This window comes from Nothoprocta perdicaria, unplaced genomic scaffold (genome assembly GCF_003342845.1).
Source record: "Nothoprocta perdicaria isolate Ctin4 unplaced genomic scaffold, notPer1 scaffold_133, whole genome shotgun sequence".
Taxonomy (NCBI): Eukaryota; Metazoa; Chordata; class Aves; order Tinamiformes; family Tinamidae; genus Nothoprocta; species Nothoprocta perdicaria.
The window spans coordinates 2,223,016-2,278,148 of record NW_020454461.1 but is presented as its reverse complement, the minus strand read 5'-3'; the positions used below and the strand labels follow the sequence as shown (position 1 = coordinate 2,278,148).

General features: G+C 46.4%; 1 protein-coding gene across 1 annotated transcript; it reads left to right on the top strand.

Annotated features, from left to right (window-relative positions):
• The first annotated feature begins 20,396 nt into the window (after positions 1-20,396).
• Positions 20,397-49,815, top strand: PARP1 (poly(ADP-ribose) polymerase 1). Its single transcript, XM_026033764.1, has 23 exons — positions 20,397-20,592; positions 21,675-21,837; positions 22,711-22,829; positions 23,931-24,145; positions 29,441-29,537; positions 30,385-30,501; positions 31,298-31,474; positions 31,879-32,020; positions 33,705-33,845; positions 34,585-34,827; positions 35,650-35,718; positions 36,502-36,634; positions 37,603-37,798; positions 39,228-39,356; positions 41,641-41,724; positions 42,571-42,693; positions 44,064-44,192; positions 44,549-44,647; positions 45,219-45,371; positions 45,639-45,766; positions 46,143-46,204; positions 47,230-47,344; positions 49,098-49,815. The coding sequence occupies exons 1-23, from the start codon at positions 20,473-20,475 to the stop codon at positions 49,177-49,179; spliced, it is 3,036 nt and encodes a 1,011-aa protein (XP_025889549.1). The 5' UTR covers positions 20,397-20,472; the 3' UTR covers positions 49,180-49,815.
• The last annotated feature ends 5,318 nt before the right edge of the window (positions 49,816-55,133 follow it).

Genomic DNA, 55,133 nt, shown 5'->3' with positions numbered 1-55,133 from the left:
TGCTCTAGGTGTGCCTGCTTGAGCAGGAAGGTTGGACTAGATGATCTGTAGAGGTCCCTTCCAACCTTAAATATTCTGAAATATTCTGAAATATTCTAATACACATCAGTGGGAGCCTGAGAATGCTCTGCTCTGCAGCTCGTGTGTAACCCAAGTCACTGCAGAGCTCTGCCTCGCGTCAGCAAGGTGAGAGCCGCTAGGCGGCTTAAAAATGAGGTTGCTCCCCAAGGAGGTGCATACAGCTGGTGCTGAATCCAGCCTTGTCCATGCGAGTGAGCGCAAACATGGATGCTCAGGATACACACCTGCCAAGGACCAGGCTGAGCTCCTCCGACCTTGTTGCATCGGTGGCGGAGCAGATGGTGAGCCGTCATCAGTGTTGTTTTCTATTCCAGTCGCTTGGAGAGGCACTGTCAGCTGGCAATTTTTCAGCTTGGGACCAACTGATCCTTAAAAGTCATATTATTATTTTTCCTTTAACCTCCTGGGAACCAGTAAGATCAGGCTAGGTACATACTCAGAGACTAATGAGACAGGAAAGACTAATAAGACATAGAGACTACTTAGAAACCCTTGTCCCAAACTGTTTAAGTAAATAGGATCATGAGTTTGACGTAAACCAATGAGTGACATGTAAAACATGCCCCAAAATTCCTCTGTGCCCATCCCAATGTTCCTTCTTGCCAGAAGGGACATCATCTGGGTACATTTGAATGTGTGGAAATTTACTCTCCCTGCTCACAGCCCCTTGTAGCCATAACTGTCATGTCCTGGACTCTCCATATGAAATCCCAGGGTCCTGCTTAGAGTGCTTCATTTTACATCATGTTTCTACATACAGTTGATTAGCAAGTTCATGGCAGAGCGATGGAGATCTCTGGTTCAGGCATGGTGACTTGTAAGCTGCTTTAGCATGATTTCAGGCGTTCGTCTGATGATATCCTTCATGTCAGATGAGTACAAAAGGCAGTAAACATTCCTGGTGAACAATATGTGATGGCAAAGCAGAGTATAGAAGCCAGAACCACAAGCATCATGTCTGCTAGACAACGAGATAACAGAAGCTGCAATACACCAATTTTATATAAGGAAATTCTGTTTTCTCAGTCTCACAAGTTTTTGAAAATGCAGCTTTTTCAGGCTTTCCACTGATAACACTTTGAGGCTCTTTTGAGTAAGTATGATAAATAAGCAGTCACTACTGCAAGCATATGTTTGATTACATATTACAATATTTTAAATATCTCACATTTTATATCCATGCAAACAAACTGTTACACCTGAAATAGGTCAAATAGCTACATAAATACAAGTTACTGAAGGAGATCCCTCACAGATTCAGAAATTTAAAAAGCTGCCATAGCAGTGGAGGAAAAAAGAATCCTGGGTTAACTTTCATAGCTAGAGAATTAAGTAATGAAGCTGTCAGAGTTTCTCCAAGTCATTTTTTATCTTAATCTTCCTGAAATATTAAATTACAAGAGCTGCAGTAGCAAGCTCCCCAGACAAAACTGTGCCATACATACAAATTAAAAATAAATTATAAATGGCTCTGTAGAGGAAAAATGTAATTCTTCCCATCAAATCATTGAATGAACTGAGGAGAACATGTCTCCTATGGCTTATACAGACACTTAACAGGAGAAGACTACTATTTGTCTTGCTAAAGCAATATCAAGTAATATTTGTGGCCATATTATGCATTATTTTTTGCCAGGCAACAATGGCAAATAGGGCTCATTAAGCTAGTAGCACAGAAAAGTAAAGATGATCCTTAAAAAACTAGATTCTAGATATAAATGGGTGCTGGATGGAGGATTTTGAAGTCTGTGGAGGATTATGAAATTGCCTGTGCTGAAATTTTGCAATTCAAGCCCATCTCTGTAATAGTAACAGAGGACTCAGCCTACTCTCCAAAGCTTATGTTTATGCTTCTTGTTTTTTCTTTCCTGACCTTCAAGCACAGGAAATGCCAAGAGCGTGAGTGGAGCCAAGGCTGCCTACTCAAGTACTACATGATGCCCACTTAGGTGTTCAAACGTGCATGCCCTGAAGTGCATCCTCCTGCTCTTGCGGCACTCGCAGGGAGGAGAAGGCACCCGGAATACTGGCTGAGTAGCACTCAGATGTGCCCAAAAACTAAAAATCCTTTGGGACCAAGTTCAGAGATAACTTGGAGTGTTGGCAGATCCACTCAAGTCCCACCGAGGTTGTGGGAGCCTGTTGGGTGGCCAGCACTTGGTCTTGTCCTAACAGCCATTATTCACAAACCTCTGGCAGGAGTAAAGCCCTTAACAGTTTGTCATAGTTCCAAGCAGGCAAGAGGACAAAAATACTGAATCCAAATGAAATTGCTGGCAGAATATTGTGAGATGCAGTAGACCCTATTACCTGTGCAAAATACCTATATAAATATATACCTATATAAATACTTGTGCTCTCATGGGAGATGAATTCCGAGCTCCTTGTTTACCACAGATGGTAAAGGTCTCCTCTGAACATATTTTGAATGATAATAGCTATAATAGCTATAACAACTTTCAACAAAGTATCCCCGACATTGAGCCAAGCTCCTGCGATAGAAGTGAGTCAGGGGTAAGAGAGATGATTCATGAGGTGAAATATTGCTTTGCGTAGCACGTGGGTGTTCTTCTAAGGTTTCCATCCAAGGAATGACCTTGCTTAGTTTATGAGATCTGACAGGACCATGGGCCTCGCTGCTCGACTGTGGTACAAAGCACTACACTTATTCACAAGTGCCAGACCTGCCACTTCGAATAAAATACACTGGCAATATTGAAACTTCTTACCGAGCCCTCAGCCTTTTCGATGTGTGCCATTTAAATAGTCAAAGGAAGAATAAATCCAGGTTACATATTGAAAATGCTGCTAAAAGCAGCCCCAGGAAAAAAAAAAACGGTAGTAAACAGCAATTTTAGCAGTATGTGAAAGTCTTTTAAAATGATCAGATTTATAGATCGTCTCAAAGCACCTCACAGACATTAGTTAAGCCTCAGAACAAGATTGCCCATGATGTAGAGGTATAAGCACCTATTTTCTGTGTTTTACAGAGCCGTGTCACACTTCAAGCAACAGGTTGCACAGAGCACAGCGGAGGAGAGGCTGTGACCTGGCATCCTAATAACCTCTGCACACCATGGAGAGGTTGGGATTACATAGCTATTGCTATTCCACAGGTGGAAAAAACAGATAGGAAGGTGCCTAGCAGAGGTGCTGGGGCTGCTCTTTATGAATTGCCATGGATCCTCATGGATCCAGCTTGGCAGGTGGCTGGGCTACGCTGGCTGCTCCTGCCAAAGAGCCGGTTGTGGAGCCGCTGTGTGATTTCTTTCAGACACGGGATCTGGCTGTCATCATGGTCCTAGAGGTTGTCTATGCACAGGCAGCCTCCTAATCTCATAAAAAAAAATAGGTTGTCATCAGCTATGAGGGCGTAATTTCATGATTAGGACTGTGCAAATAAGACACTTGATGGTTGTAACAGAGTGTCTCTAAAAGCCTGGCCAAGCAGCTGGCTTTTCCAGCTGGGATGATGCTTGAAGGCAGCTGGCCCCAGTTCCTGCCACAGGATCTTGGGGAGGGCAGAGATGTGTTGGGAGCAGCACTGTGGGTGCAGCTGGTCGGCATAACTCCAGGGTTACAGACCCAGGAAAGCTGTTCCTGCTTTCAGGAGGAGCTGGTGGCTGCTCACAAATCTGCTCCTCCGCTCTGGGAAGTGACTTGTGGCAGCGTGAAGCAAGTGCCGGAGCAGGGATGGGAGGGAGCAGCCCCGCTTGCTGAGCCACAGCTAGCCCCGAGGTCAGCAAAGCTGGCACCCAGAATCACAGCCCAAGTCCCCAGGGGACTCCTTTAACTTATTTTGCATTTAGATTTCTCTTTTTTTCTCTGTTTCTTCCTCTAATTGAAGCTTCCTCTAATTGAAGCTATTTTATTTGACTCAAACCTGCAAGCATTTTACTGCTAGGTAACTGCCCTCATGCACCTTACTTGCAAAGACTCCTTTCCTGAAGCTGCTATTTGGTTAAAGGGAAGCTGCTATTTGGTTAAAGGGAGCTGTGCAAGATGTGTGTGTGTGTATGTATGTGTATATATATATATGTGTGTATATATATATATATATAAAAGAAAAAAAATTAAAGAGTTGGAAAATCTCTGATGGATGCCCTGAAAGGCCCATATTCTCATTGCACAGCATGTGCCTGCAGAAACACTAGCGGAAAATCTTCGGCTGCCCCTGTGTTAGGAGGGTAGGAACAACTTAATTGCAGTAATAACAAGGTGGCTCTGAAGGAGCAAATCATCTCTGCGGCAGGCCATGCCCTAGGTGTGCAGTGTTGTAGCAGTGGCATCTCCAAGCAGTTATTTGTCACAGGAGCGGCTCGGTTAGCATGGGCTACAGAGCTCTGTGACCAATACATGCTGCAGGTAGTTTTCTGGTTTGATTTCCTGCATGTCTGACTTTTTCCTTTGGAGTGTGGGGGGAAATAGTGTTGTGGAAACAGAGATTACTGGTGTGAGGTTATGACAAGAAAAATGGTCTTTTCTAAACTAGTTAGTTAGCCGTCGGGGAAGGGAGGAGCTGATTAATTATTGATTAATTGTGCTCACCTGTGACCCAAGTCATTCCTATGGCAGACTACCATCTAGAAGCCCTTCTAGCCCAGGGCTGTCCTCTCCCACCTGGTAGGTGCCCTGTGGGATAGGAAGGTGTGAGATGTTGAGTGACTTCTTTGATCGGCCTTATGCAGTCACCTGGTAATGGTGCCTTTTGCTAAGGGTGTGAGCCTGGCTGGAAACTGCTGCTGAGGAACCAGGAGCAACAGGACTCTGGACAATCTGCAAATAGATGTTTCTGCTCTCTCTTCTTGCGACTTTCTTGTGTATGGGTATCTTGCTTGCAATTGTTTTCTGTGTAACTAATGTGAAAGGAAGATGTGAACTGTGCTGAAATGCTCTTATAAGTTATCTTTGTGGAAAGGATTTAGCTCCTGGCGTAAGAAAAACCTGTACAAGTTGGGAAAGAACAGGGTAGGCAGTTCAGTGCAGCTCTCATATTTCAGTTTCTTTCCATCTGCATTAGCCTTTCTTTTTCTTCCTGATAACTGTGAGGAAAATAATTCCTATCAGGACTATGCCATTTGTAAGCTATGAGTGCTTGGTTTAAAATGGCTGGTTTATCTGGCAATTTTCACCTTTTTCACAAATCGAACGAGAAGCATTTTGAGTAAAAACATGGAAAACTTGAGGCTGTGTCTCTCAGTATGAGTGTTGACCTCCAGTTGGTTTGTCAGTGCTCTGAACTTCAGATGTATTTTGCTGGGATAGGAAGGTCTGAGGCTATTTCTGTTCTGTCTTGGGTGATCATAGAATTTCAGTATTGGCTTTGGGTTCCAGATTCACTTGTGTGATTTATTTTAGTGTATTGTGCCAATGCGAATGCTTACTATGAATTTTCTGTAGTATTGACCAAGGAATAGAAAACAAATGAAACAGAACTAATTTATTCTTTTATTTAAGCAAATGCTCAGGTAATGCATTTTAGCAAATGACTTAACCATAAACCTGGTTTATTCCTGGAGTCTCATCTTAGCCTGCAAAGTGCACACAGCACTCGGGGCACCTGATGAATAACCAAGTGGGACACGATGGGTATGTTGAAGTAGAGTTGCAATCATCCTGCTTCCATCAGCTGCAGCAGCAACGAGCTATTGACGTAGAGGGAGGAAGAGTCTCAAAGCTATTTCCTCTCGTACCAGCACAGAGAGGACCAAACTCAGCTCTAATGTTGGAACAGGCCAGCCGGCTCAGCAGCCTGAATCAGCCCTGAAGCCCTGTGTTTTCATTCATGTCTGACCCCAGCCTCGCGCCTCTCTCCAGTTGAAGCCGGTGTGAATTCATCAACTCGCATTCTCTTAAAGAAGAGCAGGTTTGAGCACTGAGCTGTTACAGAAGAAATACAGAGACAGATTGTTTGTTTGCTTTGGAGAGAGGCAGTTGGAGAGGCTGGGGTCTGGTTTGGTTTTTGTCTTGGTGATGGGCAAATGCTCTTGTGTCTTCCAGGACTTCTTTGCCATAGCTTCCACCTGGGGCATTGCCTTGGCCTTCTCCTTGTGTTTTGCTGACTGGGTGTTCATGCCAGCGCTGGCATTTGGGGGCAGTCAACGTTCCAGTTTCTGTTTGATGCCGTCTCGCTGCATCACCCTGAGCCAAAGGAGGGAAAGAAGGAAAAAAAGGACTTGCCCTTGTGGAGAGCTTGCAAGGGCACAGGATGTGCAGAGGCAAAGCTAACAGGCAGCAAACAGTTCTCTGAGCCTTGGTCTTAGAAATAGCCTGGACCTGTACTACAAATGTCTTCTTCCTTAGCTGTGAGACTCTGTGCATCCTATTCCTTTCTTTTTATGAGTTACAAACTGTTTAATTTCCACATGCACTATCACATTTTTCCTTTGTTTAAAAGGAGAATTTTTTTAAGAAGCAAACCTTTTATTTTATTATTATTATTATTATTATTATTATTCACTTTGTAAAGCCCCTACTTCTAGAACTCTGCACTAAGTCTTCCATTCAAAGCAGGTGGATAAGCTCGATTGATGTTACCTGGGATACCTGTCCTATTACCATTTAACTTGGCCAGCTTTCAGTGTTGCCTCTGACTGCTTTAATCCTCTCTCTCTGTGAGAGCTGAAAAGGAAATGTTTCCTTCAAATGCTGGGGACACTGAGGAGGTGAGGGGAGCAGAGAAGGAGCTTGCTGGGATTTAATCCTGGGATTTGAAGCCTAGGAGGGTAAAGGAAATAAAAGGGAAGCACAGAGCAGGTGGCAAAGCCAAGGCCGCTGGTGGAAGCTAGTGCAGACAGTGGGCAGTGCAATTAGGAGTGTTGCAGGGCTTTCCCCGGCTCCAGGCGATGGTTTGGAATGGGAGAAGCAGCACCCGGGGCCTATCCTTGGCCTCCTCCCAAAAACAGATGGATTATGGAAGGAATCATGGTGAGCCATGGACATTTGAGAGTCTCCACGCTTTAGGCCTTGTGGGTCAGCTTTCAGCCACCTCTGATCAGGATCTGATTTAGTTTGAGATTTTATTTATTTACTTTTTTTTCCTCCCTCTTGCTTGCTTGCTTCTGGTGTTATTTTAGTTCTGCTCAACCATTAATTCCGCAAGTTATGTATTTTCTTGGGCAATATGCTGCCAGCATAAAAGCATACAAAACTTGTGACTTGGACAGAAGTCTCTAGTTGCATTTTATGTGTATCTTGCTTGCTTGCAGCCTTCTCTGGTTTGTACCCTCCCCTTCCTGCCTCTTTTTGATGTCCACTCTCCCCTTCGCACTCCCCCCAAGAGGGGGCTAAAGCACCCTTGCTCTTGGCTGGCAGACTTGTCCTTGCAAGATGGACATCCCGCCCGCTGCACGTTTCTTAGAAAGCTTTTCAAAGTCGCTCAGTGAAAGGGCAGGCGAAAACTAGGCCGCGAGCCCTTCTTGGCGGGTTTTCAAGGGCTGTAAATAGGAGCTCGGTCACGTGTGGGATGTGGGAAGGGACAGCAGGGAGGGAGCAGCACCGAGCAGAGGGTCGTGCCCTGACACTGTCTCCTTCCTGCCGCCTCCTTCCCCAGCTTCCTCACCTGTGCTGGCCCCTGGATGCTCTTCTGAATCCTTATGCTTGTTCCTCTGCCCAGAGAGCAATAGGGTGCTGGGACCTCCAGCACAGCGCCTGCGGCTGCAGGGGCGACTGGGGCCAGGACTGCTGAGAGGGAGCTTGCGTTTTGCTCTCGCACCAGTGCTGCTGTTCATAGGGAGACGTAGGAAGGAGATTTGCTCTGGATGCTGCTACAGACCTTCCTCCCTGTTCTCCATCACTGGGTCTCCATCCCCGCTTTCCCTTGGCAGCAGAGCAGCTGGCGGGACCTGACCCTCTGCACCCTTTGCTCTGTGCTGTTGGCCCAGACCATGAGGAAGCTTTCCAAATTTTGCAACACCAAAGTGCTGGGAACAAGTGGGCTGAGCCTGTTGCTTGGTCTGTTCCTCCCCTTGCCGTGTTTTCCATGCCAGGGATAAAGTATCAGCGCCTCAGTCCCTCACTGGCTGCTTGCAGAGGGCGAGAGGCGCCAGCCGCGTCCCGGAGGAATGGAAGTAAATTCCCTTTCATCCCTGCCCGGCTCTTGCAGCCTTTCTGTCGCAGGGGAAAGAGCTTCCATTGCTGTGTGTTCTGCTAATAACTGCGCCGTGCTCTCACCCGGAGCACAGCACGGAGCAAGCAGGGCTGCTAGGGCTTTCTGCAGAAACAAGCATCTCCCCTGCAAAAAAATGAATTAAAAACAAAATATCAACAGCTCAACAATTTACAATTCAAAACAGTGAAAATACAGGGGTATCCAAGATTAGCTCCCATGGGAGAAACTTTCTGCCTTGCCCGGCTCACAGTGACATAAAGCAGGAGAAAATCAGCGTCTGGCTGATGGTTAGAGAGCACATCCCCAGCTTCCTCAGGCCCTCCCTGGGCATCTTGCAGGTGTTTCTGGCAGACTTGCAAGGAGCCAGTAGTTCAGGTGAGCGCAGAGCTGCTCTTTGCTGTATCTCCCAGCACAGGAGCTTGGGGATGCTTGATGGAGCCAGTAGTGGATGGGTTTTGAATACGTAAAAGGAGGTCTCTGCACAGGGGAGCCTGAGCTGCTGCGCCTGCCTGGCCCAGGGTGCTCTGGCTGCAGTGGTAAAGCAGACAGACGCACTGCTGGTCCCTAGGCAGGACTAAAGGAGTAAGCAGAGATGCAGTCTCTAGTGTCCCAGATGCAACAGTTGTGGTACAGAGGAAGGAAGCGGCAACTGGACCATGGAAAATGGCCAGGCTCATGTTCTCGGAGAAAAGATGGATGAGCTGGATGGATCGAGCTGTTGACCCACATCAACACAAATAAAAGGTGTTTTATTTCTCTGGTTCAGCAGCTAGACCAGGTGATATTATATTTCACAGCTCTTGGATGCAGTCAGTCTGTTAAAACAAGAGATGATAGATTTAAGGCCCAGAATGGAATACTCTGGTAAACAGCACAGTCCAAAGACCTTCCTCGTCTTTTCCACATTTATACCTTCCCTTCTTTCCCACTGTTGTTGGCCAGGACAAGAAATATTTGAAGGTTTGAAATAGGAACAGAGATGTTTGTACCTTCTAGGAACACCCTGCACTGTGGGGTCTTGCACGAGCACTAGGATGCCCTCTTCCAACCATGCAGCAGAGCTCCTCTGAGCACTGCACTGATTTATTTGGCCATTTGTGGATTAAGGAGTTCAGCCTTGCCGCTGAACCACCCTTTCCTCCTGTACCCCAAGCTCTAGTGTATCTTCACAAGGTCTGGCACAAACTTGACTTCTGGCACCAAGGATATTTTGAGGACCAGCCTGGGATCAGAGCATCGTTCCTCTAGTTCTCTTCCCTCAAACTTTCTTGCTTCTCAAGCAGAACTTGTTTTCCCTCATTTACCCCTGCAAAACATATATCTCTGCATTTCATCTGCCGCTCCCCCAACCCTTCTACAGGCTTCTGAGCTCGGCTTTGCACTCGTGTTGCTGTCGCTTCCTAGTTGCAACTCCAGTGCTTGCTGATTCAGGAGATGAGCAGGGGCACCTGGCAGCAGGTCTTGGATGTGGTTTCTGGACACTCTTTGACTGTCCCGTGCGTGTGGCACCCGTGCAGCTTGCAGAGCCCCTGGGTGTCTGGGGTCTGCTCTTCCCGAGCAACTTTCCTACCATGGGGTAAGAAGCTGATTAAAATGTACCAAGCACTCTCATCTTTAGTACTTGGGAAAAAATCCCTGCAGTCGGTGGGTGGCTGTGGGGGAGGGAGTGATTGATGCAAAATGTCCCCTCTCCCCAGGAGATCTTTCTCCCCCACACCCGTAATCCTACTGTTTTGTACTTACGTAATTTTGTCATCTCATAGCGCATATGCAACCAAACTGTCACCAGAAGGAAGCTGGGCCAGCGGCTGGACAAGGGCTCAGGGTCAGGGCGCTGAGCCCTGCCCTGGGCGCGCTGGGGGCCATTGCCTTCGGGTTTAGGGCTTCGCAGCACATACCACTGCCCTGGCCCTGCCTATACCCTCCATTTCACACCTGAAATGTAGGGTATGTGCAGAAGAGCTTTGAGATCCCTTGTGAAACGTGATGGGCCTCGGTGGCTCTGCTACCTGTGGGGTGGACTTGTCCAGGGTGGGTAATTTTAGGAAAAAGAAATTAGGCAATATTGGCAGAGAGCTTTATTCAGCCCTTAAACTGCATAGATTTTCCTGTACTCCTGCTTAATTGGCTTAATCTGATGCTTTTTTTGCAGCCCAAACAGGTTTAGGAAATGTTTTGCACGCATGTAGCGGCAATGGGAGTGCTAAATTCCTGGAAGCAATGCCATATTCTTGAAATATAACTAGCTAAAGCAGCTCTGGTATCCTGCCGGAGCACTCACGGGGCCGTGGGGCAGGGAAGGAGTGCTCACGGAGTTACAGCCCAGCAAGTCAGAACTGGAAGGGAGAATTAATTCTTGCCTGCTGTTTGCTTTCTATGTAACACCTCTGAATTAATCCCTTGAGCTTGAATATTCAGCTCTTTATGTTCCTATACATTAAATCTGGAGAAATGGTTCCTGCAGCGGGAGCGGGGGTGGTTTGTGTTCCTACAGCCTTCAGGTTGGGAAGCTCTGTTTTATTCACCTCGCAGGAACAAATATCATTAAGTTTAACTGGTGATCAATATGTCACTTCAACTCCTGGGAGGTTTTACCAGAAAAGAACATATTGGATTTGTTGGGGGCGAATGGAGATATTTCAAGAATCCTTAAACTCAGCTGATGAGGCTCAGAGGCTGGGCTCATCCTGGCGACGCGGGAGGTCTCCCTGAGACCTTGTTCTTTACTAGGCCTCACAGGGTGCTTCCCACCTTTGGGAACTGGCACAAGCTGGAGGAACCATTTTCCAACACTGGCTTCCAAAGGATAAGTCAAGAGTTGGATATGCAGTGGCCACCTCACTGGCCACTATCCTGCAATCAAAACAGAAAGGCAGTAAAGCAGAATTAGAGGTAATTAAGTAGGGCAGAATACAGTCTTTGAGTCTGGTACGTTTTGATTAGCGGGGTCTCTTTGGCTGCTGTATCCGTCTGCTCCGCTGGGCCTCCAGAGGCAGGTTCCTTGATCCACGGCGCAGACAGAAAGCTCATGTTTCCATCCCAGCTGATTCAAAGAGAAATCCAGAAGTATTGAGATACAGCTGTAGGTTAGCAAAAGGACCATCACTTGCAAACACTGATTGTAATATTGCTTCTTTAGCACTATAGATGTGCCTATATGCTGATGCAGTTGGCATATAGTGTGGACACATTCATACTTCTTGCATCTCCAATCCTATTCCAGCTGAGCAGGCTGAAAAATTCAGCTGAATTCCAGCTGAATGTCTTCAATAGCTCATGAGCATAGTCAATAGCTAAGCACTCTTCCTTCGTTTTTGTGATCCATGCATGCAAAATAGAGCTATGCCAACACGCACCATTTAAGTACAGAGCAACTTCAAGCCCAGACTTCACTACTGAGATGCCACCATAATCAGGATGATTTCACACTACCTGGCTTATGTACCAAAGCAGCCAGAAAGCTCCCACCTAATGTGTAATAACTCTTTGTTCCTTTAGACCTAATATTCAGCGATATGCCCATAATTTTGCCCAGAAAAAGGCTGAGCTGCAAAGAAGAAATTTCAGCCCCAAGACACTTGGCTGTCACTGCAGCCGTGTTTTCCTAGGCCCTGCAACGCGCTCACTGCTCTGAGCAGTGGGGCCCGCAGGGCAGGTCTCGTGTTGGAGGAAGCCCTGGCTGCAGGTCCAGCGCGTGCGGGTGGCAGCTCCGCAGGCTGGCACAGCGTGTCTAACATGACTCGAGAGAACTGCCAGCTCTTCTGCTGCTGGAAAGGGGGTTATTTTTAGCAATTAGCTGTATTCAAATGTTCCTTTCATGATTTGCACAGACAGCAAGTGGATTAGTAGATCGCCAGAAAGGATCAGCTATTTCTCTGGATAAGGGCAGCATTTACGATTTCTTCATTATCTCCAAACAGAAGCTAATCCTCATCTGGGGTCAAGAAGGGCTCTAGTCTTGGGGCATCCTGTTAGGACTTGTCGCTCCCATCACAGAGATTGCTTGCTGATTCTTTTCTCTTTCCCGGAGTGTAATGCCCTTTGCATTACCAAGGCCCCTTTGAGCTCGCCATCTCAGGACTTTCCCCAAAACGACCCACAGGCAGAGAAGGTGCTGGAGCAACTGGGTCTGATCTCTTGCTACCTGGCAAGCCCTTTCTGTCAAGCTTAGCCCCCTGTGAAACCCACAGGAGCTTTGCAGCTTGTGGGGCCCTGTGCTCTGCAGGGCACTGTCCAGCATCCCTAGTAGTGACCCCGTTACACCCCTGGAACGGGCAGAGAGGAGCCCCCAGCAAGGCTCGGGGCTGCAGTACCCGCTCCAGCCTCAGATTAACATGTCAGACTTTGACACAGGTTTGGTGCTGCCTCATGAGGGAAGCGGCCAGATCCTGCTTTCCCCTTGCAGCGTTCGATGCTGTCTCCTGCTTGTGTAGGCAAAAGGAGGTAATCATTGGGCTTTTGGCAGGTCACGTTATTATCTCCGAGCTTGTGCAGAGGACAAACCTGCCTGTGTGTCTGCAGCAGGGGCTGCTGTGCAGGCTGTGCCACGGGCTCCTTTATGAGCATCCGCCACTGCAAGGCTGGTGTCAGGGAACAGGGCAGGGGCTCCCGACACATCGCTCCTCGGAGCTCAGTGTGTCATACGGTACGAGCAGCATCACTAAAATTCACACTGATCTCTTAAGCGAGGCTGGCGTGTGGCTGCCGTGGCATGGCAGAAGGTGGCTCTGGGCTCGCTAGCACATGGGCTGCAGTGCAGCATGAACAGCGTCTCCGGTGGCCCTGCTTCTGCAAATATTTGAATTGCTGCCGCGTGAAGAATATGCAGGAGCTTTAAGCCTCCACTTCAGTGGAGGGGTTTAAGCGCGGGCTTAAAACTGAACCAAGTGTTCAACAGATTTGTTTTAACGAGTCCTCTGTTTGCTTCACAGGCTCTGGCATTCAGTACCATAAAGCAATTTAAAAATGTCTCTTGCTTGATCTGTAAGACTGGGGAAAAATGCAAGCTGCTGATTGCACACCTCGGACACACTTCCCTCACTTCTGGGCAAAGGGAGCCATGGGCTTGCTGGCTCCAGCAGTTGGGCAAATGATACATGAGGGTGCCAAGGTAGCCCTCAGCTTACTCAGGGCTCAGGAAATGCTCCCTTTGGGTGCAAAATTGCCTTTGCAATTGGGAGCAGAGCCAGGATGAAGCCTTGTTACATATGGGAGGGAGGGAGGCATGGTCTGTGCCTTTTCCTTCTCTCCACAAGTGTTAGTGTGAGTCAAGGCTTCCTCTGCAAGCTACCATGAAGACTTTAATGCCTGACATTAAATATTCCCTTTGAAAGCTGTACTCAACTGCAAAAAGAAAAAAAAATCAATTACAATTAGAGCCTTTTGCAGGGGAAAAACAGAAGTCTATTAGAAAAAGTCACAAAAAAAAAAAAAAAAAAAAAAAAGGAATTCAGCCTCTGACCACCAAAAGAATAAAAACAAAATAGCTTCTTCTTGTGACAAATGGTAAGACATGTGTCCAGGCCCCAACTTTCTCTGGCTTCACAGGCGCGTTTCCCCACTGTGGGGCTACATTCAGGTGTGGAGTTTGGATTTGCCTACTATAAAACTAGTCCCTAGCAGTAACAGGGGATCTCAGGGGAGGTCCGGGTTGGCATCTGATTGGTGAAATGGGTGAAAACCAGAGTAAAAGGTTGCAGTTCTGTCAATAAGCTCACATGTTAATGTCAGCTCTGAATTTGGCTCACAATATTGGTCAGCTGATGGTAGTGACAGTGATGAGAGCAACATGGGATCAAGGGGATAACATGAGGGAAATCAGAAACTTTGAAGAAGTCTGAGAGGTCTCCTGGGAGCTGCAGTCTCAAGTATCTGAACAGTTATATTAAGTCTGTTGCCTTGTTTGGAGCTCAGGCTTTCGGGGTGCCAGTATCCTGGAGAGATCACTGTGTAATACAAGGATCTAAATAAAAGAATGTGTTTGGTCTCAGGATTAAGAATCCAGCAAGATGCATTAAGTGTATATTTAACTCTTGGCATGCACATAAAACCCAGGCACATGACTCAAGTTTATAAACACGGCAGAATCAAGGCTAGAAAGGGCAGGGAGCTTTGCCAACTTCTCTTTAAATCAACAGTATTTGAAAACTAGAGAATATGTTATTTGGGAAGGTCTCCTTTTCCTTTAAGGCAGCTAAACTGGTGCTAGGCTCCCTCGGAGCAGCTTGGGGCTGGTTTTCCTGCTCCCGGGTCCGCAGGGAAGAGCGGCTGTGCAGGATCCCCTCACCTCCGAGTCGCAGCGGCCAAAGTGGACTCGCAGGATCATGTCACTGTCAAGATCCAAGTGACAGCTGGTGCACACCAAAGTGCTGCTGCACATAAATTTGTGGAGAGGTTTTGCTCCGAGAAGTGTACACAGACACATACTGGCCTATTTTGTTTCCCAGGATTGTGAATAGAAAGATGAAGCGTGGTAACTAATTAAGACTAGTTGCAGAACCATTAAACTAAACAGTGTTTTCCTTTGGGAGAACCACGAGCGTTTCATTCCCTAGATAACAGATTTCCATATGCTTTCCCTTGGCTCAGAAATACAAGTTCCCTGCTGGTTTTGGTCACTGCCTTCTTGTTGCGGGAGAGGGAGGCAATGGAAGTTACCGTATCCCACCGCCTCCTACGGGCTCTTGCTCCAGCGGGGATCTGAGCGCTCCTTCCCATCAGCAGGAATGCTAAGGGCTCCCGCTTAATGAGCAGCCGTCGTGATAAGCATGCACAGGGCAACAAATCAGCGGTGATGAGCGCAGCACGGCAGGCAGGAGGCCCGCGGGAGCCCAGAGCCTCTCGCAGAGGTCGCTGGTGTCTCAGAGCCTCCCCACGCAGCTAGCGGGTCCCCGTGAAGGGACCCCGCACAGCGGGCCAGCCAGCCTGCCTTTTAGAAGCGGTTTCTGCAGCGTAACCCTGGACCACGCGCGGCGGTTCCTGCCAGGTGTTACCACTGCAAGACCCACAAGTCTGAGCTGTGCGGGGTGCCTCACATACAGGTTTCCGAAAAATGCAGTGTTTTTACTGCAGCAGGGCTGAAGCAACGAGTGGCTGATATTTTTTCAGGTTTGTGAATTTCTCTGATGCCCCTAGAAAAGCTCCTTTTCTTTCTTTTTTCTTCTTCTTTTTTTTTTTTTTAATTTAGGACCAAGAATCCAATTAACCTTCAAGCGCCCCTCTAGCAGTTACCAGTCACAGTGAGAGACCAGGACTTCGTATCAGGAATATACAATTTAGGAGACAACTGTCAAGATAAAATCCATACTTGGAGATATCTATTGTCATGAACTCGTGTCACTGCAATAGTCAGAGCTGAGAAATACTTGAGGCAGCAGCTTCATCAGATAAGTGGCCACTACTCCCTGCTGTGGAATTCAATGCGGGCCGCTCGCAGCTTTCTGAAGCCAGCTGCTTCCAGCAGAGCCTTTCACCAAGCTGTGACCCAGGCAGGAGTATTTAGCTCCTCTGAGCCAAGGCTGAGCTCTGAGCTCAGTGCAGGGCCCTGCGAGCAGGAAGCAGCCCGGGGAAGGCTGACGGCTCTGCGGGAAGCGAGTGGCCGAGCGCTTCTTGGGCTGGGTCTGAGGAGACGCGAGAGGCAAAGGGGGTCGTCCTGCTGCCTCTGGCCGGAGCTGCGGAGCATCCCCACCCAGCACAAGCAGGGCCCTCTCCTCACAAACCAGCGCAGACAGAAAAGCCCATCTTTGCTGAGCCGGCAAAGCAAGGGCCCACTGCCAGGGTTATTAAAAATAGACAGGCTTTAGATCTGGGCTAAGCTACGGGGGGCTGCTAAGTCAGTGTGCGTTCTTCGTGTAGCTTCACTGCTCTTTCACAGCACGCAGCGTGCAGCGAGGAGCTCTCCTGCAAAGACGGGCTTGAAGCAGAGACGGGCGATGCCTGCGCAAGGAGCCCCTAGCTCCGGGCAGCCTGAGCTCAACCCAAAGCGCACCTGAGGCGGCGGGGACGTCGCTGCCCTTCGCAGCCCTCGCGCACAGCGCTGCTTGCCGTGCCAGCAGCTGCTCTGGCCCATTCAGCACGCCAGATCTTTTCCATGCGTTCTCCTGTCATTTCCTAGGACCGAACCTCTAAGTTGTACCTAGCTGCTGCAAAAGCATTTGTGATTTGGCAGCAGTGCTGGGCCAGAGGATACCCAGATGAGGGGCACAGATGAGGCAGGTTCCTGTGCCCTATGGTAGGGTTACTCGTCATGGGGCAAAGCAGGAGTCACTGGTTTAATTAACATTTCCTGAGAGCAAATTTCCTCTTTGCTCGTTTTTAATTCCTATTTTAACTTCACCAGAGGGGCCCTCATGTCTCAGTTGCCACTCGAGGGCAGTAAAGCAGGGGTATCAGCAGGGAGGGTGCAGGAGGGAATCTCCGGTGCCGGTGCTGGCTCGGACGCTGGCTGCGCTGCGGGCCCGGAGGAGCCGCGGTGCCGCTCGCCCCGGCAGCACGGCCTGGTCCGCGGTGAGAGCCCAGCTAAGCTCCCCGTCAGTTTGAAATGCTGCTTGTCCTGTGCCGCCCCCTCCTTCCTTGCCTCTTCCTGCATCTATTTTTTTTTCCTCTCAGGTACCTGGAAAGCTAAAAAAAAAAAAAAAAAAAAAAAAGTTTATTTAAAACAGCTTTTTCTGAAGCACGGAGGAACTGCTGCAGTCTCCATCAGAGCTGCTTCCTGGAGAGCACTGTGCTGGTCTGCAAAGCAAAACCACGAGGGAGGGCAGAGGAGGAAGGCAGTTGTGGGCACCAAAGTCCACCTCTGCCCCATGGGAACCCTCTGCAAGCCGCTCAGAGGTTGCCAGCCTTAGTGGCCACCCAGCAGAGAGGAGCTGGAGGAGAAGGCCAGCGGGAGGCCAGCCAGGTGAGAGCGAGAATAGCGCTGGCTCCCTTGTGGGCAATAAGTAACAGTGCTCCTTATAGATGTCCCACGTTTTCTCACCCGCAGTGGGATGCTCGGCAGGGCGGGATTCCCAAGGAAAGGCACCTCTGCACCTGTCACACAGCCCGAGGCAGCTGCGGCCGCGAGGGGTAACGGCGCTGCCGGCACAACCCAAGTGGAAGCGCCAGCTCCCGGGACGCTGAGGAGGTGCCGAGAGCCTCCTGACGCCCTCGGCCGCGCATCTGGCCACGCGCCCCACAGGGCTGGTTTGACTAACGGGTGGTCCCGGGGAAAGCAGCCCGGCCGGCGCCGCTTCCCTCGGCCGGCGCCGGCTCTGGTTTCTAGCAAGCGCAGGCATCGGCAGCCCCGCCAGGAGCCGGGGAGCTGCCGCGCTCCTCCTGCCGCTCGTGGGGCACGGGGAAGCAGAGGCACAGGGTGATGCGTGTCCAGCCAGAGGCAGGGGTTTACCATGGGCATGCAGTGGGGATTATCACCGCAAAGCAGGAGTGCAGCATGTCCGCAGAGGAAATGCACCACAGGAAAGAGCTGGGAGCGTAGCCGTGTGTTTCCTTGTGCAGGTGCTTTTGTTTCAAAGCAGAAGAGTTACAGCTGGCTGTAAGTATGCAACCCCCAGCACACGGCGCTGTGAAGGGAGGGAGAACAGCGCGGCGTGCAGAGCCCCACACCTGCCCTTTCCAGGCAGCCTGTCTGAGCCCACTGGAACAGAGGACCCCTTACACCGTCTGAAAAGAGAAAATAAAATCCGATAATACCCCATTCCTTATAGCATTCAGTGGTTTTCATTCACAGCCAAATATGGATTAGGCCATGCACCTGCAGGCATTTGTTGCTGTCACTTCCTTGGCATGTTTGCTCCCCAGTACAAGAGGGATGTGGAGCTGCTGGAGAGAGTCCAATGCAGGATTATGAGGATGATCAGGGGCCTGGAGCATCTGCCCTGTGAGAAAAGGCTGAGGGAGCTGGGCCTGTTCAGCCTGGAGAAGAGGCGGCTGAGGGGGGACCTGATCAGCGTGTATAAATACCTCAAGGGAGGCAGTGAGGAGGAGGGGGGCGGCCTCTTTTCAGTGGTGGCCAGCGCTAGTAGAGGAAACAGCCACAAGCTGAGGCACCAAAAGTTCCACAGGGACTGAAGGAAACATTTCTTAGCAGTGAGGGTGACAGAGCCCTGGCACAGGCTGCCCGGAGAGGTTGTGGAGTCTCCTTCTCTGGAGACCTTCACAACCTGCTTGGACGCAGCCCTGTGCCACGTGCTGTAGGTGACCCTGCGTGAGCAGGGGGGTTGGACTAGATGGTCTCTAGAGGTCCCTTCCAACTTTAAGGATTCTGTGATTCTATGATTTTCCTGCCTGCAAGTGCCTGGGCTTGTTTCTATAGCCCCCTTCATGATCCCAAAGCCTGCTGCTCCCGGGATCACGAGCTGTGGCTTTCAGACACTGCTGCCTTTCCCAAGAAGTTTCCCAGCAGCAGGAACCACTGCCATGAACTTATTCCTCTTTAGCTGGAAGCCTGTAAGTGCGTGCTGTGCACGCCGAAGAGCGTTCTTGAGAGAAACAGCACAAGTTCCCGGAGGAAACCCGGCAGCGGCGCCTTTGCTGCAACGGGAGCAACGGGACGGAGCAGCCGGACGGGAGCAACGGGACGCAGCAGCTGGACGGAGCGGAAGGCCCGCGCGAGGCCGCGGCCGGGCCGCGTGCGGGCAGCTCCATCTAGCGCCTCGCAGGGCTCCCTCCCTCCCTGCTCGCAGGCTCTGCGGCGGTGGTGGGCGCAGGTGGGCGCCTGTCGCTGGGCTCCCGGCGGGTGCCGAGCGCCCGGCTCCTCGCCGAGGCCGGAGCACACAGGAGGTCGCGCGAAGCCTGCGGGGCCGGATCCACGGGAGCGGCTCTGACCCACAGCCCCAAGCCTGGACACCAGGCACACAGGGACCCAGCGCCCAGCTTTCCTGGCGCCCCCCTCCCGGGCTCGTGCACAACTTGTGACAGGGGTGCACTGCACACACACAGTGCGCACCCCCTGCAGTGCACACTCACCCGCACACACGTGGGCATGCACACACGTGCGTGCACACGCGCACAGATTCATATCACACACACACAGACATGCACAGGGAGGTATGCAGACATGTGCACACATGCACACACATATGCACCCTGAAGCATGTACACACACCAACATACATGCACACACATGCACATATGTGCACACACAGAGGCATGAGTGTCCCACCTACACACACAGGCACATATGCATGCATATACAGCTGCACACTCACATGCACACCCCTGAAACACACGGGCACTTGGGCATGCACACACATGCATATACACCTGCACAACCACCCGTGCACACACATACACAGGCACACACACCCACACATCAGACACATATACACACACACCAATACATGCAGGCACGTATGCACAGGCACACATACAGAAAGGCATGAACATGCACATGTACTGACACGTGCACACACAGGCATGCATGCACACATACACAGGCACACATATGTGCACACATGCATACTCCCCCTCACACATGCATGCACATATGTCCACCACATGCACTCACACATACACAGCTGCAGTCACGTGGACATGCACACGCATGCATGCGTGCGCACCCCTCACGCACATGCACATGACCACAGATGTGCACGGATACACACACGGAAGTGCTCACACACACATGCATGTTCTCACACACATGCATGCCCCCTCACGCATGCATGCACATATGCCCACCGCATGCATCCACACATACACACCTGCACACAGTGACATGCACACCCCCTCACACACACGCACACGTGGACATGCACACACGCATGTGTGCACATGTATATGCACACGCATGTATGCACAGCCTCCACGCACATGCACGCATGACCACGCACATGCACAGATACACACACAAGGAAGTGCGCACGCACACACACGTGCTCTCACACACATGCATGCCCCCTCACCCATGTCCGCACACACACACACACACACGGACACACACGTGCACGTGCGCGCGCGCGCACACACACGCACGTGCACACCCGTGCACACCCGTGCACGCGCACGCACGCGCGCGCACGGCCCTCCCCGCCCCCACGTGACCCGCGCGGCTCCCGCCCCCCATTGATACCCTGTAGCGAGGCGGAACGTTCCAGGCACCGCCAGGCACGCGCAACCGACGCCCGAGCAGCGGATCCGCCAGGCGGCGGCGGCAGCGGGCCCCGAGGGCTGCTCGGCACTCGGCTAGCGGTCCCGGCGGGCGGGAGCGCGCGGGGGGAGCGCGCGGCGGCCGTTGGCGGCGGCCGTTGGCGGCGGCGGTTGGAGCGGGTGCCGTGGCGGCGGCGATGGCGGAGCCGTCGGAGAAGCTGTACCGGGCCGAGTACGCCAAGAGCGGGCGCGCCTCCTGCAAGAAGTGCGGCGAGAGCATCGCCAAGGACTCGCTGCGCCTCGCGCTCATGGTGCAGGTACGGGGCCGCCCCCGCGGCGGCGGCGTCTCCCGCCCGGGCCCGGGCCCCTCGCGGCGAGGAGGAACCGGCGGCGGCGGTGTGGGGGGAGCCTCGGGGCCCGGCGGGCCCGCGCGGCCTGCACGTGCTGCTGCCGCCGCCGCCGCCTTTTGTCTCCCGCTGCCGCTGGGGGCGGCCGCGGGGGCTGCTCCCCGCCCCAGCCACCCGTGTTAACCGGTGCTGCTCCCCGGCTCCCCCTCGATCCCGCCCGGAGCCGGCATCCTCTCCAGCTCCGCTCGGGAAGCCGTGGCCTGGGGGCAGGGGGCCGAGCGCGGCCTGGTTCGCGAGGCGAGGCGAGGCGCGGCGCGCGCGGAGCCCCCACGCTGCGACCTCCAGGGGTGGCCGGCGGTCACGCGGGGCTCGCGGTGCCGCCCCGCGGCGGCCCCTGCGCCTCGTCCTGCTCGGCGCTCCCCCGCTACGCGGGAGGCTTGCCCAGCTCGTTAACCCCGTGTGTCCGGTAATAATAACAACAATAACACGGGGCCGTGCGCGCTTGGTGCAGCCGTTATTCGTGCGCGCCGCTTGCAGCCAAACCGCTGCGCGCGGTGTTGCCTCCCTGGTAGCCGGAGCGAGGCCAGGTCAGTGCCGCACGTGTCTGAGTCGCCACGAGGCAGTCCCGTGTTGCCCCGTGGGGCAGGAGCTGGGCCGTGGGGCAGCCCCGGACCAAACTGCTGCGCTGCGGGGCTTCCCTTCTGGTTCCTGTCTGCAGCTTCCTGGCAGGAGGCTCTTGCAGATGAGCCCCGGGGCTGTGTGAGGGGGTTTCACCTACTGTCTCTGTTTTGATTGCTCATCCCTGCAGAGCGCCTGGTTCTTGGGGAAAAAATACCTCTCCTTGCCTGTTCGGTCACGCTGGTTTTCATTCTAGACTTTGTCCTCATTTGCAGATACATTTTAGTTGAAAGGAAAAAAAACCACAAGGTTATTTGCATTTATCCAGATCTCGTTCTTTCTCTCTCTCTCTCTTTTTTTTTTTTTTTTTTTTTTTCTCCTTCCCTTGTGATTCGGATTTACTTCATCCTGGCCTAATTCTGCTTTCTTCCTAGTCGCCTATGTTTGATGGCAAAGTCCCACACTGGCATCACTACAGCTGCTTCTGGAAGCGGGCTCGAATCGTGTCCCACGCAGACATTGACGGCTTCCCTGAGCTCCGATGGGAAGATCAGGAGAAAATCAAGAAAGCCATTGAAACTGGAGGGCCTGGAGGAGGTAAGCAGCAGTGTCCTGGTGCATCGGAGGGGCAACAGGAAACTTTCTCTCATCAAGCTATTGACAGGTTCCACTTATATGATTTCTGTGTCCCTTCAGGTAGCGACACGGGCAGAATTGCCCTGGTTGCTGCTCCCTGCGGTCGAGGAGGCTGGCAGCTTGGTCCAGCCTTTGAAACCAACAAGGAAGGAACAAGGAACTTGGCATGTGCCTTGACAGATATATATATTTTTTTGTGACTGGTGTGTTTTGGTTTCAGTTCCCTAATACTAGCAAATGCTCCTGCATTATGTTATTTTAATGATATCTTCACTGTAGCACCTGGGTCTGGTGGCTCTTTGCAATTGTTAAACAGTGAGCTAATGAGTTGAGGAAGCCAGTGGAAAGAGTCTGGGTCCAGAACTAAAGCTGTAACCAAGTCTCAAACTAAAACTGAGCCACCCAGTCTCTGTTAAACTGATGATACTGTTCTAGATCAATGCCTGTCATAATGTGAGAAGAAAAGGAAACTGGCGCTTAGGAAGAGTTGTGTTTTGAAGCACAGCTATTTACTGTGTTTGTGAATACAGTAAATTCTTCAATAATATCTGATTTTATACCTCTCTAGAAAAGAGATTAAAAAGGTCAGCTCCATGCACGTTTGAAGACTCTTCAATGAGTAGTCATCTACAGTTGTTAGTTGGTTGCTTAAAAATCTTCATACTTTGAATGCACTCTTGAACATGGACTCATTTATTTTTTTTCCATTCTGTATTCAGATTATTGACAGATGGTTCGGTGAGATCTATTAATCTTCTAACAATCTGAGACTGAGAATAATAATAAAAGGAATGCCTTTTAAAGCCAAACTCTGTATTTGCCTTTGTGCTCCAGGAAAAGGAGGAGACCAGGAAGGAGGTGGCAAGGCTGAGAAGAGCTTAAATGACTTTGCTGCAGAATATGCCAAGTCTAACAGAAGTACTTGCAAAGGCTGTGAACAGAAAATAGAAAAGGTGAGGAACTTTTCTTTAGTTGTCTAACTGTTGTCTTCTCTGCCAGCAGTCCCAGTTCAAGCAGTGACTTTTATGTTTGCTTCCTGCCCGTCTTGTGTACGGGCGGCACTTGCAGACTGCAGCTCTGTGCACAAAGAGCAGCCACATCCTTGCAGTGAAGGCTGTCCTCGGTCTGAGCGTGGGTCTAAGGACTGCTGGCGCTGCTGTGCGCTTGGAGCAGACTGTAGCGGCCCTCACCAGTGTTTCTGTGGCGAGAAGGGCCCCACAAGCCCTGTCTTTTGCTGCCTGGTGGAATGTGTCAAGGGTGCCAGCTTCCACCTCCTGCTCAGCAAGACCAGCATATCAGTTAACTCCCAATGCAAATGCGGGGATGCAGCTCATTAACGACACATCCTGCCCTGGAGCTGAACATGTCTCAGTGCTCTGCTTTTAATCAGTGCTGGCCAAACGAAACTTGGAACCTCTCTATACCGTTTGATGGGAATGGCCCTCACCTGTGTGGCTCTAAACCTAGTCCTGGGATCTTTCTTTCTGCAGAAACATTGGTGACTGTTATGTAGACATATCCATACTGGAATGTGCAGTACTAGGGTCTAAAAACACCTGAAGCAAATAGTTGTTGGAATCTGAAAAGTAACTTTAGTGAGTTGTGATGAGAAGCTTTCAACTCTTTGGATCTTATTAGCCCTGCTGCTCAGTGTTAGGGGATGTTCAGCTTTTGGAGTTGGCTGCATAGGGTTTTGTTGTGTGAGCTTGGTTCTGACTTTACTGGCAGTCAGGGAGGTGAGTGAGTAAAGGCTGCAGGGAGTTTAACTGTTGAAGTGGTTTCTTGAGTAGAAAACTACTTAAAATGATAGTCTTTCAACTTTGCTTTAATTGAGATCATTTATTTCAAATTGAAATATATGTGGAGAAATTAAATTCAGAAATACTAAGAAAAACAGAGGAGCTTCAGAGGCAGAGTTAGAATGAAAGTTAAAGTTTTTAGTACAAGGAACACTGCTGTTCTGCAGCTGTTTAGGGATTACATTTGTGATGAGCTTAACACATGGATCTTTTTAGGGCATCCTAATGATTGTTTTTGTGTTTAACCTGACTCAGGGCCAGATCCGAATCTCCAAGAAGATGGTGCATCCAGAAAAGCCCCAGTTGGGAATGATAGATAACTGGTACCACCCAGACTGTTTCGTGAGCCGCCGAGCGGAGCTGGGCTTCCTCCCAGCGTACGGGGCTGCTCAGCTCCTGGGCTTTGGGATTTTGAAAGCTGAGGACAAAGAAACTCTGAAGAAGCAGCTTCCAGCTACTAAGAGTGAAGGGTAGGTACGGAATGTAGGAGTGTGTAATGTCTAAAGGAGCTTTTCCGTGTCTTCAAATGTGTTTCTGATGAATTTTATTTTTTACCACTATTGTCTCTTTTACATAGCAGTTGTAGGAGATGCCGTTTGCTCTTACAGTACTAAGCAGGTGACCACAGACAATGCAAGGGAGTTGTCCATCCAAGGGACTGCATACAGAAAGCATAGAGACCAGCAGCTGTGACTCAGAAAACTGATGCAAGGCTTTTGGCCATAAAATAATGTGTGTTTTATACAAACGAGTGCTGGGCTTTGTGTCTTCAGTGTTATCAGTGATGATTTCCGTTCTCTAGCCCCTTATTAAAGAATTGACTTGGCGTGTCTTACCTGTGAGCTGCTCATCCGTTTCAGGCACTGAGTCTGGTAATGGTGTGTGCTGGCTGAGTAGTGCTGACCCTCAGATGTTCTTCTTTGTCTCTTACACTAAGACTGAAAAGTCATTGGCTTGTATAAAATTTCTGGTTAGAGACCCTTGACAGAACTTGTAGCGACAGAAAAGTGCTTCCAGGTTTCTGCTTAGCTTTGGTCAATCTTTCTCTGTTAACTAAGGGTTTTGTTGCTTGTTTGTGAAATGGCTTAGATGAAACTTAACGATTCATAATTCAAGCATGGGGACTGTTGCATAGTCCCCATGGAGGAGGAAACCTGAGGTGTTGCTGAGGTCTACAAACAAAAGTTTGTCTTTGTAAGACCTCAGCTTTCTCCATATGCATTGTAGACTGAATTCAGCTCTAATTGTACCAGGATTCAGTGTGAAACTGTCCAGTGAGGCCATTGTTGGGTTCTGAGCAAACATAAGTGTGTGAAATTTTCTCAGCATTGGTCCTCTTGGTGTGTGTGATGGGCACAGCGTGCAGTTTAGAACCTCATGTCCCATCTGAATGTCATCCTCAGTTATTCGTGTGTCGCTGAGATGTTGCCATTAAGCTTCTGCTTTATGCTCAGCTTGGAAACAATTGCTCCAGAAACATTCAGACATGGTAAAGGAGCCACAGAGAAAGTCTTGCAGTGTTGCAGGAGCAAGTGCTCCTCGGGGAACCCTGTCAGGTGCCTCATTTCTCAGCTAACTCAGCTGAAGGGCTGCAGGCTGTGCTCCTATGGAGTGTGAAGAACTGTCAGTCGCTGCCAGGCAACCTGCCATCTTTTCACACGGGCACTTTGCTTCTCTGCGGGTTGCAAGCTGTAAATAGAAGTTCGGTGGCTTAATTTACTTGCAGCTCTTCAAATAGTCCTCTGCTTTTTGTGCAGAGATGAGTGCCGTGCTTTGTCCCAGGGCAGCGTGAGAGTTATAGAAGGATATTTTTAGTTTTCCCCCAGGTCTTTGGCAGAGCTCTAGAAATGTGACTGTGCAAGGGCTTGTTGTCCGCCCTGCCTCTCCTTTCCTGGGTTGCTGCTGGGATGCTATTCAAACTATGAAGGCTTTGTGGAGATAGGCCACAGCGTAGCTTGCCAAGTCACTGTGTAAATAAAAACCTAGAACTGCAGTGGAAAAAAGCTTAGACTGGTGAGGTAGGGTAGTGTAAACCAGGACCTCATGCCAAAAAGCAGCAAGACCTCTCGTCCTCACTGTGTGAGTGAGCCCCTCAACCATGAAGGTGCTGCCTGGCGCTTATGTCCCACTGCCTTTTTCTTGCTGTTTAGGCTGGGGGGTTGAGCCAAATCTGTTCAGGGTCAGTTGAAAGAGCAGTTGTCTGTCAAATAGACCGCATAAGTGAAGAAGTATAGTATCCTTCTGACAAGGTGATTGTTTGTCAAGAAAGCATAGGAATTCTAAAGAAAAGGGAGGAGGGGAAAGAGGAGGAAAAAAAGAAACTTTAGGATGTAGATACCTCTGATGATTCATCGTGTACTTTCAATCAGATAAAAGAAATTAATGGCAGAATTTACAGCATCTTACAGAAATGATATTACAGCATCTGCTGTAGTTGAGGTTCCAAAAGTGATCTTTATAAAGATGCCTGTGCCTGTTCCAAATTATATCTTGACTCAAATGTTGTCCCTGCAGCAGGGATACTACACGTCCAAACTTGTGTGCTGTTTCTGCGTGCCTAGTCCGTGCTCTGTAGAGGAGCTCAGAAAGTTTTTGGACTTCCCTGTCAGCCCTTTCTGTAAGGGCCATGGTGCTCTGTATGTGTTGAATATAAGAGGCGCTGAGCATCTAGAGAAGGCTGGGACACTCCTTCCCCTGAAGGACAAAAACAGGAAGGTTTCCTGCAAGGGTCTGGTTTCTGTAGCCAGCTCTGGATGAGGCACCTCGACCCTTGCCCGGCTGGGAGCTGCTGTGCCCAAGTGCCAGCCCTTTGCAGTGCCAGGGAAGGAGGCTCTGGCCTCCCTGCTGGGCGCTGCTATGCAGGAAGGAGTGCCTCTGTACTCGCGTGGGAGCTGCCAGAGCAGCTTGCTGCCACTCTGGGGCTGTGCTGCTGTGGCAGAGTTAGCCCTCCTGCTGCAAACTGTAACGCTCCTGTATTTTTTGACCTTGCTTGCCTGGGTGGATTTGCTGTCTAGTATTAGTACCCCCAAGGACAGAAGTAAATGCTGTTCTAGAGACAACATTATGCAGCACTGGATTAAGTGCAAGTACTTATGTCAGGAGCAATCCCTCAGTCTTTTGAAGAGAGAACAGGAGATCCTGTTTCTCCTTGTGCCTCTTGCTGACTTTATTCAGGATTGCTATGTCTCGTTTGCACTTTATTTCCTTTTTAGAGAGGGGAACAGGAAAAAAGCAGAGTAGATGGTAAGAAAAGGCCAAGTTGGAGTGGGCCAGTCTACTTCCCTCTTCAGGTTGTTCAAAGTTGGGATGAAATGTGTATTCCCACATCTCCCATGTTGGTGAGCAGAAGTAACTTGTGTTGGCTAGCAAGTACCAGTCTTTTTAAGGCAGGTGTTGAACTAGACGAGTTGAACGTGTGAAGACTAACTGAGCACAGGAGATAAAATGAACGCGCGTATAAGTCAGCAAGCAGGTATTTGGTTAGTTATTTCAAAACTTCCTGTCTGTAGCTTGTATACACGTGAGATGGAATCAGCTTTGGCCCTCTTTTCCCTGGGCTTTATAAAATGATAATTGGTGCTTGCTAGGACCCCGGCTTAGCCAAGCTCCTGACAAAACAGAGGATGGTGACTGACAGCTTTAAACCGCTGCCTGCAACGCAGAAGATTCGCAGTGCAGCTCACTGAGGTGGCTGGAAGAAGTGCAGTAATTGCCCACTGCCCCCTCCACTCTGAGGAGAAGCTGCCAAAGAGGAGAATCACCCATGGGATTTGGAGGTTTTTCCTTGGCCGTGGAGCCTCCCAGCGGTGTGATCAGCTTCTCACGACTTCTCTGCTGCCTCCTCTCCTTCCGAGAAGGGGGCAAGTTAGTGCCTAGGAGCGGGTGTTGCTGGGGTCAGTCTGCTTCTGGGGCTGCCCAGAGAGAAGCGCCCCGGACACTGGGACCCTGTTCCACGCTGCACTTGAGCTCCCAACACACATGCTGGCAGCTTGGAGCCCTCTGGCTTGAGAAGGCTCAGCAGAGCACACTGCAGCTCAGCTGGGATGTTTTTCCCAGATAAGGCTGGGTACCTGTGACAGGTTTAAAACATCCCAAAGATATGATCCCTGTGGTTAACACACTATACTTACAAGTTTAGCAGATGCTCTGGGCTTGACCCCTGTGGGTGCAGGAGTAAGGAAAGGAGAGGGAGCGACTTCCTTGTTCTGGAGATGTTTGAAGGAAGGGCTGCATTAGAGCTGTACCCAGCACTGCTACCCTGGGTCACACTTGCACCCCAAGCAGGCAATATGGAGCTTTTCTTGAGAAATACAAACAATTGCTGCTTTTGTGTCTGCTGAGGCAGGGTCGTTTGTGGTGTAACCCCACCTCAGACTGGTAGGACATTGCAGGAGGACAGATCAAAGAAGGAATCTTCTAAAATTAGCACCTTCAGGCTTTGCAAAATGGCTTTGGTTGTTCTTGGTCAGAGGTTTTAATGAAGAGCTACTGGTAGCAGTTATGAGTAAAACTGAAATTTGGCCCGTCCTCAGACCCAGGACAGTTTTCATAGAATTTACAGGTCACTAAAGCATCAGTCTTCAAGCAGAGTGATCTTAACATCATCCTGTGGCTTTATAGCTTATAAACTTTAGTACTAGGTCAGTCTTAAAGGTTGTAAAGCTAGACAGTGAAATGTTTAAAGCTGTAGAATAGTTGCAGAGAATATTAACTATATGTGCTCTAACTGATGGTTAAGACAAAGTTGAGCCTAGGTTATTTCTTAAAAAGCCATCTGGCCGACGTTGGTAAGTGCTCGATTTTGAGCACGCTGCTAGCATGATACCTAAACACTGTTCATGCTCTGCCTCAGTGGGCTAAAACTCCCTTCATTCCCTCATAGCGAAAACACTCACTGATTCCATTTATTGGTGTGTTTTGAAACCAGGCTGACCAAGAGGATGATATCTGTCTCTGGAAATGTAAACGATCTTCTGAGTTCTTCTGTAATTATGAAATCTTGTCAGAATCCTCTTGGCTTTCGTTTGGCTTGCTCTTGTCTCCAGCCTTCCTTAAACAAAGCCTTTTAAAATTTTCCCTGCACACACCTCTAAGGCCCTAGCTAATAACAATAAAATTCCTCATACAAAACTGCAGGGTAGGATGTCATGAAACCGCTATCAGCCTGGCAGTAGTGTATGAGCAGATACTTCCTCCTGCCTGATACCAGAGAATTAACTCTTATCTAAAGAGAAATTATTTGGGAAATAACCTAGTTTCCTGGTGTGCTGGCCTATTAAAGTTACTATGTTTGCTGTTGTTTTATCTCTGTATGTACTGTCTGAACTGAAAAGTCAAGCTATTGGTGCAGCTAAAAGACACGGTAGTCTCTTAACCTGCCTTGCTAGAGCTCCTCAGGTTATTTGGAGAGGAATGTGTAGATAGATTACAATGATTTGTAAATATGCCTTTGGATTAGCTCATACAAGACAGAATATTCCTGAGAGTCCAAATGTTGCAGTACTTTGTGTTCTGCTAGGTCAAACTGTTATCCTGTGGAATAGCTCTCTGTGTACCTGACCCAATGAAAGCTTTTTCTTTGCAGAACTAAATATCTAAATACATACCTACAATCTAGCATTGAGGAGTTTTGAAAAAAGGAAGGGCTTGCCTGCCAAAACTCAGCATAGTGCAGGCACTGCAGACACAGCAAAGTGAGCTCTGGTGACTGCTGCGCACACATTTTCATGTCCTTTTTTTCTTCTTCTTTTTCCCGTCTGTATTAGAAAGAGAAAAGGAGAAGAGGTTGATGGAAATGTGACTGTGAAAAAGAAGCAGAAAAAAGAAAAAGAGAAAGAATCAAAGCAGGAGAGAATGCTGAAGGTGAGTTTTAGCTAATCAGATTTGTAAAACTGCCTCTTGCAGCATAGTGACAGGCACTAATTAAAGCAGGATTGCAGCAGAGGAGGCAGCCAGTCCTCGTGTCCTGGCACACGGGATCCCCTTTCAGTAAAGCTTCGCTGAAGGTGGTTCTTCTTGCAGCCATTGCCGAAAGATCAGGAAGGAAAATTCTAGGATTTGTGTTTATTGGATTCAAATAGATTAGGCTAAGCACCTTCTCCCTCAGGGAAGCTGGTTCTGTGCTCCTTCCTGTATTGTCTGGTTGTAGTAGCTGAAACTCAGAGGCTGAGTACTGTGGAAGAGCTGGGAAACAAATAAACAACTTGTTGCAAAAACTAAACAGAAGTAGAGTGTTAAATAAAGTAATGAGTAGTCGTACCTTTTTTACCCTCTGAAGAGCTACGTTCTGTTCTTAAATAGAAAGTATGATAAATCACAGCTCTCTGCCTTTGTTTTCTGGATACTGAGGGAAGAATTTCTGAGGGAACTTCAGGAGTTTTGTGTTTGTGGAAAGTTTGAATAGATATTGTGCACGAAAAAGCAAACAGCAGCTTCTGCTAGAATTGGAGTCTTAATGGAGCTTAATGTAGAAAAAGGCTGTAGCTGCCTTTGAACAGAAGTTTTATTTTTTGTTGTGTGATGATGGCTTAATCTTTAGCAAAGCACAGGTGAGATGTAATGCAGGTTTTGATGCTGTCATAGATACAAGTCAAGGTGTCCAGATACAGTGGGCTTGTTGAAACCTTATTCACATACTGCTCTCTCAGAAGTGTTATTCATAAAACGTGACTAACTGCAAGTGCCCTAAACTGCCAGCTTTTCTCAACAGGAGCAGACAGAGCTGATTTGGGGCATCAAGGATGAGCTGAGGAAGGTCTGCTCCACTAATGACCTCAAAGAGCTGCTGATCGCCAACAAGCAGGAAGTACCTTCCGGGGAGAATGCCGTGAGTTGGGGCGTAGTTGCTTTGCATGTGTGCTGCATCCGGGCATTGGTGAAGCTGGCCCAAACTCCCTTTGCTGCAAGGTCCACAGGTTTGAAGCACTTTCCTAGCATAATGCTGCAGACAGAAATGGAGCATAAAACCCAGTCCTTTTGTCCCTAGAATGATGATATTGCTATTACACGTCCTCATTAAGGAGCCATGTGGTAGTCATTTGCCCAGTTCAGCCCCTTGATCCTAGTGATGTGCCCATACACAAACTGGTCTGTATTTTGCTGCTGCTGCCTTGTCAAGAGCAAGCTGGCTGTGGCTTGTACTTACCAAGACTCTGTGTGAGGAGTTTGGGATGGGATGTGGGAAGTGTCCAGACACAAAATGGTCAAGAAGCGCACACTTTCTAGGTAGGAAAATTGGACCTGTCTAAACCAGCCTATCCTCCTCAGTGCTCCTGTGCTCACAAGCAATGTCAGGTCTCTTCATTTGCTCTTTCTGCACTATTGCCCGGTCAGGTGCAGTGCAGTAGGGATTGCTCTCTTGAATGCAAAGCCCAACTGGGAGCAATTGCAAGTCAGAGGTGTGAGCAGGTACAGAATCACAGGGAAAACTTACTGTCCTGTCTTTAAGACACTGTAAATCAAATAGTTGTGACAGTGGTGGTTTATGTGAAGCATACACTTGATGGGAAGTGTGTACCCACAGCCCTGCAGTTCTTTTTTCTGTTGCCCACCCAGCATAATGTAGCATGCAAGCTTCCAGTCTCTTTCTGCCATGACCTGTTTTGCATTCTCTGTTGCTTTAGATTTTGGACCGAGTAGCAGATGGGATGGCCTTTGGAGCTCTGCTTCCGTGCGAGGAGTGTAAGGGGCAGTTTGTATTCAAGAGTGATGCATATTATTGTTCAGGGGATATCACTGCCTGGACTAAATGTGTTGCTAAAACACAGACGCCCAACAGGAAAGACTGGGTGATCCCAAAGGTGGGTGTTTACTGTGAATTTGATGATCTGAAATGCATTTCTTAATGTTTTTACAAGAAGTATCAGTTGAGTGAGCAACAGGCACTGTTGAGTGTTGGAGAGTAGAATATGCTGCAGTCGTGCACCACTGTGGCAATGAGGAAATCCAGTGATAAACAGCAAAATTATACTGAATTGAAAGAGTTGTTACTTGTTTGACTTGAAACCAATCGTTTTTCTTTTTCTAGCTTTGTTTTCTCTGTCAGTAGAATGGATATTTGTCTACTTTAGTATGAATGTCTCGGAAATCCTTTTTGAAAGCTACAGTAAATGCCAAGATCTGGCCAATGCTAGATTTAATCTTGAAGTCTTATCTTGTAATTGTGTGTGTTTGTTTTAATTCTATTTGTGCTTCTGTTGCACAGGACTTTCGGGAAATTCCCTATCTCAAGAAATTTAAGTGTAAAAAGCAGGATAGGATATTCCCTCCAGAGGCTGCAGCTGCGAATTCTGTTCCTCCTCCTTCTGTGTCTGCTCCTATGGCAGAGACCGTGTCTGCACCCACAGGTAAGCAACTAGCAACAAGACCTGGTGGACAGGAAAAAGCTGCTACTGCATTTTTGGAGACCCTGCTATGAAAACAAGGAGAAGCAACTCAAGTATCAGGTCTTGTAACAGGACTTCTGGTAGAAGAGAACCTGTCATTGAACCTTTGCCTCTGTCTCCAGCAAATTTGAAAGATCTTCCTACAGCCCTCATGACCTATTCCTTCAGGACAGTGTGTAATGCAGCTCCTGGCCAGACGTGTGTCATCCTGGGCGCACGTGTTCTGCTGCCTCCTATCAGCTGGAGCTCTCCTGGCACACCATAGCAAAGTTTCTTGTTCTTCATGTTTCTAGCATAGGGATACTCTGCATTGGTGTGTTTTCTGGGGATATGTACTCAGGATCCTGGTTCTTATCTTAGAAATCATTTTGGGCATTTGATCATGGTGAGGGAATGATGTGTTTACAACAAATCAAAAGTCTTGAGGCCCTTGCTTGAAGTCTGTCTCACGTGAGTGCTGCTGTGAAATGCCTTCTTGCTTACCTTCTTCTGGGAACATCTACAGTGCTAGGTACTCCACATCTACAGTATTGGGTTTTATAGAAAAGGAGTTACTTAAAATCCTCTTACCTGGATTTGGCTTTACTAACCACTGACCTCACTTGTGCAAAATAGATGTGCCATCTGCACCCTGCAAAGTGGCAAAAGGTCAGGCTCCAGCAAGCCCACGTAGGCTGTTGGAAGGAGTTGCCTGCTTCAGCGATGTAACCTGTCAGTTAAAAACTGTGATTTTTTTTTTTTCAGCTTATTTAGTCCTGACCATAGATTTGCAGAGCAAGGAGTTCTGTGATGAAAAGAGTTTTTAAACCTTCAAAAAAGGGTGAGATTTTAGCCAAGTCATGTTATCATAGCAATGAAGACAAAGGTCTTTTTTTTTAATTAGCAAGTTGATTTCAACTCCAGTATGCCCTAAAGGTAAATTCTAGCTGTTGACTAGAGTTAAATTTGTGTTACTTGGTTGCTAGCAAGCTGAGTAATTTCTATTAAAAAGCAAACAAAAACTCAGTTTATAAACCAGAGTCCCTACTTCATTATGCTCAGCAGTGCAGATGTGCTCTTAGGCACTCACGGTGTCCTGGGGCTACCTGTGTCACAAAGTTCATTGTGTCAGTGTTTGCCCTGCAAGTTGGTGGAGCCCCAATTGGTTACCAGTTCAGTCCTGGTTTGCTATGGAGATGGCACCGTTCAGAGAGCACAAGGCTGTAAACCAGCTGCAACATCAAGACCAGAAGGTATCATACCACGTGCAGGAAGGCAGTGGTGCACAGGAAACGATCCTCCTTCTCCAGCTCCTGGAAAACAGAAGCACTGAAGGAAGAGAGAAGCAGTGCAGTGTCTCTACTAGCACTATGCTAAAGCAGGCTGATTAAAAGAGAGGCAGACAAATAATACAGCTGCATATCCATCTTCCCTGCCTTCCACCCATTCCCTATGAACCCTTTTGTGCTTTGGGAGATGCTGGGCCTTGTGATTCTTCCTTTGTGAAAGGGAACTGTTCTCCCACTCGCCTAGTACTTGGACTCTTATCTCTTCCCGCCAGGCTGATCTTCCAGCTCTTGCCCCGTCCTGTCTTGGCTGTGCTTGTTACTCGTCTGGGGGATTCTATCCTTGTTGCTAATCTCCTGCATTGCTTCCAAACCTATAGATAAACCACTGACAAACATGAAGATCTTGGTTCTCGGGAAGCTGTCCAAAACCAAGGATGAGGTGAAGAGCATTGTGGAGGACCTGGGAGGAAAGATGACTGGAAGCGCTAACAAGGCCACCTTGTGCATCAGCACACAGAGTGAGCAGCCTTGCTTTGTTTATTTTTTTTCATAGCTTGGTAGCAGAACTGTGTGGGTTAAGAAAGGACACACTGTCCTCATGTTTCTGTTGAATTGTGTTTGGATTAAAGCATGTGTTTGTGTGCACGCACGGTTTTCAGTGTGTTTGGAAAAGTAAAGACGTGTGCTGGTTGAGTCTGCGCAACTTTGATCCCCTAAGGTTGTGCAGCAGGGCTCTCACAGGTCTGTGACAGCTGGAGCTCAGTGCTCTACACAGACCATGGCTGCCCTCGGTGGGACAAAAGACCCTGTGGCTGCTGCCCACACTTGCTTTGGAGAAAAGCTCTGGAGGCAGCTGTGGCTGTGCAAGGGCAGGAGCCCCCAAGCTGAGCAGGGCTCTGTGTCTGCATTGGGTTTCTGCTGGCAGCTATGGGCCTGCCCTGATGTTGTGTTGGACCTGAATTCTGAGATAGCAGAACTGCTCCCACTTGCCAGGCAGCCCACGGGGGCTGTGTAGCTCTAGCCCAGTTGCCACAGGGGAAGATACCTAGAACAGCAAGGTGGAATATGGTAGTTCCTCTTTCAGTGCAGTCTGCAGGGGCTTTTGCTTTCCAGAGAACGTGATGAATCCAAAATGCAGTGAAAGTGCATTTCTGTGGAGCGTTGCTCTGGCCATACTTCATGGCCATGCAATGGGGGCTAGAGTGTGAAAGCTGACTTTTTTTTTTCCCTTCTCCCTTTCCTATGTTGCCTTTGCAGAGGATGTGGAGAAAATGAGCAAGAAGATGGAAGAAGTGAAGGAGGCCAAAGTCCGTGTGGTTTCAGAGGAGTTTCTTCAGGATGTGAAATCCTCCAGCAAGGGCTTCCAGGAGCTTCTGTCTCTCCATGCACTTTCACCTTGGGGTGCAGAGGTGAAAATGGAGCACCAGGAGGTATCTGTGGATGGGAAGTGCTCCAAGCCATCGAATATGAAGAGTGCTGGGAAAGTCAAAGAAGAGCAAGGTTAGTAACAGTGTGGTTTCTTCCCTACAGGCCTGTTGCGTGCTGCATACACAAAGCACCTCTGGATAAATCCAGCCTCACCCTTTCCTGAATTCTCTTACCCCTTTTTTATGATTAAATAATGAAACCCCAAGGCAAGGCTGCCTTTGGTCATGAAGTTGTCTGCAAGAGTGCACCCAGAAGAGAAAATGCTGGGGTCCAGAACTGTGAATCTTTGCTCTACTGTGTAAACATTAAAAAACTATATATTTTTTACTTACTATTAATGGAAAAGGGTGGAAAAACCCACCACCCCAGCACTATCACCTGAGCTGTAGCAAGCTTGAATTTTAACGATGGGAAATGAACAAAAACTTTTGATCTGATTGCCTTTCTTCACAAACCACGCTTCTCCAGTGCCTCCAAGCTTTGGTTTCTGGCTTGCAGTTGGGTGTGTTATTACCAGGCTGTCTCAGAGAATGTCCCACATAGCCAGCAAGATGTTTAAATCCCACTTGAACACTCAAATCTGTAGTTCTGTTTATTTTCCACGCAGATAAAAAGAGCAATAGAGTCCACCCTTCTAGGCCAAAAGGGAGAGAACAGCTAACGCCTGAGGAGTCTCGTCTTTCATTTAAATTACAATATGGGATGGAGAGGTTGTGAATTAGCTGCCAAAGCAAGATGAAGAGCCATTGAAGTCCTACTGTCCTTACATAAGGAATCTGATCTGATAGCCTTTCCTGGCCATAACTGCCCAAATTGAGAATGTAAATGTTGACTATTCTGTAAATTTTGTTTTATGTGCCTGGAAAAAACTTCCTTCTCTCCCTTTCCTTGCAGGTCCTAGCAAGTCTGAAAAGAAAATGAAGCTAACAGTTAAGGGTGGAGCAGCAGTAGATCCTGATTCTGGTGAGTGGTAGAAATGGCCTGTGCTTTCTTATTTGCAAAATGTATCTTTGTTTATATTTTTTTGTAAAAGTATAAAAGGCTTGGATTCCTAATTGTAAAAGTTGAAGCTGAATTTTTAAATGTTTTTTTTTTTCTTTGTCGGAATAAGAATATTGATTAACACCTGAATTTGAATGTTTCAGGATATTCTAGTGCAGTTTTCAGGACAGATGAAGCTAAGGAGTGCACCCACTTCAGCTAATGAGCACCTGTCAGTAGAGGGAATGAAGGCTCAGCCAGCAGAAGCTACAGGTCTAGTGTGAAAAGCTGCATCTGGGTCCAGGATTTTTGGAGGGCAATTGGTGCTACTCTCCAAAACTACAGTGCACAGCAGGCCTTCTGGGAATTCATACTATACATGCAGCTGGCCCTAGTTTTTGAGCTCATTTTCTCCAGGAACACCTGCAAAGCCCTCAAGAATGTCTCCAGTTAGTCACGCAATGTTTGTTTTAGATTGTCTTCTGCCCAAAGCTCTGATTTCCTCTACACCTCTATCCTGTTTCTTAAGCTGAAATTGAGATTTACTCCTGTATATCTCAAAAGTACAGGCTTGTCATTTATTAAAAAGGAAAAAAAAACTTCTAAAGTAGTGTGGAATGAGCATATGTTTGTTATTTTTCTATTTTTTTTTAAGATCTGCACAACTGTATCAAAATAACTGGGTGAATACGTTCAGAAAGGAGGTATAAGGCTGTAACCTTTGGCTTTTTTTTTCTTTTTTTTTTTTCTTTTTTTCCTCTGTAGGTTTGGAGGATTCTGCTCATGTCTTTGAAAAAGGTGGAAAGATTTTCAGTGCAACCCTTGGGCTAGTAGATATTGTGAAAGGAACAAATTCTTACTATAAACTGCAACTGCTAGAGGATGACAGAGAGAGCAGGTAAGTTTAGTTTTCCCTAGAAATATTTGTGTTCATTGCTTTTTTTTTTTTTTTTTTTCCTGATATTGGATTGTGTGCGAGTAAAAATGTCTTTGAGGAGAGAGAAATAAAGGTATATACACACACACACACACACACACACACATATTAAAAAAATATGTCCTTCTGGGAAGATCTTTGCTCTATAAGGAGAGTTCTCTCTGGTGTTGGCAAAACCAAAGCTAGGAAGTCAGTTTGCTGAACTGCATCTGAAAGTGTTCGTTCCTGCATCCTGGGGTAAGCGAGTTACAGGTAGTTGCTATGAGTAGGTTAATTGGCTGATAGGAGGGCTTGTGATATCTGCCATGTCTCGCCCATATTTTTCCATTTTCTTTTGTTTCCAATTGCAGAGCTGTAATCCTGGGAAACAAAGCCAGATTCTGGCAGTTCCCATGTTATGTAGTTCTCATTTTGTATCATGAGGCTTAAAAAAATGGCCAGGGAACAGTGATGTGTCTTTAGCTTTGCAGTGTCATCTGCCATGGGCAGAGGTGGCCAGGTGTTGTATTACTGCAGACTGCTAAGGAAATGGGGAGCGTTCCTTCTTCCAAGCAGGGAAGAGACGTGCAGTAATCTGGGAGGGCTAATGGCTGTCATTACTCACACTCTTTCAGCTCTGGATTCAGTTGCACATTGCTTTGATGACAATCCCTGACTGAAGAGATTGTAGCCTCTTCTCTCCTGTGCGTGTATTTACTTTCAAGCCTGTTGGTCTAATGTGTTTCCATTGGGTTGTTAGTGGTTGGTTTTTATTTTTTTTGACCCCAGTGCTTGGACACATGCTCTCTGGTGACTGCTTTCTTTGCTGTACTGCAGCTGCTGTTAGAGAACATCCCTCCACGTGGCTGGTGTGGGATCAGTTTCATTTGGACCCAGATCTAGAAACAGAGATCTTACATCTGTTCTTCTCTCACATTTCACTTCCCTAGATACTGGGTGTTCAGATCTTGGGGTCGCGTGGGCACTGTGATTGGGAGTAACAAGCTGGAGCAGATGCCATCAAAAGAGGACGCCGTTGAGCACTTTCTAAACTTGTACGAAGAGAAAACGGGCAATTCTTGGCATTCAAAGAACTTCACTAAATATCCCAAAAAATTTTACCCACTGGAAATTGATTATGGACAGGTAACTCCAAAATAATCCTGTTCCGGGTGGAACATTGCTCAGCTGTTTTCCTATCTGTTGTGTTCTGCACTATTGAATCTTTCACTCTTTACTAAACCTGTGGAATGAAGTGCAGACGTTTGCTGTGTAAGCCCAGCAGGGAGACCTCTGGAAGGAGAAGTATGTCACTCTGTGCCCTATTCTGTGGGTAAGAAACTGTAGTGTTCTATCAGAAACTGTTCAGTCAGGGGAGGTAGATGGTTCCAAACAAAATATTGAGGTTCTTACAGCTAGTTCAGTTATGTTTTATAGGAAAGTAACTGTTGCAAAATCTGTGCTACAGAAAGAGCTGGAAATCAAATAGAAATAGTCAAGTTTGTGAAGAGAGGGGGGAAAAAAGCTCTTTGAAGACCGAACAGTTTTATCTAGTCAAGTCAAAGGCCCCTTTAGGACCTGCTTCTGTTTATTCTGTATAGCTTTAAGATCATTTATTTGAAATTAATTCAGCAGTAGTTTTGCATGCTTCCCTGTCCAAACCCATTTTCTTCGATTTAAAATAGATGCTTTTTCTCTGTCTTCTGCATCAAAAATGCTCCCAAATAGTGAAGCAAATCCTGTGCAGCATTCTGCTCAGTGCACATATTGAACAGACTGAAAAAGAGAAGTTATTCATTCTCTTCCTTCTGCCCAGTGGGTGTTTGTGCTTATTTAAAGACCTACCCTTCACTTAAGCTATCTTTTAGATATCAAATAATTGAGTACAGTCAGTGGTTATGAGGATATCAGAGAATGTATTTCCTAACCACTGCATTTTCCTGTGGTCAAGTGACTGTGTGAAGCACCTGGTATTTTAGCATTATTTCTGGCAATTTATTGATGAAACATTTTACAGTATTCAAAGCATCTGTTTAACTGCCCCATACAATGATTCTGTGAAGCATCTGGCAGGTGCTTTGTTGGTGAAACACGAACCATGAATGCATCTAGATAGTACTGTGACCAAATGATGATGTGACCAAATAACTCCTCTATAACAATTTTTTATTTAAAATTGAGACATAATGATTAGTTACTTTTTATCATAAAAGCTAATGAGGTAAAATAAAACACATCTTTTCTCACACTAAGGTCTTTATGTAGCCAGATGGTCAAGGAAAAAAGAATTAATACTGTTGCTTGAGGTGAAGCAAAGATTCACGGTGAAGGTTAATGTTAGATCAATTTTAGTTGTATTTTCCTGTTATGCCTCTTGACATAACCTATGCCAAGCCAGAATAGGTAGATTTGAACCCCCCACATGTCAGAGCAGTGTCCCGTGCTTCCTGGGAACTCGAGGCTAGTAACAGTATGCAATACAGGGCATTGGTTTTGAGTTGTTACCATGGCAGCCAGCTTGGTACCTTTATCCTGTGTGGGGTTTGATGGTTCTGATGCTATTTTTGCCTCCCAGGATGAAGAAGCTGTGAAGAAACTGACAGTGGGTGCTGGGACTAAATCCAAACTTGCAAAGCCGATCCAGGAGCTTATTAAGATGATCTTTGATGTGGAGAGCATGAAGAAAGCAATGGTGGAATTTGAGGTGACCACACATGTTCATGCCTCCTGCTTTCGCACCATAGCCAACAGACTTGCCAGAAATCAGCATGAGTTTTAGAACAGCCTTAAAATTAGCGGAGGAGGGCTGCACTGCAGCTAGTTTAGTTGGCAAAGGAGCAGGTGGCTGAGACTTGAGATGCGCTGCCAGCTGATAATGCACTAATGATACAAGTCCATTTCCTCTTCCAAACTAGGCCAATTTCAAGATTTTTCTGTTATAATATTTCTAATTTCTTCTAGTGAAAACATCTTTTCCTCCATTTCCTCCATTTTTCTTTCCCCCATAATTCACGGTCTGTGCTTAGAAAAGGCTTTCAAAGAATGGTCTGGTAGCACTATCTGTCTCTGTCTTTGCATAGAAACAGTTTCACTGTTCTCACGTATTCTGCAGATTTTTATTTAATGCAGCCATTCAAACTGATTTAATTCCAAAATACAAATTTGAGTTTTCTTAACCAGATTAGTTATCCTGCCCTAAGGCTTTAAATAGCTGTTATTTGCTCTTTATGTCAATATCTTGCATATCTCCTTTTCAGAACAAGCTTCACCCTATTGCTTGAGTGTCTTCAGATGTCTTGCTTATGTTTTGTGCTACCTGGGGTTAACTGTATCCACCTATATCTTCAATAGTGTAGTCCAGATCTTTTAAACCAGTGATTCTTCATAACTGAAACTGTCTAAAGCCTCTGAACTGATGATCTGGTATCATCAGGCTTTGTAGAAATCTGTTGAAATTCTGTTAATTTGCACCAGCTGGAGATCTGTAGGAGGCCTGGGAGTCCAGATGGGACCGTCATCCTTATTAAATTAGTCTTCCTGTATTGCTGCTGCTGAACAGCTGTTTTCCTTTAGAGGAAACGATGTTTCTCGTAGATAGAGGTTTCTCTGCATCCTCCCCAAAGGGGTGCTTGCTTCCTTTCATCAGCCTGATCTCAAGTGTTTTTCAGGCACACTCTGTATCTGCTAGGACTGTAGCAGGTTGTAAGTCCTTCCATTGCCTGCCAGTAGGTTTTGCTGATGAATTTTCTTCCTGTTTTGAATTCAGCTTTTAAAAGTTTTCTCTTGCCAAGTGTAGAGAGTTTGAATTCAATTCTCCACGTGGCCATTCTCCTTTCTACTTCATTTCAGCTTTTCTGTGTTTCTGGCTGTACTTAGGCTGAGCTGCAGATAAAGGTGAAAGTTTTCCTACACCTAACATAGAGTGGAAATCTTCATATAAAATTACTTCAGAGGTTTCCCAGCAAGTCTCTAACCTTCTGTGATCAGTTTGTGTTGGACTTGCATACAGCTGGGTTTCTTGCCTTCACAGTGGACAAATAATGTGGAGCTTATCCAAGTGGTAGGTGATAGGCTTGGTTTCCTAGGTTCTCCTGTCCTTGAGCTGAATCTTACTTTAAGTAAGCACTCGTTTGACCCGCAGGGCTTATGGTGGATGTTGTTAGAGTCCAGAGTGTGTATGTGTGCTCTCTGTAAAACCTTCAGTTCAAGTGGAGTGTTTTTTATGCTTTTGCATTCAGAAGCATTGTGCAAGAAGATGTAATGTAAATCTGAAAGTGTCCCAAGTTCCAGCAGTGCAAAAGCAACTTCAGTAGAACCTGGGAAGTGACGGAGGGGTAAATCTGTAAGTCAAGACCAGGGGAGCCGTTTGCTTTCCCAGTGAGGGAGCAGTGTCACGTTGCTAGTGGCTTAGCAAAACAGCAGCACTTTCTACAACAAATCAGTGGGTAAAATGCAGGCAATGAGAGTATCGCTTAAGACTTAGTGGTGTTATTCTTTTCGCTTTCGGTTAGGAAGCATCTTGTAACCTCTTTGACTTTGGCCTTTAGTAATATTAGGGTAAAGTCAAGGCCTGGAAGAGAGCGTCTTAACCCTATCTAAAGCAAATCTTTACAGCAGCTCGTTCTGTCTTATGAAGGATTATTTCATTCACCAAATGAAATATATATCCCAAAATGTATGGTTACTGAAGTGATTCAGCATAAACTTAATCAGATGCTTTTTACCCTATTTTTGTGTTCCTTCAGCTCACTAGTTTCCTATTACAATATTCCTTTATTTATAAGCAGACTTCTCAGTAACATGCAGTGTCCTTCTGACATCGTTCCTTGATGCAGAGAGATTAATACCAAGTCTCAAGTGTTTCCATTCTTTATATGGTGAGTCCTGCCAGGAGAGAGAGATCTGTGCCTCCCAGAAACCATACAAGGACTGGTGTGATGGTTTTGCTGTAGTAGAAACACCGTTTTAATTGTTTAAATCTCCATCAGATTGACCTGCAGAAGATGCCACTGGGAAAACTGAGCAAGCGGCAGATCCAGAGCGCGTACTCCATCCTTAACGAGGTCCAGCAGGTGAGCAGAGGCAGGTGTTAGAGCACGGTGCGGGGAATTCAGAAGTTGTTCTGGGCTCGTTGTGACATGCGTGTGCTAGAGATTGCATTTCTGTGGCAAAACTTCAGCGACAACAGGGAGAGGACGCACACTTGAAGCCTTGTTATTGAAAGTTAAATAATTACTGGTTTGGATAAAGAACTGTGGTGTTAATTAAGCTATTTGGAGAGGATGACATGGTTTCAATAAGCAGCTAATTAGTTCTTTTCATTCTTTTATACTTTCTAGTAGAGAAGATGGTAGAAAGTGGCTGAGCCAGACCTGCTACAGGCATAAATGGGATGCTGGTGATTTCCCCCCTTCGAGAAGTCTGGGGCTCAGAATAGCTTTCAGTTGAAACAGGGCAGGATCTGGCTTGATGACATTATGTTGAACGTCATGACCCAGCCTATCCCAAGAAACACTAGATGATATCACCTGAAGAGCTTGCAAAAGTGCATCAGCATAGCCTGGATCCCAAGCAAGGCAGGAAGCTTTGTAAGCTCTTAAAACAGACTGGAACCAGCCTAACACATGCACCCTGCCATACCTAGAAGCCCTTTCTGCCCTCCAGAAGACAAAATCCTCATCAGATTTTTTTTTTTCATACCAGAAGTGATGCATATTTCTGTGCAAGTATTATGAATTAATACATATAAAAAAACAATAGTATTGCCTCTTTCAGTTTTATGTAAGTTTCAGCCAGCATTAAAACTATTTGCATTGCTCCTTTTTAGTAGTTCTGAAGTATCTTGTGTGCATCAATTGCTATGGAGCATTGTTCTGCAGCACTCAGTGTTTCCCTTTGTTTCTTGTTGTCTTTTCTAGGCAGTTTCTGACAGTGGTTCCGAATCCCAGATCTTGGACCTCTCCAACCGCTTCTATACCCTGATCCCTCATGACTTTGGGATGAAGAAACCACCTCTCCTAAATAATTTAGAATACATTCAGGTATCGGCTGGAAACTGTATGCTGATTTTAGTCAGCAGGTCTCATCAGACATCTAATGCAAAGAATTCTTGAGACTTGAAAGGAATAAACTTTTTTTTCCCTAGAATATTTTATATATAAAAATATATATATTCTATATATAAAAATATCCACAAGATATATGTAAAATATAATTCCTGCTGGTACCAGAGAGTCAGTAAATAAGCATGTTCCTTATCATGTCGGTAAAACTGTCACAGAAGATGGTTAGTCGCCTTTTGAAAAGAAACATGTTGCAATGTACAGAGACTCTGGCCTAAACTCCCCTTTAGTGTGTATTGGGTGTAACCCCTTCGCACTCCTCTGAGGCAGAGCCTTGATTTCGAAGCCAAATCTTTTGTTGTGCATTGATTTCTTCTTTTTTTTTTTTTTTTTTTTTTTTTTTCTCTTCCACCAGAAGTGCTGAGATACTGCAACCCACATTGAAGCCGCTGGCAAACCTCTATAGGGCTTCCTGTTTAGGTAGAAGGGTGGCAGCTGAGAAACTGGGTACTACAATATGAAAAATCTGTCCTGAGTACCAAGGGCTCCCATGTTCTTAGTGCACATCTCTGCCAGGTGGCCCAGTTAAATAAAACCTAATGAAAGAGAGGAAAGCTGATAGTATAGCAGGGAGTTTGAAGGAAGGGAGGGAAGGAAGGAATAGTGTTATAAAAGATAGATTATGCTGGAAGGAAACTCTGTCCACTGCTGATAATGCTGCTATAAGATCTTTCCACCAGCCTGGCTGTGTGGATGTAAGAGTTCTCACACTGACAAGAGCTAGAATAAGATTTTCTTTTGCTATAGAATTCACTACAGAAACAAAACCATCTTTCAGTGTTTATTTCTTTTTTTGTTTGCTGTGTGGATATCGGTTGTTGTTTTTTTTCTCCTTTAACTCTGCAGAAGGCTGTGTTGGCAGAGCAAGGCTGTATACAGTGAACTTAGACCTCTACACTTGTTTTCTTTGTGCTATCAACATTGTCCAGCTCCGTTAATGGCCATGTGTGGTTGCTATGGCCAAAGACCACTACTTGGTTAATTTTCAGAAGCAGTATCTGGAAACTTCCTTATCTGCATTACCTGCAGAGTGCGTTTGGGGAAAGATTTCAGGTTGCCCTCCTTCTTTCATTTTCTTTTTTTAAGTGCTTTCAAAATAAATAGCTCAGAGGACATCTGATCTTTGTATTAACCAAACCCTCTTGTTTCATTGGTAGGATCACTGCAAGACGTAGTGTTCTGAGGTGGCAGTGCTTTGATTTACATAGGCTTTTATAATTTGGAGATATTCCAGGGTTTTTCTGAGCATGCCAGAGGCACGAATAAAATAACTTTTTCAAATTATTCAGGCTAAAGTGCAGATGTTGGACAACCTGCTTGACATTGAGGTTGCCTATAGCCTTCTCAGAGGTGGCAATGAAGATGGAGATAAGGACCCGATTGACATCAACTACGAAAAGCTCCGAACTGATATTAAGGTAAACATTGAGCTCGAAAATGAGCTGATGACCTGTTAGTCTGGAGTATAGCAGCTCAGCTAAACTATAAGTGGATGCTCTGGGGAGGGTCTTGGGCAACCTGCTGTAGTCAGCCCTGCTCTGAGCAGAGGGTTGGCCTGAGCAATCCCCAGAGGCGCCTTCCAGGCTCAACCGTTCTTTGGAGTCTGAGTGCTCTCTTGCACAATTTCCCCAGCTAAGAGTAAATTTCTGCCTTAATGATATAATGCACAGGAGACTTAAACTGGGGAGTTGTGAGCTTAAGGTGGTTATCCACACGTGTTGTAACAGGCCTGCTAGCTCATATTTTAAAGGATTTTTTCTTCTCCTCTCTGCAGGTGGTTGACAAAGATTCAGAAGAAGCCAAGATTATAAAACAATATGTGAAAAATACACATGCTGCTACTCACAATGCATATGACCTCAAAGTTGTGGATGTAAGTTTTGGACGAATGGGGAAAACTGGTGTTTTGTTATGTAAAATTCAACTTTTATAATTTACTTGCTTGTGAGGGCTTTGTTTATTATTATGATTTTTATTTTTGAGTAACTTCTCAAGTTTCTCTTGTTAACAGAATGGTTTAATAGACTATTAAGGGTAGTGAAAACCTAAGCAAACAGATGAGTCTGAACTCACCGTGGTGTCTTACTTTTTGCCTATCTTTTATTTTAACTGTCCTGAAAGAAAGGATGGGAGGAGGGGATTGCCTTCTAAAGCTGAGGCTTAATTTCTGAGATGATTTTCTGGAAAACTTCCATCTCATGAGAATCCTGGTGGAAGAGTAATCATCAATAAGTATAGTGTGATCAAAGCTAACATGACATAGCAGAATGCAAGTACTAAATACCTTTCAGATCACTTTTCCTTAGCAGGTTATTTTGTATTCATGATTGAGCTGCCTTTTTTTTTTTTTTTTCTTCTTTCTTTTCCATCTGCTTAATTGCACAAAGGCAATAGTTTATTTACAGTATTTGTTTGTTTTTCTCCTATCCCCTTTTGACCTGAAGATCTTCAGGATTGAACGTGAAGGAGAGAGTCAGCGGTACAAGCCATTTAAGCAGCTTCATAATCGCCAGCTGCTGTGGCACGGATCCCGCACGACCAACTTTGCCGGAATCCTCTCCCAGGGTCTCCGGATAGCTCCTCCTGAAGCTCCTGTGGTACGTGAAGCAGATACCTGTTCTGACCTACCTCCCTGTGGCCAGACATGGTCACAGTCAGAGCACATGAATATAAGAGTCCTGGGGTGAGGAGGACATGCACATTCTGCTGAGGATCAAGAGTGGTTGCTGACCCATGTCTGCAAAAACTTAGGTCATAACTTAGTTCTCCTGGATGTCCCCGAGTGAATTCAGTGCTGCCTTTATAACATTGTCCAAAACTTAATTTTTTTTTCCTTCCCCTCATTCTTTTTTTGCTGCTTCCAGACCGGCTACATGTTTGGGAAGGGCATCTATTTTGCAGACATGGTATCCAAGAGCGCAAACTACTGTCACACATCTCAGGCTGATCCCATAGGCCTAATACTACTGGGTGAAGTTGCCCTTGGAAATATGTAAGTAACTTGTGAAAGAGTATTTGCCAAACTTTAGAATTTGATGTTGAAATAGCAAGCCTTTCTTTTCAGAGCAAAAAGATGCATGTTTTAGTTCCTTAAAAACAAGGATTTTTGTTTGTTTGTTTTTTAAGCAAGAATTATTGGAGGAAAGTTGGTGGTGCTAGTCTAGAATGTTTTATTAAATGCACATACCATAAAATTGATAACTGAGAGAAAGAAGGAATACTGCAGCTCTAATAATGCTGTGTTCCAAAATAGTAATACGTATATTAACTTTAACTCATTATGAACTGAAGCCTGAAACAAATGTGCTGCTTTACCAAAGGCTTAAGTCAAAATTAAAGTGCTACTTGGTGTTCTTTGTGCTGTCCAGGTATGAGCTAAAGAATGCCTCTCACATAACCAAGTTGCCAAAGGGAAAGCACAGTGTGAAAGGTAAGGATTAACTGTTGTCATTTCATAGCTGTTCTTTCTTTGCATAAGAGAGTTTGCATAATGTTGCCTTATAGTTGCATCTGTGTGTGTGTGTGTGTATATACACACACATAAAATATGTATATGAATGTTTTTTTTACATAGAAGATAGTGCACCTGAAAGCATAAAAAGGAAGTTATCAGGTTACTTAAAGTTCAGGAGGAGATTTTCATTTGGCCAGTTTACATAAAGTGCATTTTCTAATTCTTTTTTGCTCGCTTTCAAAGTGACACTACAGTATATTTAAAAAGAAATGTGAGAGATTTGATAGATCAGAAGAATTGTTTAGTTTCAAAGTGCCTTAAAAGCTCAGAGAAAAGGAAACACTAATAGTTCAGACAGAACAGCTGTTCTCATGACATTTTTTGTGAGCCAAAAGTATTGGTATATTGCCTTGAAAAGGAAGATGAGAGTACTAAATTCTCTGAATTAAGGGAAATATGATAATCATGACTATCATCTGTTCAGAGATGGGAGACAAGTAATATTCAGTAATGAGCAGCTTTTCTCAAACTGTTCACTTTGATAATTTTGAAAAATCAGCTGCCTAAAATAGAATAAAACATGATTTAACATCCTTGTACTGCTCACAGTATGAATGTTCAGATTTGTATAGAGGAGTGTAAAGAAGATGAGAAATAGTTTGTTATACTTCCCTGAAAATATTAGAATATGCATGTATTTGCTAATGGCTCTGGGATATGAGAACTGTAAGAGTAGCCTGGTCATCTGTTTTAATTGTCCAGCCTATTTGATTAAAGGAATTAAAGTCTAAAATTCTAGCTTGATGCAGGAGAGTTGCTGCTACCACAAATAGGGTTGTGCTGGACTGAATAAATACTCTTTGCATTTTATTTTTAAAGATATTTTGCTGGTATTGTCAAATGCTGGCAAAGAGCAAAAGTAATACTTGGGCAGCCAAGTCACTTGTTTCATGTACAAAATCTGTTTGCCTTTTTATAACCAATGCTTTTTCCCTTTCTAGGCCTGGGCAAAACTGCACCTGATCCCACAGCCACTACCACCCTGGATGGTGTAGAGGTTCCCTTAGGGAATGGGATTTCAACAGGAATTAATGATACCTGTCTTCTGTATAATGAGTATCCTTTTCTGCTGTGCTGGCTGCACTGTGTGTCTCTGTCACTGACTCTAGCAGGATGTAGTTCCAGTTGCAGTCAGAAGCTTTGGCACAAAGTGTTTTATTTCTTTTGAGTCTTTCTGTGCAGCAGCTAAAACAATTCAGAGTTGTCTTCCCAGGGGAAATTTTTGTTGCACTTTGTCATACTGCAAGAAAGGAAACAGTGCATGTGGCAAAAAAACTGTTGCTTAGTCCCTAAGAAAACCAAAGCGTTTTGCTTTGCAAAGAAAAGGGGATGCGGGCAGGGAAAACCAAGCCTGGACCAAATGCAGCACCAAAAGGACCAAGTGAAGACAGAAAATAAAAATGTAAAAAAAAAAAAAAAAAAAAAAAAAAAAAAAAAAAGGTTGAGGCAGTAAAAGAGGCCATGGAGCAGCAGTAAAAGAGGCCATGGAGCAGAGCTAACCACGCCAGCCCTCCCCAGGCCTCAGTGGGACTTGCGTGAAGGTTTGAGCAGCTGGGGGATGCTGCCTGGTAAGGGCCCTGTGCACATGTGTGTGAGGCGAGGGAAAGGGGATGCATCCTGCACTGCATCCTGCAGTGTCTTGTCTCTCCAGCCTGGTTTCTTCCTCAGGCTGCCTGGTTTGGAGCAGGGGACGTGGAGGAGAAGGCTGCACGGCTGCATGGAATCCCACAGCGTCTGTTCTCCCCCAGGCCTTTGCAAATACTAAAGTGAATCCCAGAATGGCCCTCAGAGGCGCATAGCCTTTAATCCTCTTTTTAGGCAGCTAGAAATGCCCTCGGTTAATAAATTAACTGCATGTTCATAGAAGGTCATGAGAATAAATGATGCTTAAGATCTCCAACCAATCTTTTTACCACCGGTGAAGCAAATGATTCATATAATGCAATCTCTGGTGGTTTAGAAAATGGGTGGGATTCTTTTTTTTTTTTTCTCCGCCTTGGTAAATTGTCTTCCTCTTTCAAGCAATCTTGGCAACAGAATTTATGGAAGTACTGGCTTTGGTCTTGAAATTTGTTCAGTATAGTATCTGTCTTGGGCAAGTAATAAGACACTTAGATACTTAGATGAATAGAGTTAAGTGTATATCTAGTGGGATAATCTGTCATATATCAACTTTGCTTTATATTGTTCTTATTGAAGATGATTTTCATCTAACATTGGAGTTGGAGGTAAGTTTGTGACCTAAAGCACTGGGGAACAGGTAGGCAAGTTGGAACTGTCTGCTAAGAAACGTGAGCAGTGCTCTGGCAGCCATTAGAGTTCTCTTCTGTGTGATTCCAGTTCGGATTTTTTAGATGAGGAAATTAAGAGGAGATTAATGACTTTGTGCTGGAAAAATAGCAACAGACCTACAGCTAGAATTTGAGGATTCCAGGTTTGGAGGTTACTTTGCTCCACAATTCATATAGTTGAGGAAGAAATTGAGGATTGTGTTTCTGACTGAAAAAGGTACAGCCTGTATTGAAGCTAGTCCACTTGCCTGTCGCTCAGGTTTTGTGCTGCACCATCAGTAATTCTCTTATGTCTGTTCCTGATTATTGTATAAAACACTTTCATTATCAAAAAAAATCAAATCTACAGATTCCAGGTTTAAGCTGTTAGACCCCCTTAACTGCACAGGCATCTCTTTGCTGACTTCATCAGTGAAGTTGCACTGTATTTAAGGGGTTGGGTGGTTTGGGGAGGGAGAATACCACTTATATTATTAATGTCAAAAATTGCATTTTTTTTTCCTTAACATTCTTCCCAGATATATTGTGTATGATGTCGCTCAGGTAAACCTGAAGTACCTGCTGAAACTGAAATTCAACTATAAGACATCACTCTGGTGAACAATATTTAGAAGCCCTGTTAGAGTTATACTGTAGTTACACTATAGCGTTGACTTCTGACATGCTTAAGCATTGACTTCTCTTATCAAGATATCAAAACAGCTAAACTGCAGAAAAGGTTACTAAATCCTATTTAGTACAACTCTCAGTGAAAGTTTTGTATAAATGTGTGACAACACATGGAACTGAATTCTGATGGAATGAGTACCTTGTTTTGTTTTATATCACTTCTAGTTTGGGGGCTATCAAGTGTTTTCTTTTAATTGACCAAACTGACCGAAAAACTCGAGCTTGTGTTTTTAGCCAGAGGTGGGTAATAGCAGGAGGAGGAACTTCAGGATATTTGCAGATACCTGCTCTGTTATAGTTCCCTCTTGTTTAAGATACCCTTTTTCATTTTTCATTTGGAATAAATGTTAAATGTGCATTTATTTTGAGGTAAAAATAAAAGCTAATTTCATACTAACAGCTTTATGTTTCAAAACTTCCAAATTGTTTTGATTTTTAAGTCATAATTTAAATGTATTTGGAATGGTTTTAAGCATGCCATCTCTTTCTAAAGATCAGATGCCAAACGTTGCAATCTGTAGCCACATTTCATCAAGTCATGGTGAAATGAGAATTTGGACTTTTCCACTGAGATTTCATCTGTTAAGAGCTGGTGTGGTAAACATATAAAATGAACTTGTGGCTGTTTGAATTTAGTGTTAGCCCAAATAAACCTCCTATAAATACCTACCTTCAAAATGATGTAATTTGGTTGTTACAGACTGAAGTCCTAGCAAAGCTCTGAGTCGCGCTTTGGCAGAGCAGGACAAGCTTTGCCCGCTCGCTGACCTGGAGTGAGCTATGTTGCCACTTTGGGGTGGTCTTGCACTCTCTTGAAATGTCAATGGAGACTGATTTCCAAGTGTCCTGATGTGGGTTATTTTTCCCTTAAGCCAACTCGCAATAAGCCACTGAGCAATATGGGAAAACTTGACTATAGAGTGACCGAAGTTCTTTTCAAACCCGTTCCCTGGAGCACACACCTTTTCCTCTAGCTGCAGAGTTCAAACTGACTAATCCAGTCAGTTCTTTGTGAGCAGTGCATCCAGTCTCAGCTCTGCTACGTTTGAGCTCATATTGTTCATGCTACTACAGCTTCAATCTTTGGTGACCCGTAGGGAAAGAGCCAATCTGTTTCCTCAAGGGTTGTGATGAGCTAACGCCTTTTGAAAGAGCGTTTCCATCCAAAGCAGTTGCTTACAGTGTAGCTGCTTCCAGGCCCTCTGAAGAGAGCAGGATGAGGAGTGGAGGATGGAAAACAAAACTGCTGCCTGGGAAAGGAGGAAAAGCGGAAGGACCAGGTGAGCTGTGTGACTGCAGACAGTTAAATGCAGGGGAACCAAATAAGGCTGGTGCTCATGGATTTGAGAGAAAGTGAAAAGAGTGGCCTTTAGCTTGTGGCTTCTCAGTAAAGTTCAACCTGTAGCTAATGATTACGTCACCTCCAGCAGAAAGTTGTCTTGTTTAATGAAGCACTTGAGCGTTCACTGTAATGTTGGTGGCCTCTGGGAAAGCACATGAGAACTGATTCAGTTTAGTTGTGAAGTAGCATTTTTCTTTATTTCCCCATCCTTTTTTTCCCTGCAAAAGAGGTTTCACTTCAATCTGGGACTAGGAATGAAAGGTAGATTCTTTTGATGACCTGTCTATCACCTGCTATTTACTAGGGAAGACTCAAAGTGTCCTTACACTCTGAGAACTTTCTTTCTTGCCCTGGAAGATGTTTTTAAATGTTATGCTAGGAAGTGGTATAAAGAACAATTTTTAGATGCATGTGGCACTTTCAGCTTCTGATTCACTTGAGAAGAAAAAAAAAGACTTCAAAAACAGCAGTGTATAAATATTTAACCAGTTCTCTCTATTTACTCTGACTGGGGGTTCTATTGTATGATGGCCGGCAAATATTAAGATATTCAGTATGTCTATTATTGGAATTAGGTAGCCTGAAGGAAGCCAGCCTCTGTGTGCTGACTGGCGATCGGTGTCAGCTGTCTGTGACTTGCCCAAGTTCACACAAAGAGCGGATGAGAAGTACTGCAGAGGTCGCCTAACCTACTACTTTAACCACAAAACTGTCTTTAAGTCACTTTGTACAGCCTTTAATGAATACCGCCTAGCCCACCCACACACACAAGTTTGTTTAGATCTGGATATGACCTTTCAGAACATGAAGCCATCCTGGCTGGTTCCTGGAAAAAGTCATATTCCTTCCTCTTACAAGCAATACCTGGAACTCCTGAGGTCTTTGCTTTGGGTATTGCTATTGAAGACTTTTCCAGACCTCCCTCTTTGAGTTTAGTGGACCTGTTTTTCTGATTGTCTTTGGCCACTCTAAATCCCACTTAGGTGAAAGTCTAATACTTAAGTAGCAAGGCATTAACTTGATCTATCATTCCTTCTGTTATTCCTATTTAAAAAAAAATCCACACTATGTGGCCTACATGCATCCAATTAAGAGCTTGTTTGGCCTTTTACTTTCAAATAAATGCTAGGCTACTTCCCTGGAAATTTACATTTAGTAGATGCGATGGCACCCGCATAGCAAGACAAGCAGTTTTTCAAAGCTGCAGAGAGAATCTAAGCAAAGCAATGTTGGGAATCTCTGATATGGAATGAATTGTCATATTAAATCCTATAGACGCTGAGGTCGTTATATCTTTCTATCTACTAGCTTGCGAGTAAAGTAAGGGAAGTGCAGCATTGTCTTTACTACCTCTGCTTAATAATTAAAAAAAAAACTTTATATAAAAACAAGTTCCAGATACAAGGATCATGGGGTTTTGGGGTTTTTATTTCAAAACTTCTTTATATTCAGGCACTATCCTCTGAAGCTGTCTCAGGCTTTCCTTTATTAATTCGTCTCACTTCAGGTTTTGACAGCTCTGCTTAACGATCTGTGCTAGGCCGCACGGTTCCTGCCTTGAGCTGTGCTCCCGCTCCCGGAGCGGGTGTGCAGGAATGGGGCTTAGCACGTGCCTCCCTTAATTCCTGTGGTGGAAACAGAGATGTTTCCAGGGAAGCGTAAGAAGGGGTTTGCTGAGGTGGGCAGGGCTTGCTGGGCTCTGCAGCGAGGGCCATGTTCCCGTGTCCACAGGCAGCTCTCCCTCGTCTTGCCACCAGGAGCAGGATGGTGGCGAAGGCGCAGGGGCCGAGCTCCTGTCCTGGTATCTTCACAGCCCTGCCCAGCGGGGCTCCAGGAAGCAGCTTGGCCCTTTTCCATTCCTTCTGGAGCGGGGAGAGCGCACAGCCTTCGGCACGGTTTGCCGCGCTCTCGGGGCTGCAAGCACAGTGTGAAGGTGAGAAGCCTTTACAAGAAAAAGGAATTTGGCTTCCCAAGCAGTGAGAGGAAGCTGCTGCTTCCTCTGCTCTTGTTACGAGCTCTGCCTGCGGGACGGCAGCGCCGAGCGCAGCAGCACTTGGAGGCTTGGTGAGGACGTGGCCCCGTGCCCGGCGGGCGCACCTGCGGTGTCTGGCATTATCCCTGCTTTCCTGGCTGCATCCGTGCCCGCCTGGGGGCAGGGGAGAAAAGGACAGATAGTTGTGTCCTGTCCCTGGGCTCTAGCATTACCCACACTGCGTTAACGAGATCCTGAACGCATTGATTAAGTAGGTGGTGTAGCACGCATCATGTCATCCCCATCGCCGAGGGGAAAGTGGGAATGTGGAAACAAATTTTGCAGTGTTTGGGCACGCGCTGCTTGGGCAGTTGCCTAATGTGACCCGGTGGGAAAGCTAATAGAGTGAGGAAAGCCAATTTACAGAGGCTTCTTCCACCTGTGTGAGGCAGTTGAGTGAGCAGCACCTAATGACAGGTGCTTAACAACATGCACAGATATTCCTGGTCGTTGTACCTGTCCAAATGTGACACTTCTGTGTCACCCAAGTGTAAACTGCCACTTTGCCAGATGATAGAAGGATGCTCTTAAATCACTATGCGTTTCTTTGTGTATTATCAAATAGCAATGAATACTGCTTTGTCTAAGTGAGTAATAGAGTATAGAGAGAGAGATTTGAAAAGAGCATATACGAGAGAATAAAACAAATCAGAGCTACTGTAGCATTCATGAAAGGCCAAAATGTAAAAGAACTTATGGCAGGAACTGTTACTATACAGGGCTGCTTGCTACCCTTTCAACACAATGAATGCTAATGGTATCTGCTAAAAAAAAAAAAAAAAAAATCCAAATTAAATAGTTGGAGTGAAATGCACCAATACCGAGTATAATCTCCTTGGGAGCTTATTTCCATCTTCTGACCTAGGAACTTCTATGGTGATGGGCAAGAGATGTGCCTCCTAGTAATCTTTTTTTCAGATGCCTTGAAAGGCTTTTTTCTCACAAAATTTCTCTTTCTTCTATAAATCCAGACTCTCAGTAGTGCTGCAAAACACAACTGTGTTCCTTCTCTTTTGGTATTTCTTTCTTCTCCTTCATCCCTCAGAAAATTCCTTCTCTTGGCAAAAGTATCAGGGAGCCCGGGGCAACTGCTGCTCTCAACACAGTGAGACCCGATGAAAAGGTCTGCAGAGCACAGCATCAAAAGCCCCCTTAGTGATCGGTGTCTCCTGTCAACTGCTCATTGTCACCCCTCTCAGCTGAGCGTTATTACTTAACTCTTGGAAGAAGCTGGGCTCAGCTGGGGTACGGAACGAGTATCAGTAGCATTAGCGTGTCACTGCGCAGCCAGGCCGCGAGGTCTGCTTGCTGGCAGGCCTGTTCTTAGGTAGTGGTGGGGTTTTTAATAAAAAGGTACAAGGTTTAATGCTCTGTAGTTCTTCTATAGCCATTTATATAAAGATGGGTTTTGTTGCTTTCTCCTTTTAGTGCTGTGCCTATATTCCTTTGCATTTACTGTAGCTGCTTTGTTTTGATGTCTGTGGTGCAGAAAGGTCATGCTCAAATGTCTTGGGCCCTTTAGGCAGACTTTGTTAACAGTCTTTCAAAATGACCTGGAAACTGGGGTGGAAATGCCTGCTAGGCATCATCTTAACAAATAAAAATAAATAAATAAATGCTGTATTTTATAACGTTTCTATCCTGGAGGGTTTATAACGTTTCTATCCTATCTAAAGCCTGGAGGGAAGTTATAAAGCATTTTGCTTGTTGTTTCTCCTAGAAACTCTCTTTTACTCTTAAGCACAATAGCAACATTTTTTTGTTACCATGACCTATATTCAGCTCCTCTGAACCTGCATGAGTGCCCCAGTCTGCTGAGCTTCTTTATTAGCAACTTAAGAACATGCATTAAAAACTCTTTCCTTTTAAAAATTCTCTTTTCCAGAGACTGGCTGTGTGCGCCACAGCATTCCTGCTTGCAGCTCAAGGGCTTTCCCAAATGCCTTTAAAGAGATGCAAACACGTAGGCAAACCAGGTCCTCGTGTGCACCTCTCGCCTTTGCCTAGGCGGAGAGAGGCTGGTATTTGGCCTCGACCTTCACGTGGAGCTTTCAGGTTTGAAGTAAAGATGGAGCTGTGGTGGGTGCAGTAGTGTTTGTAGAGCCTGCCCCTGTCAAAGCCTCTCTCTAACAGGCACCTCACCAGCGAGGGGCTCGTGGCTTGTGCAAACAAGCACCGAGGCTGAAGGAGGCCGTGCACCTCTGCCACGGTGGCCAAGGGCAGCCCCCGAGAAGGACGCTGTGGGCTAACAAGCCTCCCTTGCAGTTCAGCTGCCCGGGCACGGCTCTCTGGAGAGTGACAACGCAGGAGCCCGTGCCCTTCACCCTAAGGCTTGGGGGTGTTTCTTTGGCGGCACGCTGGAGGCCTGGAGGAGCTGCTCTTTTTCCTCCCTTATTTTTTCTCCTTCCTCTCTTGCCCTTTCTCGCGGCTCCTTGGCAGGCGCGGGGACGTGCCTGGGCTGGGGCAGGGGCGCGCAGGGCAGCGCCGGGCCGGGCCGGGCCGGGGGGCTGC

Bases quoted from the DNA above. Each gene is read 5' to 3' on its own strand.
- PARP1 (XM_026033764.1), top strand. From the start codon at position 20,473: ATGGCGGAGCCGTCGGAGAAGCTGTACCGGGCCGAGTACGCCAAGAGC. The intron at 34,828-35,649 runs GTTAGTAACAGT...CTTTCCTTGCAG, and splicing joins GAAAGTCAAAGAAGAGCAAG to GTCCTAGCAAGTCTGAAAAG. The intron at 45,767-46,142 runs GTAAGTAACTTG...TGTGCTGTCCAG, and splicing joins GAAGTTGCCCTTGGAAATAT to GTATGAGCTAAAGAATGCCT.